Consider the following 72,089-nt stretch of genomic DNA (forward strand, 5'->3'; position numbering starts at 1 on the left):
GCTGCCACATCGCCCGGCCGTCGCCTCGTGCGCCGCTCGCCGCTCATCGCTCCTTCGCCAAGCCGCGCGGTGCCGTGGCAGCCGTGGCGTCTGCCGCTTGTCCCACTCCTGTCGCTCCTTCGCCGAGCCGCACGATGCCTCGGCCGCCGCGCCGTCCGCCGCCCGTCCCGCGGCCGCCGCTCCTCCGCTCACCGAGCTGCCGCGTCACCTCCGCCAGCAGCCGTCGCGCCCTGCCAATAGAGCCGCCGACGCTGCCCCCGTGCCCTCTCCCGCCGCCACCTTCTCCTCCTCCTGGTCGCTCTCGCTGAGCCACTGCTTCCGCCGAGCCACTGCTCCCTCACGGGGAGGAGGGGAGGGGCCACCGCCGCCGTTGACGGGGGAGGGGAGGGGAAGGAGTAGGGGAAGGTGGGGAGGAGTGGCTGAGAATAGAGATAAGGTAGAGAGAGAGGAGAGTGGTTGAGGGAGAATAAAAGGGAAAAAGGAAGAGAGAGGATGTGAAAAATTTGAAGTGGGTGGAAGTGAAAAGAGGGAGGTATTTTCCTGTGCGGTCCACTTAAAAAGCTCGCACACGAAAATTGATTTTTCCGAGCGGTCCTCTTAAGTCGACCGCATGGGATAATGAGAACTTTTCCGTGCGGTACTCTTAAGACGCCCGTACGGGAAAATGCATTTTCCCGTGCGGGCGACAGCCCGGTGCCGGTCCCTCTATTTTTTCGTGTGGTTCCACTTACGGACCGTATGAAAATAAATGGGGGTGACGTCCAGAAAAATCTATCGTGTAGCAGTGAATGAGTTCCCAACCGCCAGAAACGAACGCACCAAATATGCTAGCAAATCCTGATGCTAACGAACTTGGGTATAGTGTTATTGCCAGACGCAGACATCAAACACAGACATCCGCAACCAACTGTATTTAAAGTTGATGCCTACATATGTGGAGTTATCTATATTAATAAGCCCTATTATAGTACATTTAGAAAAGAACCCGAGGAGATGAGAGAAAAAACGTAAGAGAACGCTAGTTAGTGGTTTCAGTTCTACACTTGTACTGAATAACTGTGAAGCGCTAATAGGCTGTTGGCATGGCGACATCGCCGCTGCCACGCTGGGCACCGACGCCAAGCCCGTCGCTCCCGCTGTGGCGAACCTCTCCCGGCGGCGGTGACGGTGCCGCCGTCCGTGGCTTCCTGCGTTCCCCATTCCGCACCGTGCTCGCGGCTCTCCGCGGTCGGCGCGCCGCTCCCCGCGGCGACACGGCGCCTCCTCGTCCGCTACATCCGGCGGCAGCGGCGGCGACGACGGAGCACGCCGCCGCCAGCGGGTTCGATAGTATAGGTATCGACGTCGTCGGCGCGGCTCGAGGGGAGAAGCGGCTTGACGACGGCGATGGCGGGGGCGTGTTCCTGACGTGGGAGGACGTGTGGGTGACGGCGGTGGACAGCAGGGGGCACGCCGCCGCCATCCTCAACGGCGTCGGCGGCTGCGCGCGCCCCGGCGAGGTGCTGGCCATCATGGGGCCCTCCGGCTGCGGCAAGACCACGCTGCTCGACACCCTCGCCGGTAACCCAACACGTACACTTTGCTCAGTTAGTTTCTCCCCATGGATCGCATGCTAGCTGATCTGAGCTTAATTACATTCATCTTGAATTCGGCAAGGGGCTGTACATGTGCTTACATATCATTTTGACAGTTTTGGAATTAAAAAAAAATCAAATCCTCCAACCACACTATTATTAGTAGCAAGTAGCATACTCCAACCGTTTTGTAATATATAACACTGTTGTTATTTTGACATACGTTTATTTCTAGAATTTATGTAACTATTATTTATTTTATTGTGACTTGATTTATCCTTGAAGGTTCTTCAAGCATGACTTATATTTTGGTTGGTTTGCACATAAATTTTGAATAAAATGAATAGTAAAACGAATTTCAAAAAGATCAATAGCGACATATATTAAAAAACGAACGAAGATAGTACATGAGAAAGTCTTTTTAAATAGTTAAACTTTCACAGATAGAACTAATCTCCACTACTTGCCTCAGAACTACTATATGAAGAAAAAACTTTACGGAAGTTCCTATATGACAAATATATCGATATCATTTTCACATATAAAATCCTAGTATTTTATTCTATTATTAATTGAACATTTCAAAATTTAACTCTAAGCATAAGGCGTCATCTCTTTGAGAACTGAATTTTCCTTAATGTGAGGTCGCTTATACCATAAACATGGCAATGTGCAGTGTTACATCATTTTAATTTGCACGTAGTGTCCAAACATCCAAAGTTTTTTTTTCTTTTTGCATGTAGACAGGATATTTGCCTGTTTCTAGCCAAGAGCATCAATAGAAATTGAGAAAATCTCTTATATGCCACTGAAAATTAGTCTGATCCCTTATATGTCACTGAAAATTGGCTCTTCTACTAAATGTTTTAGTCCAAAGTTACGCACCCTCTCATGCCAACCGTTAACTCTCAAGTAAAAAAAAGATGTATTTGCCATTTTGAGTTGTTAGGCATATCCTATACTTAGAAGGGCAAATATGTCTTTTTTACTTGAGAGTTAATGGTCAACACATAGTTAACAGACGGGAGTAGCATGAGAGGGTGCGCAAATTTGGAACAATGGCATATAAGAAAAAAACCAATTTTCAGTGGCAACAAGGGATCAGACCAATTTTCAGTAGCATATAAGGAATTATCTCATTGAAATTACAGTATATTCTACACTGTAAATTATATAAGGGTCAAATAGCTGAGTGGAACTCCCTAGAAATGTAATATTACGCGCGTGCCAAAATATTTAGGCTGTGTTCGTTTGAAAGTGTCGGGAACACAGCTGTTGTGGACGGAAAACAGAGCGATCCATTAGCGCATGATTAATTAAGTATTAGCTAATTTTTCTTAAAAATGGATCAATATGATTTTTTAAGCAACTTTCGTATATACTTTTTTTAGAAAAAACGCATCATTTAGCAGTTTGAAAAACGTGCTTGTAGAATACGAGAGATGGATTGGAAACATAGAGAGAAGAACTCAGCCTAAGATTGTGTGTTGGTAACTATATAGGGTCTTCGTATGGGTCCTGTTATTTAATGGCCTAAGATTCAATCTGAAAATTTTAATTTGTTTTTCCCCGACCACTGAATTGTCTGTAAAATTCATATGCCACGTTTGGATTCAAGCGTACCTAGCTGGTCTTCCACGTCTGGTATGCACGGTGATCCTGCTTGTAGTTTGGTTGCGGTAACCAGCGATTTGGTTGGATCCAATTAATGGAATCACCCTGGTCCCTTTCAAAATAAAACGAACGTTTAAGAATCTCCAAATTTGGCAGTTAATAAAAAACAACCCAGCATTGACCCTGACAAAAAATTTTAAAAATGTTCAAAATTTAAAATATCATTGTTTTAACAGCACGAGTATAGATAAGTTACAACTAAAATTTTAATATTGCTAATCATGGTACTTATACCTTTTATAGATTACAAATTTCTCATCAGATCATAGAAGAATATTGTCTGGAATTTTTAAGATAATAAGATAAATTCGACTAGTTAATTCTTTTACATAAATTAAACAACGACGCAAGTACTACCTCCGTCTAAAAACAGTGTGCAATTCTGGTTATTCATATAAAGAAATATATGCACATGTGCGTAGCCAGAAATGTATTATTTTTATGTTGGTAGTATAATATTATAACGTAAACATTGAGAAAGATATACAATCCTAGTTATACAAACGTCCGTCCTCAAAGGCAAACCTAATCGACTATGATATAAAACTTCTAAAACCTTTAGTGAGTAGTACTATCTCCATCTCAAATTACTTATCTTTCTAGGTAGTTTGGCATACAATAAGGTTTGAAATAAAATACTATAATAACTTTATCAAATAATTTATGGTTGAGAATAAAACGGTGGTTGAGGGGTATAATATGGAAAAATTGAAATGTGTTGTGATTGATGGGATAAATAGTAATAGAGAAAAACGAGATACCTGTCCCTTTCTACTTGTCACCGAGAAGAATGCTAGACAGTGAGGAGAAGTGCGGAAGGGGGACCGAAGAGAGGTTGCAATTAAGAGGTCTTTCGACTACATGCACGAGTTGCGAGAGCATATTTACCACGACACAATCATCTTTCCATAATAAATGCTCTTTGATCAGTTCAGTGTTAGGCCAGTCACAATGGCTAGTGTCATTGCACGGCTACCCAAAATATTATACCATCTTCTCTCAAATGAAATCTTTTATGAAACAATCCCCACAGTGGAGGGGTTTCACTTTGACGTTTCCAAGACTAAGCAAAGCATTTAATTGATACAAGTTGCTGGGATCATTTGTACCCAAAATCCGGCGCGGCGCGGGAGAATGCGGAGGTCGCACGGCGGAGGCGGACGCAAGAGATCCGGTGAATGAAACGAATCGGCCTCAACGGGGGTTTCACTCTGTTACCGAGGACTTGGAAACGACGCTGACGAGTTTCACCAGGATGAAACTCTTTCCTTCTCTCTCATCCCCATTTCATGCAAATAATCATTTTTTATTCAGTCTTACCCCTATTAAATGTGCATGACACACCAGTGAAACCCCCATTGTGACTGGCCTTATTAAGGAGTCCATATCTTTCCCTTGACTTGTGGTTACCGTGATAATCAAACTTACCGACAAACTACATTAATAATGAGGTAGTAAGGAGGACTCATTAATCACACATAGTATTATAATTTTATAAGATACTAACTCCATCCTAAAATATACGACGCGTTTGACTTTTCGCTGTTTGATCATTCGTCTTATTAAAAAAATTGTATAACTATATTAAAATAAAAGTTAACATTACAATTTCTTTAACGAGAAAATAAGTCACGGAAAATAAATAAAAGATTATATGGTTTTTTTTAATAAAACGAATGATGGGAACGATATACGAGAAATCAACGTCGTCATGTATTTCTTTAGGCAGTTGAAGGGTGAATTCATTTTGCGGCGCTGACTGAATTTAGGTGAGCCACGCATGCCCTTTGATTAGCCAACAGTATTAGGACAGTGAATAGACAAGAAACTTCCCGATGCTGACTCTATTTAAAATTTACATCATGACCTTTCATTACTACTAACAACTAGGATATTGACTTAGCGTAGGACCTGTGGGTTAGTTTTCATGGACAAAGTCAGGATTTAGAGATTACAACAAAGATAATATATAGCAGAGCTCACTTACTACTATTAGTCTATCTTAAAGCTAATATATATAATATATTAGCTATAGGTTAGTATCAATTTTTTCTCATATCTCTTCCTCACTTATATATTATTTAATGTATTTATCTTGGAACACGTGTTAAGCTAGCACTGGTATAAGAGCCAACACTTTTTATTTTTTTTACCTCACTTCTCCACGTAAGCTTATACTCCCTCCTTCCCAAATTATTTATCGTGTAATGGAATTTAAAATTTCTCAAATTGATCATCATATAACCGTATGGACACGGATTTCATCAGAATACAATTGATGCAATATAGGAGAATGTTTTGGTGGAGGAAGGTGCTCCACGGCAGTGGAGGACGAAGTTATACAACTTTGTTGTGGATGACTTTTTTAGTTCAAATCATTTAGTATTTGAAAATGTTGTTTTTAAGTTATCATATTTTCAAATTCAAATTTAAATTGTTCAAAAAAAGTTATATAGAAAAATGACCAAAATAAAAGTTGTAAATCTTGGTAAGTTATACAGCTTTGTTGTTGATAATTTTTCCATTTCAAATCATTTAGTATTTAAAAATGTTGTTTGAAGTTATCATATTTTTAAATTTAAATTTAAACTGTTAAAAAAAGTTATATAGAAAAATGACCAAAATAAAAGTTGTAAATCTTTATAAGTTATACAACTTTATTGTTGGTAATTTTTCCATTAGAAATTCTTTACTACCCAAAAAATTATTTTGAATAATAAAATAAGTTATTACACTACAGTTAATTATTTTGCTTTAGGTCATCTCACAATTATAAACATTTCATATGATGAATGGAAAAAAAATATTAAGTCATCTCAATCGGACATTAGTATAAAGCCCATCACGGATGAGTCATCTGTGACGGGCCTAGTTGTTATCGATTGAGATATGGTCGCACAGACATGTTAGATGGGCATAAAACTCAGGCCTGTCATGGATGACACCTATAAGTGACGAGCCGTAGTTTAGGCCCGATTGAGATAACATTACATATCTCAATCGGGCCTAAACTACGGCCCGTCACTGATATGTGTCATTCGTGATGGGCCTGAGTTTTATACCCATCTAACATGTCTGTGCGACCATATCTCAATCAGACGATTTTTCGGCCCGTCACAGTTGACTCATCCGTGACAGCCCACTAATCACTACTAAAAAACATTTATGCTGGCGGCAAAAAGAGGTTTGTGCTGGCGGCTAAGCAGCTCGCCAGTAAGTAAAGGCCAGAGAAAATCATTGGTTTTCACAAGCGGTCATAATACTCTGCGAAAACCGATTTTCGCAAGGGCGTTCTTAAGATGGCCGCCTACGAAATTCAATTTTTCACAAGCGTGCTATTAAGAGGGCCGCCTGCGAAAACCAATTTTAGCAACCGCGTTGTTAAGAGGGCCGCCTGCGAAAATATTCTCCGATGCAAAAAAAAAACAAAAATACAAATTCAAACCGATTCAGATATGCCCTCAATTACGAATTCGTGCATCCTGTTTTTCTCACAAATTCACAAATACAAGTCCAAAATCACAAATTCAAGCATCGATTCAAATATGTTGACCTCACAGTGCAATTTCACCATCACAAAAATCAAAATTAATTTTGCCAACCATGCTGTCGATCCTGCAGAACAAAAAATGTTTCAATCCCAGCATGCATCACCCATTGCCTCACCACGAGAATAACAGCAGCGGTTGCTGAACCCAAGGCTCCGAGCTCCCGGCAGCGGCTCGATGCGGAGGAAGGAGCTCCACGGCGGTGGAGGACGAAGCTCCACGGCGGCAGCTCGTCACGGAGGAAGGAGCTCCATGCCGTCGTCGATCCAAGGACTTGGGGCTGCCGGATTGCCTAATGGCTTGCCGATGGAGGACTTGCCAATGCAGGACTTGAACGAGTCGCCGCCGGATCCGCCATCTGCCTCACGCAACCTAGCTCCGCTGCTCGCACGTCTCTCCGTCCGTTCACCGCCGACCACCGCCGCCACCAGCGCACTGCCGAGCACTGCTGCCGCCCAACAGATCTGGAGCTCTCATGTACCCCCGTCGCTGATCCGCACTCCCCAACCTTTCCTCCACCGCGCCTCCCCTTCATCCTCTTCCTCCACCGCGTCATCACCTCCTCCGTGCCGACCACTCCCTTCCAACCAGATCTGGTAGAGGGAGAGGGTACAGAGGGAGGGGAGGAGCCTCCAGATCCCGAGTTGGCGGTGGATCCACTCTCCCGACCGCCAGCGTCGTCGTGGTCGCTGAGTGTCGACGGCGACGGCGCGCGGTGGTGGCGGGTGGGAGCGGAGCGCAGGAGGAAAGGCGCGCGGTGGCGGCGGCGGGTGGGAGCGGAGCGGAGGAGGAAAGGGCACGCGGTGGCGGGTGAGAGAGGAGCGCAGGAGGAAGGGCACGCGGTGGCGGCGGCAGAAGGGAGAGGAGCGGAGGAGGAAGGGCGCACGGTGGAGGTGGTTGAGTGGGAGCGATGGGTTGGGGATGGGAGATGAGCAGATAAGGTTGAGGAGAAGGTGTCAGGCTGGGAGGGATTTTAAGGATTTTTTTTTGTAGGCGGTGCTCTTAACCTCTGCTTGTGAAATTTCATTTTTGCTGACGGTACACTAAGTTGGCCGCCAGCAAAAGGAAATATATTTTCGCTGGCGGTACATTAAGTGGGCCGCTAGTAAAAAGGGACATATTTTTGCTAGCGGTACATTAAGTGGGTCGCCAACAAAAATGGACATATTTTTGCTGGCGGCTATCTTAACTCGGCCTTTTCGCTGGCGGTACTTAACCCCTCAGCCTCATTATATTTTTAATGGCGGTTTATGCATATGGCCGTCGGAGAAAAAAGTAGAATGACGCTATGAAAAATTGATTTTGTAGTAGTGAATTCCAGGCATGTTAGAGGGCGTCACATATGGAAGGTTCTGTACTAGTGATAATACCGATGTGACATGCCAAAACTTTACGCCTGTAGATCTAAACACCCCTTTATTTTATTTGTTTGTCTAATCCCCTTCCTTTCATTAGTATATAGTACTTGCCCAAGGAGTTTAATGTGCCAGATAAGCACGCATTTAATGACTATATTTTAGTGTGCTCCATGTTCAAGTAAAATTCAAATCAAATTTCAATACATGTTTCTTGCGTACGATACTAAACTAAATCTTGTAACTGCTCAGCACACACGAACGGCAGCACAGACCAATTTGCCGAATAAATTTTGACAGGGAGTTAATTAATTATCATCGGTTGGTTAGTAGTGGCATTAGAGCAGGTACAATAGCAGGCTATTAGCCAGCTCTAAATATATTTTAATGAGATAAATGATGAGAGAAGAGCAGCGGACTACAGATCTGTAGCCAGCTGCAGCACGGACTTCAAGACACACTGTGTGTATGATAGGTGGGACCATATCTTAATAGTATAGTAAGCAATTATTATATGAATTGACTATTTGATTGGCTATAGATAAATTGAAGTTAGTAGTGGGCTATCCTATATTAGACTTGCTCTTAAGTTAATTACCTCGAGCTAAGTCCCGTAAGAGAATGTCTGTAAGCACGATATGGTCGGCAGTTCATCTCGCGCGCGGTTAGTCTTCTCTTCTCCGGCATTAGCGTCCTATTTCTGACCTTGTTGGTGTCCTCCCTTAGCTTGTCATGCTGACAATAACAAAATAACGGTGACAGTATCCATCAGCAAATAACGTATTTTAATAGTATTTCTCTCAAAGATTTATTTTGGTTTTACAGTGTCCTACGAGAACAATAAAGTCACGAGTCATAATGTTCAGCAGCAAATTTTTCCTATATTACATTGTTGGTGTATATCTAAGTTCGGCCCATAATGCGTCCTATTTCAATTTGTATTTATTTTTACTATGTTGATATACGCAGGAAGATTGGACTTGAACTTGAAGATGAGAGGACAAATTTTAATTAATGGCCGATCTCAGAAACTTGCATTTGGAACCTCGGTGAGTTCAAATTAGAAAATACGTTGAAGCATTTAATTGATAAAACCAAAATTTCACACATCATGTTGAATATTATTGATTTTTTTAGTCAGCTTTTATTGAGCTGCACTGTGCACTAAATGCCACTTTCTACATAGGAGCGAAGAAGCAAACATGTTCACTACAATATGAGTCGTTGTACATAGATGGATGACTACAAGTTTGTCTACAATAAGTTGAAGTTTAGTCAAAGTTGACGACATAAACAATTATACTATAAAGAACTAGAATATTTAGCTATAGTGTAACTGGACAATCTAATTTTCTAAAACACTTGTTTAGAAATATTAAGGGGGTATTTCGCTTATTCCCCTATTTTGATTTTTAATATTGATTTTACTCCTACTTTTTAGGGTTTTCGTTTTTGCCCCCACTTTTTTTTACCGAATTATCGTTTTGCTCCTACTTTGGACGGTGAAGTTAACGATGTTAAGTAATTAGCAAAAGTATATTTATACACTCTCCTATCTCTGTTGGTATTGGCTACTATGATTTCATATGATTGTGTAAGATGTTGAAATGTTGTCAAAATTTTGGTCAAGTTCCAGTTAAAATGCTGCTTAAATTTTGTCAAAATTTCATCAAATTCAGAATCTGTCTAAATTGTTATATTAATCAATGTGCGTCATTTAATTTTAAATATACTAACCAAATAAAGTTTCAAAGCTACATGTATAAAATAGGGCAAAAACACAATTAATGAACAGAGAAAGAAGAGGGTATAAATGTCCTTTTACCAATTACTTAACACCGTTGATTTCACCATCCAAACTAGGGGCAAAAACGATAGTTCGGTTAAAAAAAATAGGAGCAAAAACGAAAACTGGGTAAAATTAATATTAGACATCAAAGTAGGGCATAAACGAAATTGCTCCATATATTAAGCTTGTGTTCGGTTGGAGTTTTTTAGAGGGTAGTGTTCGTTTGCAGTTGGGAACCCTTTCCGGAACGTAAAACAAATTGGTAGGTCAGCGCACAAATATTTAAATCAACTTTTCTATAGAACTTTTCTTTAAAAAAACGTTGTTTAGACATATGATAAGCGTGCCTGTGAAAAAAAAACTTTTGATGTTTGAAAAGTGTATCGCCGAACACACCCTTAAGCAGAGAAAAAACCGAGCAACTGGCGATCGTAAAACGTAAATGATTGGATATATGCTTATGCACACATGGACCGATCAGGCATACGTGACTCAAGACAACGTGCTAATGACAACGCTGACGGTGCGCGAGGCCATTTACTACTCGGCGCAAATCCAGCTGCCGGACACCATGTCGACGGCGGAGAAGCTGGCGCGCGGTGACGACACGGTGAGGGAGATGGGGCTGACTGGCGCGCTGGACATCCGGATCGGCGGGCGGTCGAGCAAGGGAATCAGCGGCGGGCAGCAGAAACGGCTGAGCATCTGCCTCGACATCCTGACCTGTCCCCGCCTTCTCTTCCTGGATGAGCCCACCAGCGGCCTTGACAGTGCTGCCTCCTTCCATGTCATGAGCCGAATCACCAGCCTCGCTGCCAGGGAGGGCATGACCATCGTCGCCGTCGTGCACCAGCCGTGCAGCGAGGTCTTCGAGCTCTTCCATGGTCTCTGCCTGCTCGCCTCTGGGAGTACCATCTTCTTTGGCCCAGCTTCAACTGCTGCCGAGGTTAGTCGATCTAACTGTGATATATATAGTGGGAATTGAATTCTAATCCCTTAGGAGGTATCCTCTCGTGTACCGTTTTCTTCAATGTTTAATGCGTGATGGTTGTGAAAAATTAAATTTGATAATGTAGTGTATATATAGCTAGCGACCACTCCACCAAAAATCAATTTCAAATTTGATCTACATATGGAGAAAAAAAGGACAAATATGAATGTGAACAGCATTGGAATTGCTAATATGATGGACTTATCTTTTTAATTTTTCATTGTGTAAGTTGATTTTTGGCTTGACTTTTTTGGAGAGTATATGTATATTGTATGAATGTTGTTATTTTGATTGAAAATCTTTAGTAACTATTTGGAGGATGTTTGAACAAATGAGGATACATCAGTCCCTGGGATTAAAGAGTTTCCCATATATACTGTCTATGTATGTACGTGTTTACTGTCTTTACCTTCTAATTGGTTTAATTTGCAGTTCTTTGCTTCGAATGGCTACCCTTGCCCGCCAATGAGGAACCCATCGGATCATTTCTTGAGGACTGTGAACAAAGATTTTGATAAGGTTAGATATATATATATATATATATATATATATATATATATATATATATATATATATATATATATATATATATATATATATATATATATATATATATATATATATATATATATATATATATATATATATATATATATATATATATATATATATATATATATATATATATATATATATATATATATATATATATAGTGTGGTCTGTGACTCCGATTCATTTTTGATAAGGTTAGATATATAGTGTGGTAGATGAATACAATTCATTTTTATCTAGAGAAGGGTATTTTTTACCCGGCCTCTATATCCAACCGGATATATGCAGCCTTTTTAAATTAGTAACTTAGCCTATCAAATAGGAAATTTAGCCCTCAAATAATCCAATTTGAAATTCACTCCTATAGAGATTTGACTCAGACATTGGGGTGCTACTCAGGTCACTGCAACCACTAGGGTACATGCATTTCACAATGGAAAAGGCTATACGTACTAACTTTTTCTTACTAAATTCTTACTAACACTGATGTGTCATGCTATAAGTGCATCTAGATTTTTTGTAACTTCTATCTACTTAAATCAAACGGTTGAGATGATTGTTAGTAAAAGTTTAGTAAGAAAAATTTAGTACGTGTAGCATTGCTCTTTCACAATTCATACGCAGTATAACTAGTTAATGGAATATCATAATTTGTTTTAGATAATGAAAAATTGTTTAAACCTCAGGCCTCTGCACATACTATGTATACAACCCAACAGTAAAAGAGAAGTTAAAAAGATAGGCTACGAGTAACACCACCGTAGGATTTTCTCTAATCTGGAAGTAAAGCATAATTGGAAATTGGACGACAGCATTTATAACTGAATGGTTTTCAGCACGACAAAGTGAACATATCTATGCTATATATAGATGCCATAATTTCTTTGTTTCGGAATTGTTGTCTTTCAATTTGCTGACACACATACAGGAGAGTGAAGAAGGACTCCCGTGCATGCCAGAAGAGGAAGCAATAGACATTTTGGTGAACTCATACAAATCCTCCAATACATCAGAAGTTGCGAACCAGGAAATGCGTTACGTAAACGAGGTGGTTTCTATTCTAATTTTGCGTATATAATTACATGTAAACATTAGCATAATTATATTTTCATGGTATATATCACAAGTTACGTTTAACATATTCTTTTCATTCAGGATCGGGCGATGATTGGAAGAAACCGACCTGGTTTTGTTACTAAGACACTTGTGCTTACTAGATGTTCATTTGTCAATATGTATAGAGATATTGGATATTATTGGTTGCGGTTGGCCATTTACGTTTGCATAACTGTTTGCCTTGGGACCATATTTTACCATGTGGGCTATGGACCCGATTCAATTCAAGTAAGTGAAGATAAAACATTGGTTGTTCTCTCGCAAATTGCTGATCGAGTATGCATCAACAATTAAAAATTAATATATTAATTAATTAATTTTGATTCTTTCAGGCTAGATCACACATGCTAATGTTTATTGCCACACTGCTAACCTTTATGGCAATTGGAGGGTTCCCCTCCTTCGTGGAGGACATGAAGGTATTATGAATTTAACTTATATGTATATTTATGAACAGAAAGATCAAACGTGTTTTCTCTATATGATTTTTTAAATTCGACCGTATATACCAACATAAATAAATTTGTAGGTGAGCATAGAAGCGATGTCTGGAATCGATTATGCATTTCACCAGCACTTTGTGTATACAACAGTGCAAAATCATAATACTTTATAATGATTCAACAAAGTATCAACGCAACCGAGGCTCCCATCGTTTCCCCCATTCATCATCAGCCGCTGCCAAAATTTGAATTTTGAACCATAAATTTGAAGTTGATTTTGAAGTTTTTTTTATTAAAGTTTATTTAACTGAAGCACAAAGTTTCATCAAACTTTCTTACATAGAGGAAAAGGAAGAACATTATTTAACTAAGAGAGAAAGAACAGAAAAATAAATTCATTTCCAATTTAGGTTCCGCATAGAAAAACCTAAAAAAACTCTTAGTATCCTGAAAAAATTCAGGGAGATAAAATAATTCTAACTCATTTCTATTTTTTACTGGATTGAGTATACTGAATTACCATTAAGCTTTAACTACATCAACGTGTCCATCCATACATGCTACGTATTTTACAAAATTAATATCGGCTTACAATATTGTAAATCAGATTTTAGAACCAGTAGTCCCTCTGTTTCAGGTTATAAGATGTTTTGACTCTGACAACTGTCAAACTGCTTCAAGTTTGACCAAATTTATAGAAAAAAATAGTAATATATTTTTTACGCAAGATAAATTTATTGTAAAAACAAATTTAATTATAATTTAATAAAACTAATTTGGTAATGTAAATATTACTATATTTGTCTATAAACGTAGTCAGACTTAAAGCAGTTTGTCTTTGACAATAGTCAAAATATCTTATAACCTGAAACGGAGGGAGTAACAAATATTATTTGATTAATATTTTCTGATTTCAATATTATTTGATCGTGAAAAAACAAACTGAAATTATTAATTTTTATTGATTCTGAAATTTGGATTGCTAAAATGAATACTTCAACAGAGAACTCCAAGTGAGTACAACTAGGTATTTACTAACTCATTACTAACTCGAGTTTTAATAAATCCAAATATTATTTGTTGGACGATATCTGGCCATAGGTTTGATAGATGAACTCACAAGTTCAATATTGGAATTTCTAACTTTTCTATCTTTTATTGGGATTTATGTCGGTTCCTCTTGGTGAAGCCTCTCTAATTAGTATATATAGATTTTGAAGCAATAAATTATTTATTAATAAATATAGAGTGATGATTTTCATAATTTTATTAAAATATTTTAAATACTTGCCATTTGCACAAGAGGTCACATTTTATGACATATGAAATAATCAAATTAGCAACATTCTTTTTTTAGATAATGGAATTAAATCCCGGACTTTACTTAAAGAGGTACAGACAATTATTACACCAGTTCAACCAAACTCGAACTAAATAAAACAAAGACATAGAAACACACTCCTCACAAAACAGGAGCACACACAAGTACTTAAAAACACACTCCTTTCAAAACTGGGGCACAAACAAAAACCAACCTAAAAGAACACATGATTATTGAATTCTATTTGTGAATCTTCATCCAAAGTTGGCGAAAAGATGCATAACCATTGAATCAATATTACGACATGCAGTTTTTACTAGCTTGATATCATCATCAAACATTAGTAGTTGAGCCCATGACAAATAGCGGATGCTCCAACAAGAATAGCGGATGCTCCAACAACAATAGTTAACCATTGAATCAATATTACGACATGCCAGTATTTTGCCCTGAAAAGAACCTACATATAAGGTACATAAGGTGACTTGCCAAAAACATATCATTCCTATGTAGCCATATGGCCGAACAAATAGCGGATGCTCCAACAAGAATAAGTTTACTACTTTTTTTATCCACTCCCACAAGCCAATTCTAAAAAATATGAGATATACTATGTGGAGCATATAAACCACAAGAAAACTGTAGAGCATATAAATTTTGCATAATGACACTCCAAAAATAAATGTTTGAATAGTCTCATTTTTCATGCAAAAGCAACATTTCATACGACCATGCTAGTTCCTCCTAGCCAAATTGTCCTATGTCAAGACAACCCCTTTAAGTAGGTATCACATAAAAATCTTAATCTTAAGAGGCATCTTAAGTTTTCATATAAACTTATTCCTCTCCAACATAACCATGATTAATTAAAACTAAATACATAGAACGAACAGAGAATTGACCCTTTTGATGAAAATTCCATCTAAAAATATCATTATCCCCGGTCAAATGAATATGAACAATTGAAGCACATAAATTATGCCAATTAGTCATATCCTGACCTACTAAAGCTCTCCTAAAAGAAACATTCAGAGAAACATAAGACATAATATTTGCAATCGAAGAGTTTCTCCTTCGAACTATAGCATATTGTGATGGGTACTTATCTTTAAAAGAAGAATTTCCTACCCAATTATCCTCCCAAAATCTCACTTGCTGACCATTATGCACAATCCAAGAACCCATATTTAGAAATGTGCTCTTAACTTTCATAAAGCCCGACCAGAAATGGGAATCCCCTTGTTTCCACTCAACTTGACTTAAAAGCCTGATTATTCAAATATTTTCTTTTCCATAGATCTTGCCAAACACCCTGTTCATTAATTAGCTTAAACAACAACTTGCTAAAAAGACATTAATTTTGATTTTCTAAATTATGAACTCCAAGACCACCCTGATCTTTAGGATGACATATAATATCTTATCTTGTAAGTCTATATTTCTTCTTATGCTCATCACCTTGCCAAAAGAAACGTGGCCTATAATAATCAATTTTTTGAAGAACTCCTTTTGAAATCTCAAAAAAATATATGATAAACATGGCTAAACTAGAAAGCACAGAATTAATTAACACCAATCTCCCCCCCTACAGACAACTACAAAGTTTCTTGTCAATTCTTTCCTCAATTGTTTTCTAGCCCTTGTTGTTTAGTTTCCTAAAATGCATAGAAATACCAAGATATCTTACAGGAAAGTATCCAAGCTTACAACCAAAAATATTAGAATAAAGCTCCTAACATTCTGCAGCCTGACCAAAACTAAATATTTCATTTTAAGACAACATTCATTTATCAATCTGGTTAGAAAAAACATTCATTTATCAAATGAATTTGCGTTTGTGCATCAAATTTTGCCTAATGAAATTTAAACTCTTGTATGTCTCATGTTGCTCAGATCTTCAGGAAAAGACTAAATGGACACTATGGTGTGGCCGCATTTGTCATCTCCAATACATTGTCATCCATACCATACCTTCTCCTTAATGCTGTAGTACCTGGTGCAATTGCATACTATCTTACTGGCTTACAAGGGAAAATTGAACATTTTGTCTATTTTGCGCTAGTACTTTGTGCATGCACAATGCTAGTCGAAGCCCTAATGATGATCGTAGCAACCATTGTACCAGATTTCCTAATGGGGATAATCACAGGTGCTGGTATACAAGGTATTATGATGCTTACTAGTGGATTCTTCCAAATACCTAATAACCTTCCAAAGATAGTATGGAAGTACCCAATGTACTACATTTCCTTTCACAAGTATGCACTGCAGGGGTTTTACAAGAATGAGTTCTCAGGGTTAGTCTTCCAAAGTAACCTAGGAGGACAGGAAACAGTGAGTGGTGAAAAAGTTATTGTTGAGTTATTTCAAGTGGAAACAGGTCATTCAAGATGGGTGGATCTTGCGGTACTTTGTGGCATGATTGTCATCTATAGGCTATTGTTTGTAGTGATTATCAAGGTTATTGATGTGGTCAAGCCCATGCTTTTGGGGTTGACATTTAGGTGCAACACTAAATGCATTTGTGGCATAGAGAACCTTTGCAGTACTTCATGATGTTTTAAGAAAATATTATATCTAACATTGTTATATTGCTTTGTCCTCTATACAATGAGAAAACAAATTGTAATGATGCCATGGCTATTACTTGGACGAATCTTTCATGGGTTGCATCAAAGTAACAGTAGTTCTCTCCATTAGCACTGTCAAGGAAAACAAAGTGATGTTTGTTTCCTGTCAGGAAAGTGCTCTTGCTCTGCCTTGGAGTCATTCATGGAGACAATTATATTTCATTAACTATGTTTAGCATAGAAAGTATGCACATTAATAAGTTATATTTGTATGAATGAGTATAACAGTGTGACCAATTGGTTAATAAAAGTATGCCTTCCGAGCAGTTGTTAAGGTGTTTCAGTGAGATACATACGTATGTGTGTGTGTGTGTTTATTTAGACGACCCAATGAATCGATAGTCTGCCACAGTGCCTGTGATACACCATGAAGGAGGCCGGTCGGGAACCTTGGCTGCCCCAAGCAGGGCTAAGCTTGGGGTCTCCCTTCAGGTTGGAAGCCAGGATCTGAGCTCGGGGCATAATCATCTTTTGTCCCCGAGATCGGTGTACCGAGCTTCTCGAGGATAATAGCAGTGCATTAATGGCATTGAGACACAGTGTCCTGCTGTGCTCTTTTGTGTGTAGGCTTTGCATTAAATGTGATATGACACTTTACATGCGACCAGTCTAACGGGATAGCAGCTGCACAGCCATCTTGCACAGCATCATCATCCCTACGGGGAGGGGCGTGGGCTGTTAAGTGGCACGGTTGACTAATGTGCTTCCCGGCAAGTCCTACACCTTTCTACATGTTCCACCTCCTGAGGCTAACAAGTGGGGCTCAACAATTGGCCATTAGAGCACCAGCCTTCTACCCCAAGCTTTTCCTTGTCGCGCAGGATGCATGGCAGATCATCACAGCATCTTCCCAATGTTGCCACTAGAGGTAGGAGGAGGGGGGGGTGCATGGCGGTTTTGCATCTTGGTCCACTCTTCTACAAGCAATAAGACTTCCCATATCTAACCACTCTGTGCTACGGTTCAGTCGCGAGGGTTCTACAACTGTGGTATTTTCCCATTGACTACAAGGGGAGAGCCAAGGACTTCAGAAAGGGTTGTAGGAAACACAAAAAAACTCCATAGGATTTGCACCATCCTTTAGTCTCTGAAAAAAAATATAACGGAAAGAACCCCACAGGAGTAGGGTATTATGCACCACGCAGCCTAAACCTGTATAAATGATTTTGCCTCATTTACTACCACAACTATAGTATAACATTTCCACTCCTTAAGCTATTATAAAATTATCAACCGCGTAATAAGTGCATGGCACATTGTATTACAATACTTAATACTTGTCATGCCCCGATTTTCATTCGGGATTAAAAATCATAATAATAATGCATTTCTAGAAATTATATTAAAAGTTAAAGCAATTTAATCAAGTCAATTATTGAGGGAATTAAAAATTTTCCTTTAAAAATCATGGCCGGAAATATTTTTGTAATATTCTTCATGCTCTAAAATACTCTCTAGAATTTCCTGTGAATTTTCGGAGCTCAATATCTAATTTTAATATCACAAAGTTCATTAAACCAATTAAATATAAATGGAAAACAAATAAAATCTCTCTCTTGGGTTCTTGGGCCATTTTCTTCCCAATGTCTACCACCCCTCCCTTGGCCCGCATGCCCCTCCTTCATCTCCTCTCTCTCGGGCCGCCCTCCTTTCCTCCTTCCTTTCGGGCCTGTCTTTTTCCCCAGTCTACTTTTCATCCCTCTTGCTACCGTGCCTTTTCAACCTCCGGCCTGAGGCAGTGCCCGACCCGGTGTTGATTCCCCTCCTAATTTGGCCGTTTCGTTGTTCCATTTCACAAATTGGTTGAGGGGATTTCTTTCCCTTATCCTCCTGTTTCTTTCCCCTCAAGTAATCGAAGAAATCTCGTGATTTATCTCCGTGAATAGGAACGGTTTTGATCTCCTATTTTGCCGGCGAACCCTAACTCTTCTGCCGCCAAACCCCACCGTATCCAAGCCGATCTCCTCCCTCTTTGCTTATAAATAGCACGCCCTGGACCTCCTCTCCCTTTTCCACCTTTTTCCCAAGTTTTTACCTTGCCCTAGAGCCGTCGCCACGCTCTACCTCTCTCTCCACCTCTAGCTGCCGCTCTAGCCACGCCGTGCCATCACCTTGGTCGACGCCGCCTTGCGCCAAATCCTGCCCAAAGCCACTCGTCACCCTCTGCCCAAAGCCACTCGTCACCCTGCACTTGGGGCTCTCGGCCTTCCTTGATGGTCGTTATAGAGCAATTTCAACTGTCAATATACACAAAATAATGGAGAACTAGCTATGCTTGCAATTCATATTTGTTTTAGAATAATTTATTTCCACTTGTACTTGGATTCTATTCGATTGCAGTTCGACGAAAAACAAACGAACAATCAATTGGAAGTCGTCAAGAGGTAGACTTGTGGATAGATGGGCCTACAAATCCAAAGAAATAATCTCAAAAGGCCCAAAACACCACGTCACTGGACTAAGGAATCAACCAGGAGGAGGCCTGCAAAAAATTGGGCCTTCTAGGCCAGGCCAAGATTCGACTGAACCCCCATCTCAGCCGTTCAGGCTAGGGTTTAGCGTGGACGTCCAGGATTCTAACCTTTCCAACCATCATAACTGTCATACTGAACCTATAAAAGGAGCTCACCTCACTCACTTCTTCACACACTCAAGCAACAAGAATCAAGCTCTTCTCAAGTTTAATTAGTATTCTAGTGCTAGTGGTGTAGAAAATAAAATAGTTTTCTTAGTCCTCGAGTCTTCAGGAGAATTCGGGTATGACTCTAGTAGCTTTTCTCTTTTTTTTGTAAGACTTGTAAAATTAATGAAATAATCTTTTTTATTCAGTCTCGGTATTTTACCTCACTCTTATTATTTAAGTACCGACTTTACCTTACATTTATCTTGATATAATTGTGTAGCTTGCTTACCAGAGATATGCAATGACGTGTGTGACATCCCGACCCAGGGCTTAATAGGATTAATAGAATACTTATATCAACAAGTTGCAACTTCTTTTTCGGAAGCCGATCTCTAAAGAATTCTGAGGTTAAGCGTGCTTGGCCTAGAGCAATTTAGAGATAGGCGACCAGCTCAGTACGGATCTTCCCCATGTTAATATATAGGTCTAAGTTAATTTCCTAGTATGAGCTTTGGGCCTTGGCCCATGCGTGCAGCCCACAGCAAAGTAGCCCAGCAGCAGCATGCCTTGGGCCTTGGCCGGCCCATGTGAGCAAGCAGCAGGAGCAGCAGCAAAGAAGCGGCAGTGCAGCCAGCGAGCAGAGAGCAGCGGCTGTGAAGCTGTAGCTAGCTTTAGTCCCACCTCGCCAATTTGAGAAGAGAGGGAGCAGCTTATAAGGATGGTTGCCCGGACCAAAAAACGCAGTGAGTTGCAGTATTAGGCCAACTGTATGAGATGGATCTGTTACCGTTTTCGGGCCCTGGCTTGTCGTAAGGGTTATTAGCAAAGTCTTCTCTTATCAATCAATTTGGGGATGTGACTCCAGTCTCCAGTCGCCACCAATTTGGGGCTCTAGTCTCTTATCAATCAATTTCGGGGATGTTGGCTCCCCGCCCAAGCTCCAGTCGCCAGTCGCCACCACCTGACTGTCGTAAGGGTTATTAACAAAGTCTACTCTTATCAATCAATTTGGGGGATGTTGCATTGTTGCTACTGTATTTTGATTCCTATGGTGAGATTCCCGTGATTTTTATTTTTTATTTTCGTTATTAGGACAACTGCGATGGACACAAGAAGAATTGTGACAATTTTTTTATTTGTGAATGCCAGATGCATTCAATACAAATAAATGTGATGGTAAGTTAGGAGGCTGGTGTTTCTCTTTTTTATTTTTCCTTATTTCACACCAGTGGCGTTCCCAATTATGATCAGTAACGTGTTAAAATATAAACCCGTCAGAGGTGACTCTCACCCGTGACGGGTTTTGGTTAGGACTAGTCAGAGGTGACTTTCACCAGTGATAGGTTTTAATTGGGGCCCATTTGAGGTGACTCTTAACTCTGACGAGCCTTCACCCATCACAGGTAACTCAAAATTATCAGTGACCACTAATCTCTGACCAGGCCGAACCCGTCAAAAGTGAGGGTTTAGACCCGTCAGAGGTGACCGATCCGGTGTAGTGACTTCCAGCTCAATTGGCCAACACCCAAGGTCGATCAGCATGTTAGCAGTTCCTAAGCTTATCAAGTGCCCGTATTGCTTTCACATTTTCTCAAGAATTTACTATTGTTTTTTCAGAACTGAAAATTTATTATTTTCCAATATTTTCATCCATAAACGTGCTAAAGCCTATAGAATACTTAATGGTTAATGCAGGTGACGTAGAGAGAGGGAGATGTTTTTACATGCTGGTGGGGAAATCTTCAATATATCCTTCATATGCTTTGATCTAATTTTTTTGATGTTGTTTAATTGATCCTTGCTTTTTTTTGTCTGATGGTTTGTTTATTTATTTAAAACATCAAAATTTTACCTTTTTTTAATTCTCGGCAAAGCTAGCTCAAAAACCATCAGACATTGGCTTTTTTTGATTTTTTTGTGCTGACCAAAGTGCTGGTTCGTTGGCTGGGCTGCTCTTGCGGCAGGCATTGGGCCATGGGTGTGTGTAGCCGTTAGCCATAGGCGCGTGATTAATCTAGAATGGTGGCGTGACTGTACGACGCGTATGGTGAAAAATCCCAAAGGGCAACCGTTTGGGTAATGCACGCGTATGTCTAATGCACGATCGATCGCTAGTCCAACATCCCACGCGATCGTACGATCCTACGACCCCACGTGCAGCTGCGTGTTTGTCGGACTTTCTTTTTGGATATTTCTATTTAGGGCCTGTTTAGATTCCTGGTGAATTTTTTCACCTTGTCACATCAAATGTTTAGACACATATATGGAGTATTAAATATAGATAAATAAAATAATTACATAGATCGTGTGAAAATTACGAGATAAATCTTTTAAACCTAATCGCTTCATGATCTGACAATGTGGTGTTACAGTAAACATTTGCTTAATAATGTGGTGCTACAGTAAATATTTGCTAATGATGGATTAATTAGACTTAATAAATTCATCTCGCAGTTTACATGCGGAATCTACAATTTGTTTGTTATTAGTCTACGTTTAATACAATCTGTATATCCGATGTGACACACCGAAACTTTTCACCGACAAGTGTTTATTTAAACACAGCCTTAACAGGCCTATTTATTTAAAGTAAACCCACGAGTGTTTGCTCTTTTAAGAGCGTCTTTTGTGGCGGATGGATCCATTCCGCACAGTGGTGCACTTGGCCCAGCTACTTGCTAGGCTGCAGCGAGTTGAGGCCTTGAGTGCCCGACTAGTAACAACAGGAGTCCAAGCCCCAACTCAGTTCGATGCTGACGGTGGTGTTTGAATCTCTATATTCAGATATAAAGATAAAAATTAAGTGTTTTATAAAAAAATTAGGTGGCAATAACGTGTGATTAATTAAGTTTTAATTATTACAAACTTAAAAAATAGATTAATCTGATATTTTAGAGCAATATTCATATAGAAAGTTTTCGCACGAAACACACTATTTATCAGTTTAAAAAACGCGTCACAATTATCCAAAAATTCATCAACTTTTGATGGAGAAAGGACCACAGCCGAACATTAGGGGAAAGTACGCCCGAGCACCCGTCTAATTATTTCTAATGAACTGTGTTTAGTTCACACCAAAATTAAAAGTTTGGTTGAAATTGGAACGAAGTGACGGAAAAATTGGAAGTTTTTGTGTGTAGCAAAGTTTTGATATGATGAAAAAGTTGAAAGTTTGAAGAAAAACTTTGTAACTAAACACGGCGGAATTATTGTCTGGCCGTGTACGATGAGTTGAAGAGAATGAAGTGATCAACTAATAGGAATCCCAGTGCTGATAAATTACAGTTGAGCAACCCGACTATCCTCCTCCTTCGAAGCTTGCACAAAATTCTCCCGAGGAATCTCACTAACCAGACGCTCCAAGGCGGCACCATCAGAGACAACGCCGTCGTGAGACGTGCCGGCGATCTTGACGGACTTGTAGTACCCCTGCCTCGGATCTTCGCCGATCACCGTGTCGAGAGCCAGTATGCTCGCCGAATTGACGACCCCATCGCCGTCGCCGTACACGATCTCCGGGGCCTGGCTGAAGTCGCCGTCCCAGTACACCAGCTTCTCCGTCGTCGGCACGCCGACGCCGTTGATGCACGTCGTCGGCACCGCCGGCGCCCTGAAATTCATCGCCACCGGCAGCGCCCTCGTCTTGTATAGCGTCACCTCGTACGCCGGGAGACCGACTGCCGTCAGGAGCTCCGGTAGTTCTTGTCCCGCGTGACCACCAGCGGCGTGTCGCGGTCGAACACCTTGGGTGACGGCAGCGACGTGAACTTGCAGGCGAGGCTCCTCCCGGCAAGGCCCATCGGGGAGGCGTCGCTGACGCCGGAGACCAGGGACTGCAATCCCAGCACGAACCCGCCGGCGCCGGTGGACGCCATGACGAAGTGCTTGACGTGCCTCCGGCGCCACGCCATGGGGCTCCGGTTGATGAACTCGAGCGCGAAGTAGCCGCCCTGGCTGTGCGACACGAGGACGACCGGTTGGTCCCCGTTCGTCCTGCTCGCGTGCTCGACAAGCGCCCGGAGCTGACGCCGGAACCGCGAGAACGCCCTGCACGGCTTCCCCGGTGCCGCTGGCGCCTGCCGGAAGTCGTACGGCGCGCCGAACAAGGTCTCGCCGTCGCGGTAGCCGACTTTCTCCAACGCCTCGACGAGCCTTCCCATGCAGAGGTCTCTGCTCGCGTGTACAAACCACAGTATTTCTCGTCACGATCGATGTGTTTTTGTTGGCGCAATTCATGGGAGACAGTAGTCTCGGCGAGCTGAACTGTTGGCGGGCACGTCGGCGAGGAACCCACGGGTGGAGCCGAAGTCCAGGACACGAGTCTCCACGCCGGGGACGCCGTGGTAGTCACCGGCGGCGTGGTCGAAGACGAGGCGGAGCTGGTCGGCGACGCAGGGCGCGCGCGACGACGGGGTCGTCCAGCTCCGTGGTGTTCTTCCACAGCCGGAACCACCGGCCGTCGGCCTCGTGGTGGTGCGCGGCGCATTGCGGCGACGGCGGCACGTAGGCGTCCGTGAGGCGTGCCTCCAGCTAGCTGCAGGTGCTCCCCGGCAGCAGCACGACCGGGGGGAGACCACCGGAGGGCGCGTCGCGCCGGCGCGGCGGGGAGGTGGTGGTGTGCCGCCGTCCGCCGGCGAGGTAGAAGAATGGGAGGAAGAGGAGGAGCGGCAGCAGCCGATGCAGCTGTGTGGTGGCCATTGATCGACGTGGAGATACAGGGTGCCGACGATAAGGATAGGTGGGTGCTGATAGTGATAGCCCATCTACCACGTGGCTGCATGCTGATCTTATTGGTGTATGCACAGTGCATGGGTACCACAGTTGCAATCAGTGTTCCTTCCTCTCGAAAAGAAAAACGGTTTTGCTATTTTGAGCCACCTACACCTACGTAATACTTACTCCCCCTATTTTTTTTATATGACTTTGGGACAAGCTAGAAAGACAGCCTTGCATTCGCGCGAACATGTGTTATGTGTTACAGACTTTGTATGAACATCTCATGTATACGATTTTTCCATAATTGTTTTTATTAGCATTGCTTTTATAATTTTCTAACCTAGCTATTAATTAGCTTTATAACATATCATATTTAATTAATCCCTCCAAGCAATTATTTATAATATTTTTCACCATCTAAAAAGAAGGTAGATTTATTTTGTGTAATAAAACATGTATACCAAATTAAGTGTAAAGTCAAAAGTAAGAAGTTTTTTAATTGAATATAGGTTGTCATTGTTCATTGACGGATGAATTCGGTGAGATATGAGGCTCCACTAAATATATGGGTTTATATAGCCAAATATTATTTTTTAGTTTGAGAGAGAATCCATATGTGAACGTTCCATATAGAGTTGCAACCTAGTGTGAATAATGCTGGATGAAGAAATATAGTTGTGCAATATATATTTTTTGAATGCGATGTATCATAAATATTATTTCTAACCATTAGAAATAATGAGTTCATCGATTTAAAAGGCCTAGGAGTATTTATGGGGTAACAGGTGGTGGCTTTATAGTAAAAAGCAACCATCATCTAAAGTCGATTAAATGATAAATAAAATAAGTTTAAAACACTTAGGCAGAAGATCATTTGACTTGTTTTGATTATTTGAGCATATTAATTGCAAAAGTAATCATGAAGTAATCGGATTATTTTCTCTAACTGAAGGCACCAATTTTTTTTATACAAATCAGATTTCAGATAGTTATTTTCCTTATGTAGTGTATATCTAATTTAATTATACCTTGCTTGCGAAACAATGTACTTACAACCTGTTTGTTGAATTAATTTATTTTTTTGGCAATTCGGATGATTGTCCCTATGAATTTATTTCTACGTAGTCGCTTGGACTATTTGTGTTCGAGCTATTTTTTATGTACGGAATGTCTAATTAGTTTAGTTACGTATGGTTGCAAAATAATATATGATAGTGCAACTTATGATGTTGAATTATTCCAAAATCTTTAGTGGAAATTCGAATGACACGTAAAATGTTAGGGATGTTGCGCACCGTTAAAACATGAATTTACATTTTTTTAATAATATTGATTTAATTTAGCGATTCATATTTCTAGATTGATGTATAATAAGGAAATATATGTTGATAATGCTTTTTAGTATTCCATCGCTCTTTGGGTGACCTGCAAAGTGCACGGTGGAATGTGCCAAAATGTCATATTTTTATATAAATAAATATCGGCACATGGATCTTGAATTATTGCTTTATTAATTATAAATAAAGAAACAATTAGATTAGAAAATTACAAGTGTAGCTTAAAATTATTTTTATAATTAGGCAAATACTCCCTCCTTCCCAAATTGATCATCATATAATGGAATTTAAAATTTCTTAAATTAATTATCATATAACCGCATGAACACGAATTTCATTAGACTACAATTAATATAGCATGTGAGTATGCACATGCTAAGATGTAATTGGCATGGTGTTTTAATCGATGCATATATTGTGGGAGAATGTGTGCATGGTATCTTGATTGATATGATTTAAATTATCCTTGATTTTGGTGCATAAACATATGTGATGATCAATTTGCGAAGGAGGGAGTAGTTTAGTATATGAAAATAGGGAGGAGACTGGAGAGGAACGAATAGCATAGAACTCGAGTCAGAGATGAGAGGGAGGGATGACAGTGCAATAGTATTATGTGTAGGATGAAATCGGTACGAAAACGGATGGAAACAACATTTATCGTTTTCGTTTTTATATTTTTTTTCGGAATCGGAAACCCCGGATATAAAAATGGAATCAAATATTGTCGAAGCCGAAAACGGAGCGAAAACGGACCGGCGTTGATATGGTAACGAAAATTTATCGGAATTCAAAAATCCCTCAAACTATGTTTTAAACTATGTCAAATCCAATTCCCAAGTCTCAAATTTTGGGATGGCCGGGGTGGGGGGGAATTATAGACTATGGTATGGGCCTTTATAATTCCGATAAATTTTTCGGAAAGTTTCCGACCGATTTTGAGTTCCGATGGAAACTGCCCTTATCATATTCGATTCTGTTTCCAAGAAAATGTTTCCAATTCGTTTTCGTTTCCGTTTCCGTTTCCGAAAAAAAATCCGATCGACAGATTCCGTTTCCAAACTAGGGGCTAGCCCAATCCAGCCCATTTTTGGCTGGCGGCCACCTCTTCTATTGCTCACTTCAGACTTGTGAATTTTGGCCCAATTAATCGTGTCATTTCTGCGTTCTTGGCTCATTTATTGATAAGTCTGATTCTCGATATCATCCGATTGATTGATCGCCTATTTTGATGTCAATTCTCCTCCGTTTTATGTTTATTCTCTGCAAGAGCTTAGTAATCCTAGTGCTAGTAGAATATTTATTATTTTAACATAAATATGCATTGCAAGTATAACTAGTTCTCCTTTATTTTGGTAATATTGACGGGCGAAACTGATCGCAGACGACCATCAACAGTGTCCTGATCAAGCGTCCTGATATCTCTATATAAGCTAAGCGGAGATCGTACGTCGTGCAGGAGTCCTGATCAAGCGTCCTGATATCTCTATATAAGCTAAGCGGAGATCGTGCAGGCGCCCTGATATCTCTATATAAGCTGAGTGGAGATCGTGCAGGCGTCCTGATCAAGTTCGGAACCTCCGCCTTCGACGTTCAGCACCAGGAGAAGGCGGCAATAAGGTTTTCGGGAAGCGCTTCGCACGACTGCTCCCTGTTCATGCTTTATTGTCTAGTTTATATGTGTAGATCTAATGATGCGTTTATGCTAGTTTAAATCTGCAATGTCATGATTTATATATGGAATAAATTAAATCGTTATAGGCTTATAAATTCAACAATTTTAAGGCTTCAAAGCTTCATATTGAAATAGAGCAGCTCAATCGACTAAACTCAAAGAAGTGAAGTTAATTTCATTCAACAAAATCACACAGCACCGGGCAAATCAGACAGTTACAAAGTGATTGATAAAAATAAAAACTCCGGGCCAGCTGATGTTCATCAGCAAATATTTTACAAGAAAAAAAAAGGTTCTGGATTATTAAGACAAGGCTTTTAGATAACCACAGATATATTGTGCTCCAGGGTTCGATCTATCGGAAAGGGAAAAATTCTGAAATTCCGATCCGAAATTGTGAATCCTGTTAGAGCCTCTAGATATCAAAACCGCATTATGTAACGGCCCCAGAATGGGAAATCGATCAGGTAGCCAAGCCATAGCAGGCCAGCGCCTGATGCAGATCAGTACTTGTAGTCCTTGACGTGCAGGCTTTCAGCAGCGCCCTCGCCGAGGACAGCATCACCCTTGTAAGTACCCAGGGTAGCCTCGGAGTTGGCCTTGCACCTGACGAGGAAGGCCGCCCTGGCCTTCTCTACGTTCTCCGTCTTGCCAGCCCAGGCCTTGAGCGTGCTCTGCTGCAGGGCACGGCCAAAGGAGAAGGACAGCGACCACGGCTTCTTGGCGCTGAGCTTGTTCATGGCGTTCAGGTTCAGCGTCGCCTCCTCCTCGCTCTGTCCACCGGAGAGGAAGACGATGGCCGGCACAGCAGGAGGGACGGTCCTCTGGAGGGTGCGGACGGTGTACTCCGCGATGACCTCCGGCGCCACCTTCTTGGCGTCGGAACCCGGGGTGACCATGTTGGGCTTCAGGAGGGTGCCCTCGAGGAGGACATGGTGCTCGTTCAGCGCCTTGTAGCACGCGGCGAGGACCACCTCGGAGACGTACGCGCATCGATCGATGTCGTGAGGGCCATCGACGAGGATCTCCGGCTCGACGATCGGCACCAGCCCGTTCTCCTGGCAGATGATGGCGTAGCAAGCAAGGCCCTGGGCGTTCAGATCAATGGCAAGCTGGGAGGGCTGGTTGGGTCCGATCTTGAGGACGGCACGCCACTTGGCGAAGCGGGCACCGGCCTCGTAGTACTTGGCGCATTGCTTGCCGAGGTCATCGTGGCCCTGGGTGGTGGTCTCCTTGTCGGTGCCGGCGACCTCGATGGTGCCCTTGTCCACCTTGATGCCGGGGAGGGCACCGGCCTCCTTGAGGACATCGACGAAGGGCTTGCCATCCTTGGTCTTCTGGTAGAGGGTCTCGTCGAAGAGGATCACGCCGCTGATGTACTGGAGGGCGCCAGGGGTGCAGAAGAGGAGCTCGCGGAAGGCACGGCGGTTATCCTCGACGTTCTCAACATTGATGCTGGCGAAGCGCTTGCCGATGGTGCCAGTGGACTCGTCCGCAGCGAGGATACCCTTGCCCGGGGTGCCAATGTAGGCAGCATTCTTTATGAGCTCATCTGTAAGATATACAGCATACAAATACAATTTCAGCATCTCCTTGTGGATTTAATTATTGATTTATCCCAATTGCCTAGTGTAAATTATGCCTGATAGATGCTTATTTAATCCAACCAAGTCATGCATGCATGCCATCTAGATCAACTTAACTGTGTCACAAAATAATGCACAATTTATCACTAGAGATGCCATTTGTATTAATAAAATGAATCTTAACGTATTTTTATGATAAAAGCAATCTCCATTAGATTAATAAGTACATGCACTATATGGCGAGATAAATTAAAGTACACGATCGATTTACAGATGCTGAATGGAAAACTCTTCCCGAATCCTATCACCAAAACTAGATCTAAGACCACACAAATCCATGCGCATGACCCTAGTACTGGAGAGAAGAACACCAAGAGAGAAGGATGATTGTGGATGGATCATACCTTTGTACTTGCCGCAGTAGGCCGACATTGTTGTGGATGAACTGATATTATGGTGAGTTTGGTTAAGCACCGAAATGGGGTCAAGAGGAGAGGAGATGGCTATGAGGAATGGGGTGTGAAGGGGTGCTGCATAATTTTAGGCCAAGAGAGATTTGTGGAGGTGCATGTGTGTACGAAGAAAGTTGTAGTCCATAAACAAGAATAGAATGGTTGTAACTGTACGGACAATAATAGGATATTCGTCTATTACCTGAGTGGTAGATAACATATAAAGCTATCTATAGTACCTGTTTATCTATCGTGGTACTTCTTCTCTCTCTTCTCCATCCGTTTACAACCCTACTCACATACTACGAAGTCTAAACAATATTTATTACTGGTAAAAGAATTACTAGCGTTGTAAGCTGGTAGTAATTTTATTACGGCCATCTAGGAATGGTGTAGGGGCATTCATGCAAGTAAATTTGTTACTTTTGATGGGACATTCATGCGAGTAAATTTGTTATTTTTGAAGGTGCAAAGGTGGGATGTTGGGAGCAAATGGAAAACTTAGTAGAGTAAATTTGTTACTTTTGAAACGTCGAGAGACACTCGAAAAGCAGAAAACTCGGAAAGAAAAACCATATGGTAAATATTTTACTAAAATGAGATAACAGAAAAAATCTAGAGGAATGGTGGGATACTGAGTAAAGGTGGGGTGGTAAAAAAAGAGAAAACTGGATGGAGGGAGCGTTGTGCGGCGCTCAAACTGCATTCTATGCGTATTAGCGCCACCGATTTTTTAATGATAAAAAATCATATCAAAATGAATTATAATTACTTAATTTTTGAATAAGATGAATAATTAAGCATGTCTAAAAGTCAACTGCGTTATTTATTAAAAAAAAAGGTAATGATGAAACAACTATAATGGAACCATGCACGTGTTGATGTTCTAAACGATGAGTTGAAGAGAATGAAGTGATCAACTGATAGAAATCCTAGTGCTGGTAAATTAGAGTTGAGCAACTCGAAGCTTGGAGTCACAAGACAGACCGTACGAGGAAAAATGCTTGTAGTGAGAAAAGTCAGACCGACTGGAGTCCCGAGACAAACAATACTGATAGATAAAGACGTAAATATATAGGAGGATGATGCATGTAAATGTAATATTTAATATATTTTAATAATATATTTATTTTGTGTTTGAAATATTACTATATTTTTTATAAGCTTAGTTACACTTAAAATTTTTTTTTGACTTACAAATATATTAAAGTGACTTATAATATGGAACGGAGGAAGCATTTTATTTTAGTTACAAATATATGAGTAGAAAAGTTAGGATTAAACAGTTACTTACTGTATTTCGTATTGTAATATGTTGGTTTGAATAGGTTTATAGTTTATACATGGATTCATATAGGTGTTTTATATACGTTTTCAGATTTATTTATACGTGTGTAAGTGATACGAAAACATTTTATAATGTGGAACCAAGTGAATACATTACAAGTAGCGCATACATGTTGATCTAAACGATGAGTTAAAGAGAATAGAAAAAGTGATCAACTTAGAGTTGAGCAACTCGACGATAATCCACCTTCTTGGAATCTTGCACAAAACTCTCCCGAAGAATCTCACTGATCAAACGCTCCAAGGCGACACCGTCGGAGATAACGCCGGCGTGATACATGCCGGCGATCTTGATGGACTTGTAGTACTGCTGCATCGGATCATCGCCGATCACCGTGTCGAGGGCCAATATGCTCGCCGAATTGACAAGCCCATCGCCGTCGCCGTACACGATTTCGGGGGCCTCGCCGAAGTTGCCGTCCCAGTACACCAGCTTCTCCGCCGTGGGCACGCCGATGCCGTTGATGCACGTCGTCGGCACAACAGGAGCTCTGAAGTTCATCGCCATGGGCAGCTCCCTCGTCTCGTACAGCGTCACCTCGAACTCCGGTAGCCCCGCCGCCGCGAGGAACGCCGGCATGTCGTGCGCGGTGTAGTTCTTGTCCCGCGTAACCACCAGCGGCGTGTCGCGGTCGAACACCTTGGGCGACGGCAGCGGCGTGAACTTGCTGGGGACGCTCCTCCTCACGCGTGCAAGCGGGGACACGTCGCTGACGCAGGACGCGACGACCTCCATGAACCTCACGAACCCGCCGGCGCCGGTGGAGGCCATGACGAAGTGCTTGATGTGCCTCCGCCGCCACGGCAAGGGGCTCCGGTTGAGGAACTCGAGCGCGAAGTAGCCGCCTTCGCTGTGCGACACGAGGACGACCGGTCTGTCCCCATTCGCCCTGCTCGCGTGCTCGACGAGAGCCCGGAGCCGCTGCCTGTACCGCGAGAACGCCCTACATGGCTGCCCCAGCGCCACCGGCGACTGCCGGAAGTCGTACGGCGCGCCGAAGAGGTTCTCGCCGTCGCGGTAGCCGAGTTCCTCCAACGCCTCGACGAGCCTTCCCATGCACCGGTTTCTGCTCATGTAGGAACCATGAGAGCTTTTCAGTTTTCACGATGATTATTATGTTGGTGACATGGCCGCGGACCTGTTGGCGGGCTCGTCGGCGAGGAACCCACGGGTGGAGCCGAAGTCCAGGACGCGCGTCTCCACGCCGGGGACGTTGCGGTAGTCGCCGGCGACGTGGTCGAAGACGAGGCGGAGCTGGTCGGCGACGCAGGGGGCAACGGCTGGGTCGTCGAGCTCCGTGGTGTTCTTCCACAGCCGGAACCACCGGCCGTCGTGATCCTTGTGGTGCGCGGCGCATTGCGGCGACGGCGGCACGTAGGCGTCCGTGAGGCGTGCCTCGAGCTGGCTGCAGGTGGTGTCCGGCAGCAGCACGACGGGGTGGAGGCCGGACGGCGAGGTTGAGGCGGCGATGTGGAAGAAGGGGAGAAAGAGGAGTAACGGGAGCAGCCGAGGGAGTTGAGTCGCCATGGATCGAGCTGAAGATGCACCTCGTAAGTCCAAAAAAGGGCAGGGTTGTAGTTCTAATACAGGATGTAAATTCAACACTCCCATTTATGATATGCCTCTCTTAAAATGGAATAAATGTTTCGGTAATAATGACATCTTTTCATACTAAAACAGATACATAAAAATCCATAACAATTTTACATGTCTTTCTCATATTCCTCTTTTACGTCTTTATCTCTCGGTATCATGTCCTGTCCACTATCGGTCTGACTATTCTCACTACTAGCTAGTGTTTTTCCTCGTACTGTACTCCGCACTACGGAGTACTGTTCAGTCTTGGCACCTTCTAGCATGTAGCAAAACAAATTTCTTTCGTCCATAGCTCCGCTTCCAAATTCTAGCTTATCACACAATGCAATAGAGGGTGAGGGTGAACTCGCCATAATTATTCTCGAGTGTGTCGTACTGATGATCGTGACGGCTTTGAAGAATCTTCCTCCGGATCATCTCCGTGCATATCCAGCGCCAACACGCTGGTCAGTGGTCACATTCACCGCCCCATCTCTCAATTTCCTTACTCAAGTGTCCCAGTAGACAAGCTTCTCCGAATTGTTGGCCTGCCAAAAAAAAATTTTAAGTATACGGATACACATTTGAAGTATTAAATGGAAACTAATAACAAGACAAATTACAGATTCTGTGTGTAAATTGTGAGACGAATTTAGTAAGCCTAATTAATCCGTCATTAGCAAATGTTTACTGTAGCATCATATTATCAAATCATGGCGTAATTAGGCTCAAAAGATTCATCTCATAATTTACATGCAAACTATACAATTGGTTATTTTGTCCACATTTAATACTACATGCATATGTCCAAACATTTGATGTAACGGAATTTTTGAAAGTTTGAATGGAACTAAACACTGCCATTAGGTGAAAAAAACAAGTGCGCATAAGCTGCCAATCTATACTTTCTATAAAGTTAAAACCCACTAACGCTAAAGCTTAACATGCGACCATGCCACATCATCACCCACTAGCAATAATTACATATTCACCTCATGCAAACAGGCAACATCATCTACAATCTATTTAATTATACAAATCAACATGCAAACATATCCAATCATTACCCCTCACATCATTTTCACAATATTTTTACAAATTTATCTATCATTTTTATAATATTTAACACAAACTTGTCAATATGTTTTCACATTAAAGTGTGGGTTTCATTTGTTTGATTCATGATTAATACAGATAAGCCCTGAGATTTCATTTGTTTTCTTTTTACCTCTACCTTGATTGTAATGGAAAAAATATAAATTCCTGCAGCGAAGTGCAGGGAATCACCTAGTTAATTAAATACTCCTGTACAACGGTGAAATCTGACATGGCCTCAACACAATGATTCCATTGGATGGATAGAGCACGAGTACATATAGGATGGGACTTTTCTTATCCTATCCTCTAACCGACTTATAAAGATTGAATCGAGAGAATAGGGAGGAAACCCAAAAAAAACAACTTAATTTAACACCTCCAGTGGTCATAATGTCGGTAGGACAGACGTGTAATGTAGGCCGGAACTCAGTAAGAACTGAGGAAGGCATGCCTTCCACACGCACCGGCCTCAAATCCCCCACTTCACCAGCATCCCGCGGGATGATGGGACCAGCGGTGCGAGGCGACGTCAGCACGGGTTGGACGAAATGGACCACCTCCCCCACCCGTTCGCTGCAATACTAACGCTCTCACCATGCACTCTACAGTGGTCACCAGTCCTGTGTTGCTCCACTTGCCGCTGCAAGTCCCTAGTGGCTGCTTCACCATGGCTCCCCGTGCTAGAGGCATCGCCTTGCCGTCGTCCCATGTTCTCCGAAGCCGAGTAACCATTGTCATCACATAGTGCTCCATCACTTACACTACGGCCGCCACCTACATGCTTGAAGAGAAATGGGGAGGATAGGGAGACTACGGAGATGGGAATAGAAGAGGAAGAATAAGACATACCCGCTGACATTTGGGCCTATGTGGGCCCCATGCTGATTTAACCATATTGACCACGGTCAGCTCATCACGTCTGCTCTAACCAGGCACAAAATTGCAGTGGGACCTTGAGTAATTGGGTATTGCAAGTTGACCAACACATTCTAATTCGACTAGCACTTCAAGATGAGGGATTTAAATTGAACTTATTCCACATAAATAAGGAGTTATTGACAACAAGGTCCATGAGATGATTTGTTGGTTACTACTCCTATTTCGTATTTTAATAAGTTTTGACTTTTTTCTAAGTCAAAATCCTATATGTTTTCCAAATTTATAGAGAAAAATAAACTCGTATAATACCAAATTATTTTTCATTAAACCTAACATTGAATATATATTTGATATTATGTTTGTTTGGTGTTAAAATTATTACTATTTTTTATAAACATAGCAAACTTAAAAAATTAAAGCAGATTATAATATGAAATGGAGAGATGGAGTATTAATTATTGTTACGCAACAATGTGCATCACTGCGTGACTCAGAATGTCAGACGCGCATAATTATTTGACACATGCAAGGAATATTATTGACACATACCTAACATCAATGTTCTGATCCTTAACTCGAAACTCAGCTCGTTCGTAATTATTTGTCATAGGTGGCACGATTCGCTTCAAGGATCTCGCTAATCACACGCTTCAGGGCGAACTCGTCGGTAATGATTCCGCCGTGTGTCATGTTGGCAATTTTTTTTTGACAAGTTGACAAACACGATCGCAACACCTAAACGTCTTGCAGTGATATGGAGTCGTCAACTACCTCGATCTAGCCAAAGGGCCAAATTAAGATGGGTTTGAGAGAAAAACAGCTAAACCGGCTAGCGGAGCCGATTTAGAGATTAAAATCAGCCTCTAGACCGATTTAGATCGATATGAGGATAACTACCTGTCTCGTGGGTAAAATGGAAGATTTCCAGGACAAACCTACAAAGAGATGTCGCACTCTCGCAGTGGCGGCAGACGGTTTACGGTGCAAACCGATAAAGATGGACTAAAACTAGGGTAAAATAGAAAACATAGTAAAAGAACGATTCAAGTAGATTGTATTAGGGGGTTTTACAATGAACTGGCCTTGTCCCTTAAATAGGGGTTGGTCTTGCCCTCTACAGGCCCTTCTCCATGCCCAACTCGGGATAGAAACCAAAGGAAACACGAAATATGCCTTCCCGAACAAGGAAACCCGAGACCCAACGAAAACAGACTAGGACTCGGACCCTGCCGGTCTGACTGCCCACATACCTGCGGTCAGACCGGCCCTACTAGCCGGTCAGACCGCCCATATACCTGCGGTCTGACCGGCCCTGTGAAGGAAACCCGATACTTTCCAAACTTTGGCAATTTTTCCCTATTTCGTCCATAGGTGCCAAATTTGGGTGTAAACACATGCCCCCTGCCTTTTTGGTGAACATACGTGAATCTAAAAGTGAACATGTTATCTCAGGGCGATAATCCAATTACCGGCCATAGGACTTCCTAAGCATCTTGCCAAATGCTCGGGAAGTATTTCTTCATGTATTTCCCATTAATCGCTCTCCGAAAACACCATCTTGAAGTGTCTTCATCTCCTTCAAAGTCTTCAAACGCTTGTCAATGACGTCTTCAAAATTGTTTCCCATCAAGGTCTTGTAATCTTCAACCGACAAGTCGTCTTGCTTGAAATACCAAAAAGAGCCAAGATTTACCTCAACTAGCAAAACGGCAATTTCAACAATGTTTTATTACTCTACTCGGCTTATCCATTAGCCTGAGTGTAGTAAAGAGAAGAACTCAACAACTTAATATCATAAGATTCGGCAAAACTTCTCACTTCTTTGGACATAAAAGAAGCTCCTTTAACATTTGAGGAATACTGAATCTATGAACAATGTGCTTCAAAATAAAGTCAATTACCTCCATACAAGTAATATTCTTGAGCGGCACGGCTTTGGCCCACTTAGTGAAGTAATCCATTGCAACTAGCACGAACCAATGCCCTTTTGATGACGAAGAATAAATTTGACCAATGAAATCCAAAGCCCAACCTCGGAATGGCCATAGTTTAATGATAGGATTCAACACAGCGGTAGGCGCTAATTGAACATTGCCGATCCGTTAACAAGCTTCACTCCCTCTATAACATTTGAAACAATCATCAATTATTTTCGGCCAATGAAACCCCACTCTCCTAAGCAACCAATTTATCTTACGGGCCGATTGATGAATTTTACAAATCCCTTCATGTACTACTCTCCTAGCAACTTTAGATTGATCATTATCTAAGTAATACTCCATCTGTTTTTCGGCGATATAATATTTGAGCGCTTGCCGCCGAATCTTTCGATCAACCTTAAGTGTAGGATCATTCAAATATCTAATCAAATGAATTCTCCAAGCTACCTCTAACTCATGGGCACAAATGTCCGAATTCACAATTAAGTCGGCCTTTTAATCAATTGTAACGTGCCCCCCAGCCTCCTGTCTGGGATCGGTCAGACCGGCCACGCAATGCCGGTCAGACTGCCCTGTCTACCTGGTCAGACCGGCCATGTAGAGCCGGTCAGACCGCCGGTACCACCGGTCAGACCGGCCGTGCAATGCCGGTCAGACCGCCCCTGGTCTATGATTTTGCCAATTTCGTCCAAACTTTTGAAATCAAGCATCGGCCTTTAGTATATAATTTCTCTTCACATAATAGCCAGATGCTTGGTGTATCAAATTATTGGACCAAAATTTCTTCTCTCTAGACATATGAAAAATTATAGCATCCAACTAACATGTCTAGATGAATACTAATTCAAATGGCTTTTGAAACAATAATCATCATGGCATCAAAACACTTAGCCAATTGAAGTATGATCAATAATGAATCACCAAAGTCATATGCCTCACACACATGAATTCCAATAAACTACAAATGTAAGTAATCGGCTTGAGCATGAATGCAAAATATTAACAATGCCAATGTTTCTAAAGAAAACAACTCTAGAATAAATCATCACATTGATCATTGACATTAGCCGAATTACTAATAAGCAAAACTTTCATGGTGCAATAATTATAAAATCTATATCTTATATGGTGATCCATAAAAACACATACAATTTGGCTTTAAATAAATATCAAAGACTCATGAGCCAAATCATACTACAAACAAATTATATGCCAACCTACCAATTCCACTACTTAGAACTGGCATTTGCAACATGTATGTATAATATCAATTCGATAAGCAAAAACACACATGTGCTAGATAGTAAGCAATGTTCTAACATGGCATAGGCATATCATATGATGATGAACACAATAAACTCATACCTTGCCTTAGCATCTGACAAACGGCGGCTCAAAGATGTGATGTCGTATCCATCGCTGTTCATCTCTCTTGATTCCTTCATGAGCATATTAATGTCTTGCCCCCCAAGCAAAATCGGCTTTCTTGACTGCACGATTTCGAAGGCAAGATGGATACCGCACTAACACCCATAGCATCATGTGGAGGAGACTTATCTCTAATGACCGATGATTCTTCTCTCATCAAATTGAATTTATCACTACTACTATGGGAAATCACCGGTCTCTTAACTTTTACTTCTTTAGGTCTCCACACTTGCCTAGGTGCTATTCGAGGCTTTAAATTATTGCATATCTTGTTCTCCACATCTTCGGCCTCCTTTTCTTTTTGACCTATGGCCCGAAGACGCTGTAGCCTCCTCTTTTGAGAGCGAGATAAGCCAGAAGGTATCCACTTCGGCTGTGGTTGTTTTCCAGGAGCTAAGCAATGATTCTTCATATTTTTGGTCGAAATGGAAGCTCCAATGTTGCTCTCAATTTTCCCACTCTTCTCCAATGCCCCCTGATCAGACCGGCCTCTGGGCCCGGTTAGACCGGTCACAAGCCGTCGGTCAGACTGATCAGGAGGGTCGGTCAGAACGGCCGTAGTCTGGCAGTTAGACCGGCCAACTGTCTCGGTCAGACTGCCGATGTCGACAGCAACGGCGTCGGCTTCAGTCTTCTCCGCTTGTATATTTTTCGCCGCATCTCCAGTAGGTACTTGAACATCTTGAGATTCCTCCTTAATAGTGACGACTTCCGGAGCTTTGGCTTCTTTTCTCACCCACACCTTCTTCACCTTTTTCACCTTTGATCCACCGGACCGATTCCTTTGTGGGAAACGGTCTTGTCTTGAGTTAGAATGACTTGGTACTGTCCTAGGTGATTGCTTCCATCCTTGATGATACAGCATAGGCGGTTGATGCATCCACGGCATGTAATACATAAAAGGATAACCAAACGGTGACATTGGATATGGATACCATGGCATCACAATCGGAGGTTTGTATGGAGTTGGTTTAGTTGATGGCTCCGATTGCTTTGGTGTTTGACCAAATCTCTTCCTACGAGATGATCTTGGTCTTTTTGAATCACTAGTTTGATTATGAAATCGTTGACCGGCTAATCCTTTCTTGTACTTAGCCATAAGCATGTCAAAAGTGAGCTTCGGTTTTTTGGTCTTTTGGAAACTAGATGACTCATCCTTTGCAACTTTATGATCTTCGGCCTTCGCATTTTTGATCCTATTCTTGGGCCGAGGATCCCCAATAATAACACTTTTCCCTTTCTTTTTGCCAACATCAATAGAACTAACAGGGAGAGGATCACTAACAATTCCGGTCTTAGGCATAGATGTAACCGAAATAGTTTCACAAGTGACCGATGAAGTATCAATCGGTCTTTGCTCCATCAAGCTTGCATATTTGAAATAACCATGAAACTCATGCTCCATTTGTGACCATGTAGAAATTGAATTAGGAGCAAGTAAACTATACCATGTAGATGCAAAGTTTGACAAAGAAAGAGGAAACAACTTTAACTTAAGCAAATCATTACTACCGACCTTACCACATTGATCAACAAATTGGCCGATATGCTCCATTGTTGTTCTAGCATCCTCACCTGTGAATTTTGTGAAGTTGGGCACCTCAAATCCTTGCGGGTATGGGACTGAATCTACGTGTTCAGGATACGGCCTTTGGTATGTATGCATAGCTACTTTCGATTCTATTTCACTACTATCCCGCAAGACATTGTCATCATCTTTCCCAACATCCACATGACCGATTTGTGATTCGGTCTTAGGTGATAATGCTATTTCACTTTCGCTTGTGATACAATCCGAACCGTCATTTAGTTTGGCTATATCTTCAATGGCATTATTCTCTAAGCTAGCCATTACTTGGTTCGACTATTCCATCTTTGTCTAAACTAGTAACACAATCCGAATCATCGCTTGATTCGGCTATAATGGTTATTGCATTATTATCCACGCTAACAAGACAATCCGAACCAACATTTGGTTTGGCTATAATTGTTATGGCATCATTGCACAAATTATTAACACAATCCGAACCGTCGCTTGATTTGGCTACACATGATATTGCACTATCATCTAAACTAGCATTTAAGCTATTATCATCCACTTGGCTTTCCTGAGCCAGAGCTTCATGCAACACATGATCAACATTAAGAAATATTTGGCCATTCAACCTCTCTTTAATAGAATCAAGCAATCCATCATATGCAATGTTGGCCAAATCTTTGTCAGTTATTTTCAAACTAAAACATCGGCTTTTAATATCTCTAAACCTTTCAATATAATCAACGACAGATTCATTGTATTTGTGCCTAACCGATGTTAAATCAGACAATCTAAGCTCAGTCTCACTAGTGTGGAAATAATCATGAAATTTTTGTTCTAATTGAGCCCAGGAAAAAATAGAATTTGCTGGTAAAGAAGTAAACCATGCAAAAGCAGTACCAGACAAAGATAAAGAAAACAAGTTCAATTTACATGTATCTTAATTAGCCTCACCGCATTGCGCTAAAAATTGATCTACATGCTCCCATGTGGTCCTACTATCCTCACCACTAAACTTGGTAAATTCAGGAATTTTATAACCACAAGGATATGGGATAATATCATAAAAATCAGGATACGACTTTTGGTACTCCCTAGCACGATTCCTTAGCTTTGCAAAATTCTCCCTGATAGTATTTCTAAACCAATCCTCCATAGTTTCAGGCTTTGGTGGATTTGGTGGTGGACTTGGTGGCCTAAAAGGTGGTTGTGGTGGCACAATATTATTATATTGGCCATACCTAGTATCGGGAGGATATCCCCTATTAATATCATTGTAGGCATTAGGGATATGTGGAATAGCATGACTAACAGTATTAACAGGTGAATTAAAATCAGTACTGCTAGTCGTGGTATGAAAACCTGGAGAAACTCCCTGGGAACCGGTCTAACCGGCCCATGGCCCGGTCTGACCGGTGGTCAGCGGTGCGGTCAGACCGGCCACAGGAGGTCCGATCTGGCCAGGATAGGGCACGGTCTGACCGGCTATGGTAGGCACGGTCTGACCGACGTAGTACACGGTCTGACCGGCCATGGTGGGCGCGGTCTGACTGGCAAAGGATGCGGTTAGACCGGTGTCACGACCGGTCATACTGTCAGCTCGGTTTTGCATATAGCCGATTTCTGTGTAATCGGCTGCATAATCACCCATTGACCCCCCCGTAGCATTATAAGCATATTGTATAGGAGCAAAACTAGAAGTAGCATATGCATCTACATAATGATTATTAATGTTTTGAATAGCAAAGGACGGGTTGGGCGAATCGAAGGTTACCTTTGGTGAAATTACAACTTGAGGTAGCGGGACGTTTCCTCTCATGACGCCTTGATCGGTTCTAATGTATTGTGTAGCAATATTGTTGAACCCGTTCCCGCTCGTCATAGTTGATGAAGAAATTCCTTGATTAAATCGGGCCACATAGCTCATAGCCGAAATATTTGACCGAATAGATTAATATACGGTCTTATAATTTTCCTAGATATATCTGACGTGTGTACCTAGCAAAAATTCCAAAAATCAAAAGATCAGTAGCCTTGATTGGCCGATCCCCTGTGTGCAGCAAAAATCTGGAAAATCAATGCTTCACAGTAACGGCCGAAACAATATGAATCGGCTTTTTGTCTTTATGTAAATATATGTGTGCAGTACTAGCTTTGATCGATCTAATCCGAATGATTTTCTTGCTCTAGCTGTACACAGCAAGACAGAAAAGGCAGCGTGCTGCTATCTAACCGATCGAATCGATCGGTCTCAAATACCAGACAACGATGAAATCGGATAACGTCAGCCGAACTAGTAGATTGATTCTGCTTGATGACCAAACAGTACTGCCGTCAATCAAATTGATCCAATGAGAAATATGCAACAGCAGTAGATGAATTGTATGGATTGATTTCGGCCGCACAGCCGAAACAGACGTGGAACTCGTCTCGACGAAACACAGATGGGTAGATCGCAAATTCGGCTGTTCTAAAGCCGAATAGATTTGTCCCCTGCGGAGTCGCCAAAAATCGTGTTGGTAACTTTTCGTGACAAGTTGACAAACACGATCGCAACACCTAAACGCTTTGCGGTGATATGGAGTCGCCTACCATCTCGATCTAGCCAAAGGGCCAAATTAAGATGGGTTTTGGAGAAAAACAGCTAAACCGGCTAGCGGAGCCGATTTAGAGATCAAAATCAGCCTCTAGGCCGATTTAGATCGATATGAGGATAACTAACCATCTCGTGGGCAAAATGGAAGGTTTCCAGGACAAACCTACGAAGAGGTGTCGCACTCTCGCAGCGGCGGCGGACGGTTTACAGCGCAAACCGACAAAGATGAACTAAAACTAGGGTAAAATAGAAAACATAGTAAAAGAATGATTCAAGTATATTGTATTTGGAGGTTTTACAATGAACAGGCCTTGTCCCTTAAATAGGGGTTGGTCTTACCCTCTACAGGCCCTTCTCCATGTCCAACTCGGGATAGAAACTAAAGGAAACACGAAACATGCCTTCCCGAGCAAGGAAACCCGAGACCCGACGAAAACAGACTCGGACTCGGACCCTGCCGGTCTGATCGCCCACATACCTGCGGTCAGACCGGCCCTACTAGCCGGTGAGACTGCCCATATACCTGCGGTCTGACCGGCCTTGTGAAAGAAACTCGATACTTTCCAAACTTTGGCAATTTTCCCCTATTTCGTCCATAGGTACCAAATTTGGGTGTAAACATGTCGCATTCATGATCTTGACGGCCTTGAAGAAACCTTGCTCCAGATCATGTCCGACCACTGTGTTCCACGCCAACACGCTCTCCAGATTGACTGCTCCGTCGCCGTCGCCGTCGCCGTACACCACCTCCGGCGCCTTGCTGAAGTCGCCGTCCCAGTACACCAGTTGCTCCGGCGTCGGCACGCTGGCGCCGTAGACGGCGGTCATCGTCACGCGCGGCGCCCTCAACCCCGAGTTCACCGGCAGCGCCCTCGTGCGGTACAGCTTGACCTCCTCGCCGGAGAACCTGACCACCGGGAGGAACTCCGAGATGTCGTGGGCCGAGTAGTTCCTGCGCCGCGTCACCACCAGCGGCGCGCCGCCGAACACGTTCGGGGACGGCAGCGCTGCGAACACCGTCCCGTAGCTCCGCTCCGTCCTCGCCAGCGACCCCGGCGCTGCGTAGGCGGAGGCGGCGAGGCTCTGCATCGCCACGACGATGCCGCCGGCGCCGGTGGAGACCATGACGAGGTGCTTGACGAACCTCCTGCACTACGGTGTCGCGCTCCGCGTGAGGAACTCCGCGGCCATCAGGCTGCCTTTGCTGTGGGTCACCGGGATGACCGGCTTGCCGCCGTTCTTCCTGCTGGCGTGCTCGACGAGACACCTCAGGTCGGCGGTGTAGGCATCGAACGCCATGGCGGGCATGCCCGGTGGCGCCGCCACGTACCGGGAGTCGTAGGGGGCGCCGAAGAGGTTCTCTCCTTCTTTGTAGCTGATTCTTCCCAGTGCCTCTGCCTGTTGGGATACGCGTAGGCTACGATAGCATAAATCAAAATTTTCTACCGCGTAAACCAGGAACCATGCAAGTATTAGATCATAGATCGTTACCACTCGACGCGCTGTGCAGCGGAAAAAGATGCTGAGAAGTCGAAGGAACTCTCGCGAAGTAGCGCGCATCGATGTAGAGGAAGTAGTCGATCGCACCGGCTCGACTTTCTCCTCCTCATGCGTTCTTCTCGCCGTACTCCCACGCTGGTCAGCACCGCAAACCAGCGGCGCCTCTACCGGTATCCACACGTACAGGGACGGAACGCCACGCGCAGATGTGCTAGCACCCACGCGCGGCTAGGGTTTTGCTCGGGGAGGGAAGTGACGGCTAAGGTTTCTCACGTGATGCAATGCCTCCACCGGTCACACCCCTCACGAATATATAGGATCCATCACTCGGGCCTCCAAGGCCCGTAGGACTCCTATTCGGATCCCAATCCGAATTAAGCTCATATTGTATCTCTATCTAATTCCCTTATTCTGGCCCATTAAGCGTGCGACCCTGTAGGTTCATATATACTGGGCTGTAACCCGAAGACTCCTTTTCGGTCCAGCGTTAACAGCGGCCCCTAGCAGAACGTATTGACCCACCGGGCATCCATAAAGATCATATCGGCTGAACCTCTAGTGTATACTTGTATGAACCCCTTTGCCTCACGATATAGATTAAGCTCAAGGCTTGCCATCCTCTAATAGCTCAATCATTCACTCGAACTTGTTGATAGATTATATAACTTGTGATTGACTCCTCAATCACCTTTGGCATGGCCATGCACTTCTGTAATCTACAACATCGAGGGGCACAGAGATATCTGTCTATAGGAGGGGCAAATCCCACCTTGATTATTCATATCCCACTACATGTTTCATAGCATACCCGAAAACTACTTTTATAACTACCCAATTACGGAGTAGCGTTTTGCAGTCCCTAAGTAAGCTACTATACATGTTGAGAACCATGATAATCTCAGGTCTAAGGATTCAACACCAACACTCAATAAGATCACTGATGACACAACACATATGGCTCTTGCAGTGTCTCATGTTGGGTCTATCCAACAACATGTTCACCAACATGTGTCCACATTATTAATTTGGTATCTCTAAACCATGATCCATGAGATATGATTATCAATTAATACATGTGCGGATCATATAAACATATTTGTTCCACATATAATATTTGATCAGGGATCCTTTAGAAATAGTAACAAACAACATAAAGAGTCTCATGAAAGAATCACATATTCATTAACCAATAAGGAGTTATCTATTTTAAGGAACAATGTCGGATAAATATGTAAACATAGTATATGATACAATCATCTCTATGATTGCCTTTAGGGCATATCACTAACACTGCCATCTTCTTGAAACAATGGCTCCTGACAGGATTTGCAGTTCAATCCAAAAAAAATTGAGGCTGAGGATTTGATGAAAAAAAATAAGCATACATGAATTCAGTTATACATAAAACTTCTTGTTTGAAAAAATGCACATGTAGTTTCTCGAGAACCCTAAATTTTCTCATATTTTTTTCATACTACTTACCATTACTACTAGCTATTTCTTCATTCCATATTGATTATTGTATAAGTTTTTTTTCTACCAAGACCAAAAAAGAATTGACTATCATGTATTTTAATTAATGTAAGTATGTAGTGAGGAAGAATCAAGAAAAATACATACTTTGACTCTCCATATGCATAAGAAACGATCGAGTGCTTTAGTTCTCCTAAAAACCTACATGCATGCATAAACACAATAATGCTGCATATCAAATAAGGTACAAGGGTCTATATGGTGATCAATTTAAACATTTTGACTTTTGATTATATAATGATCGATCAATATGAAATGGATATGAAATGGAGGAAGTACTTAGAACAGTTTTAATAACAGCGCCGACTGATGGCTCCAAAAACATACCAACCTGACATACAACAACATGCTACTAGCTTTATTTTTTAATCGTGCTATTCTCTTGTTCCAACGCTGCATGTTGCTCTCCTATTTTTCTACTAGCTGTTGTGAGGGGTGGAGTTACAGGCAATCATCGGGGTGATGTTTTTTGCCGATGTCTAGTACCCCTCTTATTTTACAAGCTATGACCCTAGTGAAGAGTTAAACTAGACCCTGGTGACATCATTGATTGTTCCATCAAAGCTCAACTGCTACTATAGGAATGATACTAGCAAGCAGCAAATAGAAAATGAACTAGCACTTATGATTATACGATGGCCCAATATACATATATGATTTGATATTTGGGCCCATAAATAAGGCCGGAAGACACTACTCCATAAATTCCCTGGTTGCATCATCATATTCCTCGTTGTCTTTGCATCGGCATCGCACGTCCTGACATCATATTTCGTTTTATTTCCAGCATAATGGAAGGCAAAGAATTAGTGTTTTTGATAATTTTTGATGCATTTGGTGTATTTTACATATTAATAATATATATGTTTTAATAATTTTATCGACATAAACTGTAATAGGCAAGATGTAACACTACTACAACAGGAGTTGGTTTTATTTTGATAATTTTGTCTCGTATTTTGTAGTCTCTTATCATTAATTACAAGTTGTAATAATTATGTAGTTTTATTTCCAATTTACTGTTGGATTCCAACCAGCCATATGACATTTTTTACAAAATTTTGATAAATTTCGATCAAATCTTGTGATCACTAATCATAGTAATTTTTGTTGGTCGAGGCCAGGCCTCACCCTGTCCTCTCTTAATTAGCTCCGTCACTTATTCCATATATAACTGATAATTCCACTTAGATTGTGACATATTAATGTCGACATGTACAAATCTAGGAAAAGTGAAATTTTACAAAGGTTTTCTTTCCAGACAGAAACATTAACATTTGGAGTATATCATAAGATTTTGTCAATTTTCAAAACTGAACTTTGAGTAACTTTTCAGATGCTTATCTAAATAAAACAAAAAAAAAGGTATGCACATGTTTGTCTTACATTGGTTCAATATTGTTGACGTTTTGAACGAAGTTAAACAATTGTAGCTTTGACTATTACTAGCTTATAACTTTTAGAACATTAAATTTCAAGACACATGTGTAGATTAGTCCAAAACATTCTTTAATAAAACTAAAATATTTAAAAGCTTTTATATATATTATAATAGACAATAATATATAATTGAAGATGTCATTACTAGAAAAATTATTTCCCCAGGTGGCCAAAAATCATTTTCTAGGCGGGGGAGGCCCGTCTGTATGCATAAGTCTGTGAAAATAGATGATTTTTACAGGCAGGTCATTGCTGGCATCTCCATATTTGCAGGCACCGTAGCCTCCCGCCTACGAATATATTTTGGCCGAAAAAAAAAAACTCACCACCACCCCCACCCCCCACCCTACCCATCTCCGTCCGCGCAGCCGCCGCAGCCATCCCACCTCTTGCCGTTGCAGGGGCGCCGGCGCCGCCATGGGCCACCACCACTGCCCTTCCCCCTCCCCCTCCGGCCAGATCTGGGAGGGAGGGAGGGAGGGGAACCGCCTCTACCACCGCTTGGAGCTGTGCCACCACCGTCGTGTGGGAGGGAGGGGAGAGAATTTAGCCGCGCTGGGGTGGGGTATGCCACCACCCTCCCCCCTCGCTCCGGCCGGATTCGGGAGGAGGGAGGGGAGTCGCTGCTGCTATCGCCCTTCCCCCTACCCCCTTCAGTCAGATCTAGGAGGGAGGGGACGGGAGGGAAGCCACGCCGGTGGTGGGGTGACGCCGCCGCAATCGCCGCCCTCCCCCACCCTCCGGTCGGATCTAGGAGGAGGGCAGGGGAGCTGCCACCACCACCACCCTCCCCCCCCCCTTTGGCCGGATCTGGGAGGGAGGGGAGGGAAGCCGCACCGGGATGGAGCCGCTGCCACCACCGCGGTATCTGCCATTGCTACCACCGGCAGGGACAGAGGGAAGGAGAGGTGGGAGGGGAGGGGACCGTCGGGAAGAGAGGGAAGGAGAGGACGCAGGGAGGAATTGAAGGAGAGGGACTTAGGCAATTTTGACTAGGTAGGTGGTCATTTTTATGATGCTTAATCTTTTTGCTGGCGGAACTCTTAAGGTACCACCTGCGAAAATAGATTTTCGTAGGTTGATCGTTTAAGAGGTCTGCTTGCAAAAATAAAGATATGACCACCTAAAGATATTTTTGCAGGCGGACCTCTTAAGAGATCCGTCTGCGAAAATCTATTTTCGTAGGTGGACGACGATCTTGCCCACGGTTGTCATTTTTATTTAGCTCTGAGAGGCCTACCCACCTGGATAAAAATGCTATCATTTGGAAAAATGGTTTATTTAGTAGTGTGTATTTTGGAGACCGCACCGTTTTCCAAACGTAAGAAATAATGTACTGGAGGAGGGTATAGATTTAATTATGTCTTATATAAGCTTGGATTATTTGTACCGAAGAGAGTATTTTTGTAGTGATTTTTCTATAAATTTGTCAAATATAATAATTATAGTGTAATTACATTATAACTTGTATGTAAATACAACATAACATATATATATATATATATATATATATATATATATATATGCAACTTTCGTATAATTATAAACCATTAGATATTCTTTCACGATTCGTGCAAGCAAGGAAGGAAACAATCACAAAAACGCATAGGAGAGGGGATTTGGGCATGTGACCACCGCTTCATGGAAATAGTATGTTATCATGTGAGTTTCTAAACTTACATATGAAAATTATATAATAGTTACATGCAAATAGCTATACAATTGCAAGGCGATTGTATAATTTTAAATCGACAAACGTATAGGTAGTCCCATTTATAAACATGAAGATCTAGGATTTAAGATGGTACGTACACGGGGATGGATTCAGCATGGGCGCACGTACCATATTAAGAGAAGGGGAGAGGGGAGGGGAAAAGAAAATGAAGAGAAGGAAGAGTAGGGAGGCTAGACCGCTGGAGGAATAAAAAAGAAGATAAGCCCCCTCCATTCTATTTCTAGCCTGTACGTACATGTTTTTTCTCTTAAAAAATAGCTTTAACTTTAAGTTTGGACCACCATATCTTCCGCTGTGCGGCATCTCGTGAATGACAAACCTATATAAATACTCCCTCTCCGTTTCAGGTTATAAAATGTTTTGACTTTGTCAAAATAAAACTACTCTAAGTTTGATTAAATTTGTAGAAAAAAGTTGTAATATTTTTTATCCAAAACTAATATATTATAAGAATTTATTCAACTAGGAAGGTAACCCGCGCATTCGCGCGGGTATGCGTCGTATGCTAAGTTTAATATACTTATATGAGTGAAATATTAAACGGAGAACATCTGCCACTATTTCTCCATAAATTATTTTCATCAACATTAATTGTTTTATAATTTCTAACCTATTAGTTTATATTATATTATATTTAAGTAATATCTACAAGCAATTATTTATTATTTATGATCTTATTTGAAAATAAGGTAGACTTATTGTTTTAAAATGAAAATTGAGGGCTAGTTTTTTTCTCGGAATTTCTAAGATTTTTTCTATTTTTTTAGAGCGTTATGTGGCAGCTTGAGAGCGTTTTTAGAGTGCCGCAAATTATTTAAAATATTATCATAACATTAATTATTATATGTCGGCCTTATGTGTTTTGATGTATTTATAAACATAGGCACCAATAGTTTAATTCATTTAATTAAAGGAATCTGACTGGATAACAAATTAAAAAACATTGATCGGATAGTTTATATTTATATATTGCAGATAACATTAATTATTATATGTCGGCCTCATATGTGTTGTGAGGTATATATAAACATAGGCACCAATAGTTTAATTCCTTTAATTAAAGGAATCCGACTGGATAACAAATTAAAAAACATTGATCGGATAGTTTATATTTATATATCATAGAAGATCTAGTTTAATTGTGCATATTTACGTAGATTTATAGTAATATATTTTATTTTATTTTTAAATAGTGCCATAAGTTTTTTTTCAATGGCACTACGTACGTGTGTAACATTTTTTTTTACTTTATCGCTTTTATCATAAGTCCTTACGTGGCTTTCCTTTTTCTGGCCAACTGGATAACAAAATTTTAAAATAATTTCACGATAGAATGTTTAAAGAGCATTGATTAGATATTTTATATTTATATTGTATTTTAACTGTGTATATTTCCGTAAATTTATAGTAGTATATATTACTTGTAAATAAAAAATTATATTTTATAGAACATCGATTTTTTTCTTCAATGGCATGTTACTTATGTTTATTTTTCTTTATGTTACGTATGTTTTTTTTTATTGCTCTTATCGTAATTACGTACATGATGTTATTTTCTTCTTGTGAGAGCAGTAGGTAAGCTTATACGTTTTTTTTTTCAGTTGTACGTACTATTTATGTTTCTCTAATCAATTTTATAATCATACTTATGTTTCGTATGTATGGAGTCCTTTCGTACATATGGAATTCTTTTTCCGACCCACATGAAGGTATTAATTTTTTAAATAGTATATTTAATCTAATGATCTAAAATATAGAGTCCACCAATTTAAGTGAAAATCGACGGTGAGATTGAACGTGCCATGTGGCGGCTTATGAGCGTTTGTAGGATACCACATGGTGGTTTAGGAGCGTTTGTAGGAAGTTTAATAGACTTTTAGTTTATAATAATAGATAGATAGAAGATTATGGATTTAATGATGTTGTAAATATTACTATTTTTTTCAATAGAGTTAGTCAGACTTAGAGTAGTTTAACTTTATCCAAAGTTAAAACGTCTTGTAATCTGAAAGAGAGGGAGCAGCTAATTACGATAGTCAGCATGCATCACATGCGTTTGCATCACAGTACGTCGCTACTAGAAAAAGCATTTTTCTTAACGTGAGGACCTTATTTTCACAGACGGACGTGACCCTTAGAGCCAAATGACAGCCTACAAAAATATAAATCGGGGTAAAATTTGATGCCCGCTTGCGGAAGGCACCTGCGAAAATCATTTTCGCAGGCGCCGCTTAAGTGGTCCGCCTGCGAAAATAGACTTGAATATAAATAGATTTGCGGGCCCTAATTTCTTTCTAAGTCCTCACACCTCTCCTCCCTTCCTCACCAGCCTCTCTCCTCCCCTCTCCTCTCCTCCTCTCCCCTCCCCTCACTTCTACTCTCCCCAGCGGCGACCGCGGGCGGTGACGGCAGAGGGCGGCAACGGCGAGGAGGCGCGGCTGAAGTCCGGGCGGCGGCGGCGCGGGCCGGGCGGCGGTAGCAGTTCCCCTCCCCCCTCCCTCCTAGATCTGGCCAGAGGAGGGAGGGGGAGGCCGGCGGCGGCGGCAACGGCGTGGAGCGGCAGTAGAGTGGGCTGGGCGGCGGCAGCGGCTCCCCTCCCCCTTCCCTCTTAGATCTGGCCGGAGGAGGGAGGGGGAGGCCGGCGGGGTTGACGGCGGCAGCTCCCCTCCCACCTCCCTCCCAGATCTGGCCGGAGGAGGGAGGAGGGAGGCCGGTAGGGGCGACGGCGGCGACGACGGCGCGGGGCATCCTCATCGTCCTTGCCATCCTCGTCGGCATCATCGCGCTCATCGTCTACCTCGTCCTCCGCCCCACCCACCCTCGCTTCTACCTCCAGGGCGCCACCCTTCGCCAACTCGACCTCTCCAACTCCTCCTCCACCGCCGGCGCGGGGCGGCACGCGGCAGCCGGCGGCATCTCCCCTCCCTCCCTCCCTCGCAGATCTGGCCGGAGGAGGGAGGGGGGAGGCCGGCGGGGGCGGCGGCGGTGACGAAGGTGCGGGACGGCGGTGAAGACGACACGCGGGGCGACAATGGCATGGAGCGCGGCGGCGGCGACGATGACGACGGCGGCGGCTCCCCTCCCCTCTCAGATCCGGCCGGGGGAGGGCGGCGGCGGTGAGCCGCGTGCGGCGATTTTTGTTTGTTCGTTTTTTTGCATTTTCTCTGGCGGGCCGTTGCGCCGACTGCGAAAATCGATCGATGATTTTCGCAGTCGTTATGATGCAGGCGAACCTCCCTCCCGCCTGCGAAGATTAGTTTTCTAGTAGTGCGTACACCGTAATCGCCCACGTATATCACGTAGCAAAATTAGTCAAAAGTGCAGAGTGTATGACAATAATAATGTTGTACACGTACGACATGGCCGGCGGCTCACCTTTCCGGATCCGAGGGATCATCGTCGGAGCCGAAGCCGCGGGTGGTGCCGAACGACACGACGCGGGTCCAGACGCGGGCGACGTTGCGGTAGTCGGCGACGGCGCGGTCGTACACCACCCGCAGCTGGTCCGCGTAGCACAGCGCCACCGCGGGGTCGCCCAGTGCAGTGCTGTTCTTCCATAGCCGGAACCACCGTCGTCGTCCCTTCCCCTTCCCCGCGGCCGCAGCGCCGCCGCAGCTCGCCGGCGCCCATGGCGATGGCTCGTAGTGCTCGGTGAGCTCCGCGTCGAGCTGGCTACAGCCGTTCCCTGGCAGCAGCACGATGGGGTGGAGATCGACGGCGGCATCGTGGAGCGGCAGGAGGGCGCTGCCGTTGACTACGGGGCACATGAGAGCTGGAAGAACGGGGCACATGAGAGCTGGAGGAGCAGGAGGAGGAATGGCAGTGCGTCCATTGTGGCGGGCAGATAGCTGGCTAGCTTGGTTGGTTTGTTTGGGGCGAGATGAGACGATATGTATATGCAAGTGGCACTCTAGGTATTGCATGCAGGAGCCGAGCAAACTTGCGTGTTATTGTGGGCTCGTACAGAGAGGTGCGTTGATTCACTGGTGGAGAAACCATCTTTGGTCGGTCGGCCGAAATCTACAATGGTCCCGGATTCATTTAAAACCGGGACTAAAGACGGTTGGCGGCTACAACGGACATATGTGATCACCAACGGTTGTAGAGATGTCAGACGTTGTCAGGGCCCCTTACCAACCGGGACTAAAGATCACGGCGATCTTTAGCCCTGGTTGGTAACACCAACCGGGACAAAAGATCCCCCCTTATATATGCCTTCTTCCTCCTCCAGCCCGAGAGCAAGCTTCAAAATTTCTCAAAGAAAGAGGGGAGGTCATGCCAAAATTTCTTGTAAAATTTTTTTAGTGATTATATACAAATCGGAGGTGTCTAAAAGGTTAGTCACTTCATCCTCCAATGTTTTTTTTGTTATTATATTACTTTTGGAGCGATGTTTCACACATTTTTTTTGTCTCCAAAACTTTGTTGTAAGTTGAAGAGAGAAAATTTGTGTGGAGAAGAAGAATATATAGAAATTTTATTTTCATAGTTTAAAATATGATGAAAATTAATCTTAAAAAATAGAAAACAAACTAAATTGAAAATTAAGAGAAGTATAACACTAATATTAGTTTAGAACTTCAAAAATTGTTAATAAGAATTGCTTGTCGAAAGAGTTTTTAATTATTTTATCATTACTATTTGACTGTCATTATTGTACCAAAATTTATTTATGTACGATTTTTTTTCATTTCATGTAGATGGATCGGCAATGGATGTACGCTGACCGGCGGTCCAAAGAGTTTATCGATGGCGTGCATTATTTTTTGAGAGTGGCCGAAGCTAACAAGCGTAACTGTTTTATTTGTTGTCCATGCAATAAGTGTAAGAACCAGAAGGAGTATTCTGCATCCAGGACTATTCATTTGCACTTGTTTGAGTCGGGGTTCATGCCAAGCTATAATTATTGGACATCCCACGGTGAGCAAGGGGTTGAAAAGGAAGAAGATGAAGCGGAGGACGAGAACATTCCTGACTGGGCTCAGTACGCTGGATTTGAAGGAAATCAAACGGGTGAGGTGGACAGGGTTGCTGGCGATAACAACGCTGCGGATGATCTTGGTCAGATGTTGCAGGACGCAAACGAGGACTGTGAAAGTGAAAAGGAGGCCCATAAATTGGAGCGGATATTAGAGGACCACAGAACGTCGTTGTACCCAGGTTACGAGAAGGGGCACAAAAAGTTGGATACCACTCTGGAGTTCTTACAATGGAAGGCAAAAAATAGTGTTAGTGACAAGGCATTTGGCGATTTATTGAAACTTGTCAAGAACATTCTTCCGGAGGAAAACAAATTGCCCGAGACAACGTACGAGGCTAAGAAGATAGTCTGCCCTCTAGGACTGGAAGTTCAGAAGATTCACGCATGTCCGAATGATTGTATGCCCTGTTTGTAAAGCACTATGATACAAGATTAGACGAGAGGATCTAGGTGAAGTTGACGGGCAGCCAACAAAGAAGAGAATTCCTGCTAAGGTGATGTGGTATTTCCCTATAATACCACGGCTAAGGCGTTTGTTCAGAAACAAGAGGAATGCTAGAATGATGCGTTGGCACGCTGAAGAACGTCAACAGGACAGGATGCTGAGACATCCCGCCGATGGTTTGCAGTGGCGAAACATCGACAGAAAATTTAAAGACTTTGGAAAGGACGCACGAAACATAAGGTTTGGTTTAAGTATGGATGGCATGAATCCTTTTGGAGAGATGAGCAGCGGCCATAGCACTTGGCCTGTTACGATGTATATCTACAACCTCCCCTCTTGGCTATGCATGAAGAGGAAGTACATAATGATGCCGATTATTATTCAAGGCCCCAAGCAACCTTGTAACGACATCGATGTGTACCTAAGACCACTGGTCGAAGATCTAAAACTGTTGTGGAAAAAGGAAGGTGTCCCCGTGTGGGACAAGGACAAATAGGAGGAGTTTAACCTACAAGCGCTGCTATTCGTAACCATCAACTATTGGCCTGCACTTAGCAACCTTTTCGGGCAGTCCAACAAGGGGTACAAGGCTTGCACTCACTGTATGGATGAAGCAGAAAGTACGTATCTTAAGCACTGTAGGTAGGTTGTGTACATTGGTTATCGTCGATTCCTTGCTGCAAACCACCCGGTACGGAAGAAAGGCAAGCACTTGGAACATAAGGCGGACCACTGTACAAAGCCTAAACATCGCAGCGGGAAAACAGTGTTTGCTATGGTTAAAGATCTTAAAGTAGTGTTTGGAAAGGGGCCTGGAAGCCACCCTATAGAGAGCGAAGATGGTCACGCGTTGATGTGGAAAAAGAACTCTATATTTTGAGAGTTATCCTATTGGGAATTCTTGGACGTCCGCCATGCAATCGACGTGATGCACCTCACTAAGAACCTTTGCGTAAACCTTCTTTGCTTCCTAGGTGTATATGGAAAGTCGAAAGATACACTGGAAGCATGTAATGATCTGAAGCATATGGAACAACGTGATGACCTTCACCCGGAACCAAAGGAGAAAGGAAGCCATTACTTGAGTTCAGCCAGCTACATTCTTAGCAAGGCAGAGAAGGAAAGTATGTTTGAATACTTGGAGAGCATAAAGGTACCGTCTGGATACTCCACGAATATAAAACGAATAATAAGCACGAAGGAGAAGAAGTTCACAAACCTAAAGTCTCATGACTGTCACGTGTTGATGACACAACTGCTACTAGTTGTAACAAGGGGTATCCTTCCAGACAATGTCCGGGCAACAATAACAAAGCTATGTGCTTTCATGAACGCTGTTGGCGGTATGGCATGAGGCCCTTCGACCAAACCTGCTGAAACCATGCGACCAGTGAGGATTCAAGCCCGAGACGTTAAGGTTAGTCAGGGCGAAGCCCCCCCATGGCAAAGACTATGGAACAAGGACGGCGGTGGCAGGGAATTGCGCGGGTACCTCGCCAAGCCAGAGGCCTCTTGGGCGAAGGATGTAGGGCGAAGAGTATATGCCGAAGGGAGATGACTTCGCGGTAGCAAGTTCGGCCCCGCGAGGACCGAAGAAGCCATCCTGGCCCATCAAGCCTAGGGGTTATTGGGCCGACGATCGCCTGACGGCCCATTAGGAGCCCATGAACCTTAATTACACTGTATACCCATGTAAATGTCCCTTTCATAAGGGCAACCATGTAAATTCCCCTGGATAACCAAAGCCCTAGTAGTAAAAACCCGTAATGAGGCTATAAATAGACTCATAGGGCCATGTAATACGGGGGGATCACAAGAAAAATTCTCAATTTAATACACTTTACTTCTTTTCCAACTACCGTTGAGTAACCACGTCTTTCGACGTATGCAGTTGTCGTTTCGACAATAGTCGGCGCCGAACGTGGGGACCTCCGAGCGAAACCACTAAGAGCGAATGCCACCGAAGAGGGTCGTGAAGGAGAAGGTTACAAGGCGAAAGGAAAGCGAAGCCGGGGGGGAGATGGCCGCCGAAGAGGGAGCAGAGCCTTTGCCGCCCATCACCGAAGATAGAGGAGCGTCGTCTGCCTCCGCACCTGCGCCATCACTACCGCCTTTGGCTCCTACCGCCTCTGGGCAGGTGCCGAACACGGCTGACATGGCAAAGGCAGCCGCGGCGGCAAGGGCACTTCAGTCCAGGGCGGAGATCCTTTCGACAAGCCAACTGCTGGTGCCCCAAGCCGCCCCGTCGCAGCCGACAGCGGCCTCGACTGCGCTCGCCGCTGTACAAGTCAACCCTGACCCTGAAACACAGGCCGAAGCCAACATGGAAGCCATGCGACAGAACATGACATGCCTCCAGGACATGCTTCGGCAGATGCAAGAACAGCAGCAAGCGTACGAGGCAGCGAGGCGGGCCAAGGCCGCTTCGACCCAATCCTCCAGTATTCGATGTGTTACGTCCAACCCAAGTCTATCCACAAGCACCGATCCAGCACCTTCCGCCACAAGCTACGCAAGTGCCAGTGTGCTTCGCCGGGCAGCCTTTGATTGCGGTAGTATATCCGGCCCCTCACGCGCAGCTGCAAGCTCAGCCGGTCGCTGCCCAAGCACACTCTCAGCCGCCTGGCCAAGTGTTACAAGCAATGGCAGAAGGGGCTTCGGCTCTGCAAGCGCAACTTCAAGCTCTCCTTCAACAACTTAGGCCCTGTTTCTTTCAGCTTGGGATTATTATAATCAGATTATTGGGAGTAAGCTGAAAGAAACAGACAACTTATTGAAGTAGCTTATTATAATCTGGAGCCCAGCTTATTATAATCTGATAAGCTCATTTAGGTGAGCTTTTTCCAGATTATTAGGTGAAAAATTACCCACCATGCTTAACTCCAGTGCAGGTCCAAAGCTCGCCTTCGAATGTATGAGCGTGCCAGTTGATTTGATCCTGCAATCAACAAGAAATAGAAGCAAAGAAACCGCAGTTAAATCTATAAATGATAGCCGATCGGCTAGGTGCCGATGACATATCATTTATCTTTGAGCCGATGTCATAGGTGAATCGATCGGCGGTTGTAAATAGGCAATAAAGAGCTAAATCTATTCGATCGGCTGTAGATATTAACAATATATAGTTCCTATACCGATATATACTTAAATCAAGTGACAGGGATAGATCAGTCGCCATGCCGAGACAGTATGAATCACTTAGATCGAAATATATATTGATAACAACCTTATATATCTTAATAGCATAGCCGATCAGATAGATCTAGCGTGTATCGGCTAATACTCCCATACTACTCTATATCAGGATACTAAAACAAGTAAAATATATCAAACAAGAGCCTAATATACTTAAATGCAGTAAGATCTTGACATAAAGGGCAGATTTAATGTATCATTGAAGCATATAGAGCAAATATAATTAAATCAGGTAAGATCGGCTGAAACTCCGATACTATTCTAATCGGCAACCAGGAGGCAGGCTAGAGATTGATATTCTAAGCACGACTTAATAGATCAAACTCAACTGATGCAGCACTAAGTATGAAAAGAAGAACAATATCTAGACAATCAAGCCGCTGGAAGTTTCATAGAATAGTAGATATCTTATATAATCTAGGTCAACGTCGCTATTTAACCTAATCGGCTGTCTTCTGTTGACAGATGTTAGCCGATTGTTGGTTAGATGACGATATTGTCGAAGATTATGTAAGATATATGGTAACTTGATGAATTACATAGACAAGATTAGAGTATCATAAAGATGGAAGCACTAATCCCGAGAACATAATCCATCATAACAAGTTTTACCTCTTGTTGAAGATCGAAACCGATGCAGCTCAACCCGAAAGCAAGAACTCATCGAAATAAAACTAAAGCAAAAAGGTGGCGATGCGCCGAGATTGTATTGAACGTGTGTGTTCAAAGTTACATAGGGCTCGGGTCTATTTATACCCGGGAATTACAAGATATGTCCATAACAGACACGACTACTATCTCTAACAAACTCTAAGATACCATAAGTCTTTGCGGCAGACTTTTGCCCAAGCGTATCTCTAAGGAAATTACATAAAACATCCTAATTAATAGATACAATTGCCTTCTCAGGACTCTATCCATGTGCAGCAATCACCTTGAAGCGCCTCAATTCAACCCGATATCATACATCAAGTTGTATTGTCGGAATCGGCTGCATCGGCTTACCTAGTCCGACTCAGACTCAGCCGATCCTAATCGTAGCTGATCTGGACTCCAGCCGATTCCTGCTCTGTTTCCGAACTCGATCTCTGCCTTCGACTTCGCTTCGATCTAATCTTCTTTCCCGATGCCGATATTACCAATTTTAGTTGTTAACACATGCCCCCCAAGTCCGGAATATTTGGTAATGTTTCGGATTTGCTGTAAATCGACTCCGAGCAAGTTTCGCACTTTGCCATTTTTCGACCGTTACTGCCGTGCTTTAAATACTAACCGTTACCGTCGAGAAGTCTCACACCGTCCTCCTCCGTTTTCACCGCTGAAACCAACTTTGTTCTCTCTCTCCGACGATCTCCCCGACGCATAAGGCGATCCCCAGGCGATTTCGTTCCTGACCAGATCTCCGCCCATGGCGATGTCGTCTTCCACCAGCCCTTCTACTGCGCCATCGGCCGAGTACACTGAGGTAAGTCCTCACCAGCTAGATCCCTTTACCTCGCATGAAATCGATTTCTCCTTTTCTCATCATGTTTTCTGCTACCCGATTCCTTTGGATTTGCAGCACCTTTCCAACCTAGTCGCGATTCCCAGCCTTTCACACAAAAACCACTATTTTCTTGGCCCAATCGGCAATCTCGTCCCCACTGATTTCATCATCAGTGAAACCAACCGGATCCCCTTTAGACTAGCCAACCCTAACCTGGGTCACTGGAAGAATACCTTCAAGTCTTGGCCATCTCTCGAAAAACCTACTCCTGATAAGAGCTGAACCACCTGGTACCAATGCGTATCGGCTAGTAAGAAAGTTCACTGGGATGAGATTGGAATCGGCCAAGCGCTCGCTCTCACCATAGCCAATTCTGCTAAGGATGAACCTCTGATGGTTGCCGCCACCTACTTCTTGTCCAACACCATCAATGCTTTCTTATTCAACCAAGAGCCGATGACTCCAAGTCTAATAGACATCACCATGATTACTGGATTAGATGTAACTTCATCGGCTAACCCTATGAGTATGAACGCCAAGAATCAATTTGACTTCAAGACCAAAAGCATAGGTGGCTGGTCTGGCTATGTGGCGGCATATATGGGCCAAGGGTCTGTTACCCCTCGAGAGCATGTAGCTTTCTTGGTCATGTGGCTGGAAAAGTTCCTCTTTTGTGGATCCAGTTGTGGCCCTACAACCAACTGGAAATTTGTGGCCGAAGCCTTTGAATCAAAGAAAGAATTTCCTGTGGGCAAAATCCTTCTCGGCTATCTGTACCAAATGTTGAACAATGCATCGGCTAAAATAGCCGTCAGCTCAATAGTTGGAGCAGGTGGACCATGGTGGCTGCTGCAAACTTGGTTAAACCTGATAGTCATGAAGGTTGTCAATCGGCCCTCTGTGACAGAAGCTGAATTCCCACTGCCAGAGCCGATTGCGGAAGACGACGGAGAAGAGCGCACCCATCGCAGATGCATGTCATATGGAGAATATGCATCCACACCAACCGATGCTGGAGCGAAGCTATCGGCTAAGCTACTCAAGGACTGGTTCTGCAGCTTCTACGAAGGTTTTAAGAAAGATGCACGAATCTGGTTTCCTTATGAAGACTCAGCAAACCTTGAACTTCCATCAGACTTTAGATTTGAAGACATTAATCATGAAAAATTCAAAAAATCCAGAGAAGTTCTTATAGCTGCAATCAGCCCATGCATCCTCCCTGTCGGCATTCACCAAGGGAGAAACATCCAAGTCTCCTACGAGTTTTATCACCCAATGAGCTCGGCCAGACAACTTGGATTGGGCCAACTCCCAATCGGCTTATTCTTTGTCGACAAGATTCAGTGCCGAGGACAAATCACATCTACTCTAATGATGGATCGGCTACTTAACCTACCAGGACCCCCTCTGGGCAGCATTGATAATATTGAGTTGGCAGGATTTAGAAGCAAAAACTTTGAAAGATGGTGGGGTGAATGGAAGCTGCATCTATTTCATCAATCAGCTTCAATTTATATGACAGATCTATTCCCTGACGTCATACCCCATGTAAACTTTATCATTACTAAATCGCATAATCAGTTAGCCGATTCATTACTTGACTAATCTCTTGATCCTGTGTTGCAGACAACAGAGTCCTCCCCTCCTCACCAAAGTAACAATAGCAAGAACATTCAATATGTTCCAGGTCTAATTCTGAATGGAGGTGGACTATCTCCCCCCGTTATCGGCTATCATGCCCCCAAGACTTCAACTCTCCTTCACGGCCTAACCAGGGAACCAGCCGATGCAGGCAAAAAATAGGAAAACCAGATCATCGGCCGTGAGTACCTTGGCCTTAGCTCCAAAGAAAAAGGTCAAATTCAAGAAAACTATGCCGACTGATAAGCCAGCTGATGATCTGCACGCCTTGGATCCATCTATTGAACTAGCTTTAGATGAAGAGGAAATTGGTGAAGATGATGACCAGGCTGTAGCCGAAATGAGTGACACAGAAAGAACACCATCGGCTTCACCCAAGCAAACGCCTCCAACTCCTTCTGCCCCTGTTCATTTTACAAGAGTAAGTATCTCTCTTTGACTTCTTCTAAAATTACTTCCCTCTTCGGCTAATTACTCATAGACTTTGTGTTTGCAGAAGAAGAAAACTGCTGTGAAGAAAAAACCAGCAGCAACAATTGTTAAATCGGCTCCACCAGTAAGATGTCCTTAATTCTTTTACTTAATCAATCTCAACCGACTCTATATAACACTGGTCTATTTCGCAGCCTCCTCTTCCTTCTCCTCCTGTACAACAATCGTCAAGTGATCAGACTCCATCGGCTGTGGGGAGTCATCACGTCGAGGAGGAAGAACAACCAGCTGCTCCTGCTATCCCAGTAAGTTTCCCTTTGTCTCAACAATTAGATCGGCTATAATTTACCCAGCTCTTAATCTTTTCGAAATTGTCTCTGCAGGTTCTAGCCGATCTCTTCTCTTTTGACATCAGAGATTACCTTGATGAGGCAGAAGAAGACACTTCAAGCAAAGCCCTAGCTCCCCTATCTCATGATGTGAGAAAAACACTTGAAGACATCTCGCATCGGCTAGAAGCCTCTTCTTTAGACAGTTTGTTAGTTGACTGTGGGTCAATTAGGACACGACTGCATGAAGTTCAAGCTCTGATTCCCGAAGATTTGGCCGATGTCCTAATTCCAGCCGCTTATCTTGAGCAACATCAGTTCAAGCTAGAAAAAGCCAAGCTAAGACTAGCCGAACGCCGTGAGCGCAAAGAGATTGAGGCCACAATCCAAGCTAATCGACAGCTTGTGCATGAAGAAAAAACCAAACTTGAACAGCTATCTGAAGGTCCGATCAAATCCAATATTGATCGGCTCGAAGCTCGCAAGATTGAGCTCTTGGCGCAACTTGAATGCAATGCCGAGCTAGATATGGAACACAAGAAGCTAGCCGATCTCCCAAAATCAATTGAAGAACAAAAATCAAGGCTCAAATCAGCTATCAAGAATGTTGCCGACCTAACCAAGTCCCTGAAAGTCATCTCTGGAACTGATGCTCAACATGCCCAAGCTATTGAAGAAAAAGAACAAATTAGGCAAAGGGCTATTTTGGCTATGCAGCGATACTTGTCTCAATAACTTTTGTGTAATAGGACTTAGAAATTTTTGTAATCAGCTAATATGCTCTAGTACTTTACTGTCTTGACAATCCTTTATGCCGATTAATATGACTTTGAAATTCGCTCAAAAATTTTGCCTCAAAAAAAATTGCATTGCATTTTGATATATATGTGCCCCCCTAATTTTACAATGTCAAAAGCATTGATAAAATTATAAAAACAACTAAGGGCGATATAACAATATCGGCTGTTGTACACCGGCAAACCACAACCGATTACACCATGAAAAACAACTAAGGGCGATATAACAATATCGGCCATCTCAACGCGATGTAAACACATCGGCTGTCATGCATCGGCAATACTAGCCGATCATGCGTTAACCCAAACACTTGGGTAGTATTTCTTCAAATACATGCCATTGAGCGCTCGCCCATAGACTTCACCATCAAACCCTTGCAACATATATGGTCCCTTAGACACAACCTTATAAATTTGGAATGATCCTTCCCAATTTGGCGACCACTTGCCGAATTTACGAGTACCAATCGGCAAAATCAATTTCCATACAAGTTCTCCTTCCGAAAAATCTTTAGTTACCACTTTCTTATTATAATGCCGAGCAACACGTTCCTTATCCTTGGTAACCTTTGCAAGGGCTCACAATCGTGACTGAACCAGATCCTCCCTCTCATCGGTCATAAGGTTGTAATACTCATCAGCTGTTAAATCGTTTTGTAATTCCGTTCTTCGAGAGCCGATTCTAACCTCCCACGGCAAAACAGCCTCATGCCCATAAACAAGTTTGTAAGGAGGGACTTAGATCGATCCATGACAAGCCATCCTATAAGACCACAATGCTTCGGCCAACCGAGTATGCCATTGCCGAGGATAATCAGAAATTTTCCGCTTAATCAATTTGATCAAACTTTTATTAGACGCCTCGGCTTGCCCATTATCTTGTGCATAATAAGGTGAAGAATTCAATAATTTGATACCCATGCTATCGGCAAACTGAACAAACTCGTCAGACACGAAGATTGACCCCTGATCAGTTGTAATAGTTCGAGGAATACCAAATCGGTAGATTATATATTCTTGAACGAATTGAGTCGCATCCCCAGAATCAACTTTCTTCAAAGCAATCGCCTCCACCCACTTGGTGAAATAATCAGTTGCCACCAATATAAATTTATGTCCTTTACTCAATGGTGGGTTTATCATACCGATCATATCAATTCCCCAACCTCTGAATGGCCATGGCTTAATAATAGGATTCATAGCCGACGCCGGCGCTCGCTGAATTGCCCCAAACTTCTGACAATCTTGACACCCCTTATAATATCTAAAACAATCCTCCAGCATTGTCGGCCAAAAATACCCTGCACGCCGAAGTAACCACTTCATCTTATGAGCTGATTGATGAGTACCACAAATTCCTACATGAACTTCGCCAATTGCAACTTTAGCCTAATCGGCACCCAAGCACTTAAGTAACACTCCATCAATCGTCCGATAATAAAGCTCATCATCCAACAGTGTATACTTTAATGCCTTATATCTCAATTTCCTAGAAGCCGATTGAGACGGATTATGCAAATACTGATGCACATCATACCTCCAATCATCGGCTGTCATTGCTGCAATTTCAACCTTAACATCTTTGATCATCGGCTTATACCCCGTTGCCCCTTGGGCCAAATCATTAGCTTCAATATTTTGTTATCGAGAGACATGCTTTAGAGTAACCAGCCGAAACTCCTTCATTAGTTCTTGGCACTTCTCATTATAAACCATTAATGTATCATTCTTGCATTCATACTCTCCTGCCAATTGACTGATTACTATCAAAGAATCCCCCATGATTTCAATGGCATCGGCTTCAACTTCCTTGAGTAATTCCAACCCTTTGAGCACTGCCTCATACTCAGCTTGATTATTAGTCGCATACGGTTTAATAGTATAAGCAAACTCGAAACATGCCCCCCTAGGGGAAATTATAACTAGGCCGATACCACAACCATGAGTACACACCGATCCATCAAAGAATAAAGTCCATGGCAGTATTTCGACCGAGCCGATTGAATCATCACGATGTTCCACAATAAAATCAGCTATAGCTTGTCCCTTAATCGCCTTCGGCGACTCATACCGAAGATCAAACTCGGTTAAGGAAAATATATACTTTCCAACCCTCCCTTTCAATATTAGAGCCGATAGCATGTACTTGACAACGTCGGCCTTGCATATAACAGTACACTCGTTGGATAGTAGATAATGCCTCAACCTTGTACACGAAAAATACAAACACAAGCACAACTTCTCCATAGGGGAATACCGAGTTTCAGCATCCAAGAGCCGACGACTGAGATAGAATACAACTCGTTCCTTCCCTTCCAACTCCTGAATCAAGACTGGGCCGATTGACTTCTCACCGGCCGATAAATATAACCTAAAAATATTCCTTTCTGTGGAGGAATCAAAACAGGAGGAGAGCTAAGATATTCCTTAATATTATCCAAAGCCTTTTGCTGCTCTGCCCCCCAAGTAAACTGCTGATCGGCTTTCAATCTCAACAATGGTGTAAAAGGTTCTTAACCTTCCAGACAAATTAGAAATAAACCTTCTAACAAAAGTTATCTTGCCGATCATCTCTTGTAATTCTGTCTTATTCTCCGGAGGCTGAATCTTCTTGATCGCATTAACACTCCTTTGAGTTACCTCGATCCCCCTCTCATGAACAAGAAATCCCAAAAACTGGCCAGCTGATACACCAAAAGCACATTTTGTCGGGTTCATCTTCAGGTTATATTTTCTAGTTCTCTCAAAAACCTTCCTCAAATCGGCTATGTGGTCCTCTATTTCCTTAGACTTAACAACCACATCGTCAATGTAAACTTCAACTAACCAACCGATTAGATCATGGTAAATGTAATTCATAGCTCTCTGATATGTAGCTCCAGCACTCTTCAAGCCAAAGGTCTTGACAACCCATTCAAACGAGCCGATTGCACCAGGACACCTAAAAGCTGTCTTATGAATGTCTTCTTCGGCCATAAAGATTTGATTGTATCCTGCGTTTCCGTCCATAAAACTCAAATCTTATGTCCCGAAGCAGCATCAACTAGTTGATCGGCTACTGGCATTGGGTATTCATCTTTCGGGGTGGCCTTATTCAAATTTCGGAAATCAATGCATACCCTGACCTTGCCCTTTTTCTTGATAACAGGAACTATACTAGAAACCCACTCAGCATATCGGCAAGGACGAATAAAACCAGCATCATATAATCTTTTAATCTCAGCCTTGACCGGTTCAAGCATGTCGGCCTTGCATCTCCTCGGAGGTTGTTGATGTGGCCTAACCCTTAGTTTGATAGGTAGCCGATGTTCAACAATCGATCGGCTGAGTCCAGGAATCTCATAATACTCCCAAGCGAAGCAATCTCTAAACTCTTTTAAGAGCTCTATCAGCTTGGTTCTAAACTCTGGAAATTAGTTCTTACTAATAAATATCGGCCTTGGCCGATTGCCTGAACCTATGTCTATTTCTTCCAAATCATTGGCCGACATGAAACCTTGACCTTACTTGTCATCGAGATCATCTACAGTATCCTTAGTGTAGACATTTGAACCCTCCACGACGCCCTCAAAATAATAGCTTGGGTTCTCCATCTTCAATTGGTTGTATATCAGAATCGGACACTTTTAGAAAATCTCCATCCCAGACTTTTCTAGATAAACAATCAAGGCCATCCATCTCCCAAAGAGCTAAATCGGCACTGGCAACATTAACTGACCTGTCGGCTGGCACGATCTCTATCTTGTCGCCTTGCCACTGAATCAAACATTGATGCATAGTTGAAGGAATGCAACAATTGGCATGAATCCAAGCCCTTCCAAGAACAAGCTGTAAGAACCCTTCCCATCGATGACAAAAAACGTTGTAGGAATAGTCTTACTGCCGACTGTCAGCTCTACATTCAGAACACCTTTGGTTTCCGATGGATTACCACCAAAGTCTTTGAGCACCATATTTGTCTTGATGAGATCCTCGGCATTTCTACCCAACTTCCTGAACATAGCATAAGGCATCAAATTTATCGCGGCCCCACCATCAACCATCATTTTAGACATCGGCTTCCCATTGACATAACCGTTTATATACAATGGTTTAAGATGTCGATTCTCTGTTCCTTCAGGCTTCTCGAACACCGCCTGCTCTGGTTTGATCGATTCCTCTTCCACCTCGTCGACATCGGTTTGATCGATCCCGAATTCGGCTGGCAGGGTAAAGACCATGTTAACCAGTGCCGTCACAACACTCTTCCCTTTTGCCAACCTCTTTGCCTCATCGGCCGCAACATCATCGGCTATAGGAACCTGATTCTTAACACGTCACTCCTGCCTTGGCTTTGCTTTCTTCAGCCGATGATTAATTTCTTGTTCAATCTCCTGAAGGCGCTCCCTGTTCCTCAATCTTTGAACCCTTCTCTTCTGATTCTTTGTGAAAATACCAGAAGGGCACCATTGATTCTTCCTGATTACACTGTCCTCTTGGCCATGATCTTGATTTACTGGACCCAATCTTTGATGAACAGAAACTCGTATTTGTGGCGCATGTGTGTCGATTTCACAGACCTGAACAAGGCATGTCCGATGGACGATTTCCCCTTGCCACGGATCGACTAACTCGTGGATTCGACAGCTGGCTGAGAACTCATGAGCTTCTTAGATGCATACTCCGGCTATCACCAGATCAACATGAACCCGGCCGACATCCCCAAGACAGCCTTCATCATACCATTTGGCACCTTTTGTCACCTCAGGATGCCTTTTGGCCAAAGGAACACCGGGGCAACCTTCGCCAGGCTGGTGTACAAGGTCCTTTACAAGTAGTTGGGGCGAAATGTGGAAGCTTATGTCGATGATATCGTCGTAAAAAGCCGCAAGGCTTTCGACCACGCGTCCGACCTACAGGAGACCTTCGACAACTTACGCGTGGCGGGTATGAAACTGAATACTGAGAAGTGTGTTTTTCGTGTTCGCGCGGGCAAGTTGTTCGGTTTCCATGTTTCTGAAAGAGGCATCGAGGCGAACCCCGAGAAAATCGATGCCATTTAGCAAATGAAGCCTCCGTCGAGCGTACGTGAAGTTCAAAAGCTCGCAGGCCGAATTGTGGCACTAAGTCGATTCCTCTCAAAGGCAGCCGAAAGAGGTTTACCCTTCTTCAAGACCCTCCGGGGCGCGGGAAAATTCTCCTGGACACCCGAATGCCAATCAGCGTTCGAGGAGCTAAAGCAATATCTGCAAAGCCCGCCCGCCCTAATCAGCCCAGCACCAGGAAGCGAACTGCTACTATACCTAGCAGCTTCGCCAGTGGCAGTCAGTGCTGCCCTCTTTCAAGAAACAAAGTCAGGCCAGAAACCGGTCTATTTCGTCTCCGAAGCATTGCAAGGAGCGAAGAAAAGATACATTGAAATGGAAACGCTTGCTTACGCCCTGGTGATGGCTTTGCGCAAGCTTAAACACTACTTTCAGGCCCACAAAGTCACGGTGCCATCGCAGTACCCTTTGGGCGAAGTACTCCGAGGCAAGGAAGTTACTGGCTAGCTCAGCAAGTGGGCGGCGGAGCTATCCCCTTTCGACTTGCATTTTGTTGCTCACATTGCTGTAAAGTCTCAAGTGCTAGCTGACTTCGTGGCCGAATGGACACTGGCATTCGCCTCTGAGCCCGAGCCCGTTGAACAACCCTGGGTGATGTACTCCGACGGCTCGTGGTCGCACAAGGGGGCGAGCGTTGCGGCGGTACTCACTTCGCCAGGGGGCCTGCCGATTTGCTATGCCGCAAGGCTGCAGTTCGACACAACCAACAACGCAGCAGAATACGATGCTATTCTTTTGGGCCTAAAAAAGGCGAAAGCATTGGGGGTTCGGCGCTTGCTCATCCGAACCGACTCCAAGTTGGTGGCAGGTCATGTCGATAAGTCCTTTGAGGCAAAGGAAGAAGGAATGAAGAGGTATTTGGAGGCTATTCGGTCAATGGAAAAGTGCTTCGCCGACATAACGGTCCAACATTTACCTAGAGGCCAGAATGAGGAAGCAGACGCCTTGGCGAAATCTGCTGCTTATGGGGGCCCACATTCACCGGGCATCTTTTTCGAAGTCCTATACGCACCAAATGTGCCCGCAGAGGGCCTGGATGTCTTGGCAATCGACCAGGCAGAACTGGGCGAAGATCCAGTAGACTGGCGAACCCCATTCGTAAAATACTTCAAGAGCGGCTGGTTCCCGGAAGATGAAGCAGAAGCAAAGTGCTTACAGCTCAGAGCCGCGAAATACAAAATAGTCTCAGGCCAACTATATCGCTCTGGCGTACTCCAACCTTTACTTCGCTGTATCTCTTTTGCCGAAGGCGAGGAAATGGCCAAGGAAATACACCAGGGGCTATGTGGCGCACACCAGGCCACAAGAACAGTTGCCTCCAAAGTGTTTCGACAAGGAGTATACTGGCCCACCGTGCTGAAAGTCTGTGTTGAGCAAGTCAAGAAGTGCGAAAGCTGTCAGCGCCATGGCCGAAGCCAAACTGCGCCCCAATACGAGCTGCAACCTATCGCACCAATCTGGCCCTTCGCCAGATGGGGGTTGGACATCATTGGGCCGTTCCCGGTGGTGCGAAACGGGTACAAGTTCGCAATTGTGGCCATCCAATACTTCTCCCGATGGATTGAGGCCGAACCCCTCAAAGCGATCACTTCAGCAGCAGTGCAGAAGTTTGTGTGGAAAAACTTTGTTTGCCGTTTCGGAGTGCCAAAAAAGTTCATCACAGACAACGGCAAGCAATTCAACTCTAGCAAGTTCAAAGAGTTGTGCGAAGGGCTTAACCTGGAAATCAGGTTCACGTCGGTCGCGCACCCGCAGTCAAACGGGGCGGCCGAACGCGCAAATGGTAAGATCCTAGAAGCACTAAAGAAAAGGCTTAAGGGGGCAGCGAAGGGCAAATGGCCGGATGAGATGCTATCTGTTCTCTAGGCCCTTCGGACGACCCCCATAAGGCCAACCAAGTTCAGCCCGTTCATGCTCCTCTATGGCGATGAGGCAATGACCCCGACAGAGCTAGGGGCTAATTCACCAAGGGTGATATTCTCTGGGGGCGAAGAAGGGTGCGAGGTGTCGGTCGAACTCCTGGAGGGGGTGAAAGTCGAAGCACTAGAACACATGCGCAAATATGCCGCAGGCACTTTGGCAGCTTATAACAAAAAAAGTTCGACCGATGGAGCTGTTACCCGGCCACCTCGTCCTAAGGAGGAAAGCGAACCCAGTGGCGGTCGGCAAGCTCGAATCGAAGTGGGAAGGACCGTACCTCATCAAGCACAAGTCTAGGATGGGCTCCTTTCGCCTAGCGACACTGGAAGGCGAAGAGTTCGAGCATTCCTGGAACACTGCCTCTCTCAAGTGTTTCTATGTGTAGAATGGGTGGCACCCGAATCACCAACTTGTAAAAATGTACATATCGTTATGTAAGCCTTTCGGCACTATGTAAGCATTTCGGCACGAAAATGCAAAAAAAAAGAAGAGGAAAATGAAAAAAGACAAAAAATCTGGATGTAGGGCTATTATCCATCATGGAGGCCCGAACTAGTATAAAATTTTTGTGTCCTCCGCCTTCTTTTTATTTGTGTGATTGATAATTTGTTGAAAAACCCCAAGGCAAACGCCTGATCAGCGAAAATGCCAAGGGGGCGAAACGAATCGGCCGAAGCATCACTCGCCGAACGTTGAAACCACAACAGCTTGTTTCGGGAAACAACTAACCGAACACCGTTACACTCGATCAAAACGAAAGCACGAGTGCTTCCTCCAACGCAGAATAAAACGGATCGAAAACGAAAGCCGAAAGCTAAAAAGTCAAAAACCTATTTCGCTAATATACGCAAAGGGGCCGACACGTTCCGACCCAACGAAAGCATGCGAAGTGACAATGCAAAAATAGCGAAAAGAAATAAAACACATCTTTATTGATTTCGAAGAAAAATATATCGAATAATTTAAACCCAGCAACATTGTACAAGTAAAAGAAAAGGCAATGGCTTTACAGATAAATTACATCTTCGCCCCCACAATCACTCTCTCTCTCTAAGGAATGGTCGGTCGAACTGGGTTCGTCATCAGTACTAATATCATACACAACCTGTCACACCCGGAATTTCTATCCAAAATTCCAAACGCTTACATGTGTGTGAACCCTCGTCCAGGAATCAGCCGAGGCACACAATAACAAATTGATAATAGAGTACAATTATTACTCTAATTAATAAGCGAATAAAATGTCATTACAGAGGTAGATAGTTCCTCTCAATCAATAAAGATCTAAGCAGCGGAAAATAAAATAAACGGCACAGACAGCTCCACTCCACAGGCAGCTTGACCAAGGCTACACCTAATCCTCCACACCAGCAGCCTCATTGTAGATCTCTTCCTCTGATGAATGATTGCAAGGTGAGTATATGACATACTCAGCAAGCCACGCAGCAAATATGCAAGTGCACAGGATAACAAAGGATGGCATAGTAGGGTTTCATTTGCAAAAGCAGCATTTAGCAAACATTTCAGAATTTAATAAAACAGTTAAGTAATAATTAAACAATATTAATCCAACGCTATACAACATACCCTGTTGTATAGGCCCACCCATTCTGAACAACCATCTCGGCTGCACAGTTCTATCTCCAAACCAGGAATATACCATTCCAAACCAGGAGCTAATCAAATTATTACCAGTTATAGCATCTTCTATTATGGTGAGAAGGGTGAGACTAATCACGAAAGACATTGTTAGACCCGCCCATAACCGCGGGCACGGCTATTCGAATAGTTTTACTCTGATCAGGGGTGTACCACTGTACCCACAAGACACAACCCCACATCATGTCACCATGTGCCTCAATACCACCACGGTACCTCGGAAAGGAGTTGTGACAATACCCCTTGCATAACACAATCCACTGCAGCGCACCTTCCTGGATCATAATCACCCCCTTATAAACAAGGCATGGACTCCCCAGCGACCCCCGTGGGCTTATCTCCGCCACTTCTCAGTCTGGTGCCCCGCAATGAACCATGCTATACAAAAGATAAAGCCGTTGCCCACGCTGGCTTGTGGTTGGCACGGTTAATGTTTCACAACCGAAACTCGTGAACCTGTCCTTAATTGTCATGAGCACGACCATCAAAACCATGTGCTCACAACCCACCATTACCAGGTTTTAGTTGGCACATTAATTAATTAACCAATCACGATTGACCATCATGAACTATCATTAAGCCATCATTAAGTAATAGTGAGTCATAAGTTATCCCAATAGTGTGCTAATGTTTCTAAGCAGGGCTAAGCAATTATACCTAATATCTAGCTGAACCAATATATATAGCCCAACTAGTCAAGTTATAATAACCCAAGGTATCAAGGAATAAAGTAATCAAGATCAAAAAGGGCTATAACAAACAATAGGTTAATTCCACCCAATGACATTCGAAAATAAATGCAATAGTTGAGTAGAAACAATAGCTTTAAACGGGATCAACATGCTCAAAGGGTTGTTTGGGATCTGTGTGACTTACCTTGCTGGCCTTGGAACTCTTCAAACTCTTCTCCGGCGAAAACGGACTCTCCGGAAACGACGGAATCTAAGCAGAAAAGAGCAAAATCACCAAAACAGCACATAAACAAGCATGAACAGTACATGTGGATATTTTTAATATGTAGATCTCAATTTTAGAAAAATTTAGAGACTTGAACCAACTAAATCGGAGCTAAGATGAATTAGTTATGAATTTTTGAAGATTAAATCGGATTAAAACACTTAAATTGATTTTAATTGAATTATGACGCAATAATGAATTACTTTTGAAAAGGAAAAAAGGGATTTATTGCGTCAGCGGGCTAGGGTTTCGGTGGACCGGGCGCACGGCGGCGGTTCACGCGAACGGATGGCCGAGATCGACTTGATCCAAAACGGACGGCCGAGATCGATCGGTCCACGACCGGCTCACGGGAGAGGGCGACGATGACGTCAGCGATGACATCACCACCGGCGGCGGTGGCTCGGCGGCTCGGGCTTGCATGCTCGCTGGCGAACGACGGCACGGCGGCGCGAACGGAAGGCACCAATGGGTAGAGCGCGACGCGGCGAACTCACCGGTGACCAAAAGAGCAGCGGAAGATCAACGGACGGCGACGGCGACGAGGAGGAAGCGGCGGCAAACTTCGGGTTGACGGCGGCGACGGTGCTCCGGCGGTCTTCGGCGGCGGCGAAGGAGCGGACGAGAACGGCGGCGACTTGGCGATCACGACGGTGGCCTTCCCGAGCGATGACGACGACCGAGACGGCGGCGGCGCACGGCTGAAGCGACGGCGGCGACGGCGGCGCTATGTTGCACGTCGCTAGAACTCTTCCGGCGACGAGAGGCGAAGGCGAGAGAGGCGGCGGGCAGAGGAGACACCGGGGAACCTTTTAAAGGGGCTCGGAGGTGACGGCGAAGGCCCATGGCGGCTGGCGACGAGAAGGAAGGTTTAGGGTTCGGAGGAAAGAGACGAATCCGATTCGAACTCGAATCCAACGATTTCCAAAAAGAATTAGCCGATGATTCCAAAAGAGAAAAGGTAGAGCAGATCCCGGAGATTGTTTCCCATCTATCAATTCGGCCGGATAAGGAAAGGATCGACCGAATTTGGAAAGGAACGGCGGCGGCGCGAAACTAGGGTTTCGGGCGGCGGCGGCCGGAGGTAGACGACGACCCTGACAGGTGGGCCCCACCTGTCAGCGGGCGGACGCGCGCGCGCGCGGCGGCGGACTGGGCCGACTTGGGCCGA

General features: G+C 43.4%; 5 protein-coding genes and 2 pseudogenes across 6 annotated transcripts; 1 reads left to right on the plus strand and 6 right to left on the minus strand.

The window, feature by feature from the left end:
• The first annotated feature begins 973 nt into the window (after nt 1-973).
• Nucleotides 974-17,027, plus strand: LOC107277452 (ABC transporter G family member 1). Of its 2 annotated transcripts, none has more exons than XR_010737094.1 (8): nt 974-1,560; nt 9,121-9,200; nt 10,422-10,886; nt 11,364-11,450; nt 12,413-12,532; nt 12,726-12,828; nt 12,933-13,019; nt 16,258-16,317. XR_010737094.1 is itself a non-coding variant. In XM_015757249.3 (8 exons), exons 1-8 carry the CDS (start codon nt 1,083-1,085, stop codon nt 16,918-16,920), a joined length of 2,169 nt encoding a protein of 722 aa, XP_015612735.1. In that variant the 5' UTR covers nt 974-1,082; the 3' UTR covers nt 16,921-17,027. The 2 variants fall into 2 exon arrangements, 1 of the variants encoding a protein (XP_015612735.1); XM_015757249.3 differs by having other exon boundaries at nt 12,640-12,828; nt 16,258-17,027.
• A 5,669-nt stretch (nt 17,028-22,696) lies between these two features.
• On the minus strand, nt 22,697-24,617 carry LOC107279014 (lecithin-cholesterol acyltransferase-like 1; annotated as a pseudogene).
• Nucleotides 23,850-24,315, minus strand: LOC107276143 (lecithin-cholesterol acyltransferase-like 1; annotated as a pseudogene).
• A 2,878-nt stretch (nt 24,618-27,495) lies between the features above and the next one.
• On the minus strand, nt 27,496-29,423 carry LOC107277365 (fructose-bisphosphate aldolase 2, cytoplasmic-like). The gene is made up of 2 exons (NM_001425708.1): nt 29,336-29,423; nt 27,496-28,897 (listed from the first exon to the last, which is right to left on the minus strand). Exons 1-2 carry the CDS (start codon nt 29,361-29,363, stop codon nt 27,849-27,851), a joined length of 1,077 nt encoding a protein of 358 aa, NP_001412637.1. The 5' UTR covers nt 29,364-29,423; the 3' UTR covers nt 27,496-27,848.
• A 1,360-nt stretch (nt 29,424-30,783) lies between these two features.
• On the minus strand, nt 30,784-32,274 carry LOC107275691 (lecithin-cholesterol acyltransferase-like 1). Its single transcript, NM_001425707.1, has 2 exons — nt 31,870-32,274; nt 30,784-31,797 (listed from the first exon to the last, which is right to left on the minus strand). Exons 1-2 carry the CDS (start codon nt 32,256-32,258, stop codon nt 30,888-30,890), a joined length of 1,299 nt encoding a protein of 432 aa, NP_001412636.1. The 5' UTR covers nt 32,259-32,274; the 3' UTR covers nt 30,784-30,887.
• A 10,008-nt stretch (nt 32,275-42,282) lies between these two features.
• On the minus strand, nt 42,283-42,909 carry LOC107279049 (lecithin-cholesterol acyltransferase-like 1). The gene has a single exon (XM_015758051.2). It carries the CDS (start codon nt 42,907-42,909, stop codon nt 42,283-42,285), a length of 627 nt encoding a protein of 208 aa, XP_015613537.2.
• A 27-nt stretch (nt 42,910-42,936) lies between these two features.
• Nucleotides 42,937-51,783, minus strand: LOC107276494 (lecithin-cholesterol acyltransferase-like 1). Its single transcript, XM_066304893.1, has 3 exons — nt 51,368-51,783; nt 43,973-44,000; nt 42,937-43,182 (listed from the first exon to the last, which is right to left on the minus strand). The coding sequence occupies exons 1-3, from the start codon at nt 51,781-51,783 to the stop codon at nt 42,937-42,939; spliced, it is 690 nt and encodes a 229-aa protein (XP_066160990.1).
• Nucleotides 51,784-72,089: the final 20,306 nt, after the last annotated feature.

The sequence above is a fragment of the Oryza sativa genome, chromosome 10 (assembly GCF_034140825.1).
Source record: "Oryza sativa Japonica Group chromosome 10, ASM3414082v1".
NCBI lineage: Eukaryota > Viridiplantae > Streptophyta > Magnoliopsida > Poales > Poaceae > Oryza > Oryza sativa.

Bases quoted from the DNA above. Each gene is read 5' to 3' on its own strand.
- LOC107277365 (NM_001425708.1), bottom strand. From the start codon at position 29,363: ATGTCGGCCTACTGCGGCAAGTACAAAG. The intron at 28,898-29,335 runs GTATGATCCATC...TATATCTTACAG, and splicing joins CTACTGCGGCAAGTACAAAG to ATGAGCTCATAAAGAATGCT.
- LOC107276494 (XM_066304893.1), bottom strand. From the start codon at position 51,783: ATGTGCCCCGTTCTTCCAGCTCTCATGTGCCCCGTAGTCAACGGCAGC. The intron at 44,001-51,367 runs GTGAGCCGCCGG...TCGATGTTGTAG, and splicing joins GATCCCTCGGATCCGGAAAG to ATTACAGAAGTGCATGGCCA. The intron at 43,183-43,972 runs GTGATTGAGGAG...GTATCCCAACAG, and splicing joins AGTGCATGGCCATGCCAAAG to GCAGAGGCACTGGGAAGAAT.
- LOC107279049 (XM_015758051.2), bottom strand. From the start codon at position 42,909: ATGGTCTCCACCGGCGCCGGCGGCATCGTCGTGGCGATGCAGAGCCTC.
- LOC107277452 (XM_015757249.3), top strand. From the start codon at position 1,083: ATGGCGACATCGCCGCTGCCACGCTGGGCACCGACGCCAAGCCCGTCG. The intron at 10,887-11,363 runs GTTAGTCGATCT...TTTAATTTGCAG, and splicing joins CAGCTTCAACTGCTGCCGAG to TTCTTTGCTTCGAATGGCTA. The intron at 13,020-16,257 runs GTATTATGAATT...CATGTTGCTCAG, and splicing joins CCTTCGTGGAGGACATGAAG to ATCTTCAGGAAAAGACTAAA.
- LOC107275691 (NM_001425707.1), bottom strand. From the start codon at position 32,258: ATGGCGACTCAACTCCCTCGGCTGCTCCCGTTACTCCTCTTTCTCCCC. The intron at 31,798-31,869 runs GTCCGCGGCCAT...CTACATGAGCAG, and splicing joins GCCGACGAGCCCGCCAACAG to AAACCGGTGCATGGGAAGGC.